Source organism: Bufo gargarizans, chromosome 1, assembly GCF_014858855.1.
Source record: "Bufo gargarizans isolate SCDJY-AF-19 chromosome 1, ASM1485885v1, whole genome shotgun sequence".
In the NCBI taxonomy this organism is placed as follows: Eukaryota; Metazoa; Chordata; class Amphibia; order Anura; family Bufonidae; genus Bufo; species Bufo gargarizans.
This window is the reverse complement of record NC_058080.1, coordinates 655,266,925-655,339,013: the sequence shown is the minus strand read 5'-3', so window position 1 is coordinate 655,339,013 and position 72,089 is coordinate 655,266,925. Positions and strand designations below refer to the sequence as shown.

The window sequence follows — 72,089 nt, the reverse complement described above, 5'->3', positions numbered from 1 at the left end:
CCCCGGCAGGTCATACTTCAGAAGGACCGACCAGAGGTACTCGTGGTTCACCCGATCAAACGCCTTTGCTTGATCTAAGGACAGCATGTACCCCCTCCAGTGGCCTGCCCTACTCTGTTCCACTGCCTCTCGGACACCGAGGACAGCACTAAAAGTACTGCGGCCTGGAACCGAGCAATGCTGAGTCACCGAAAGGAGTCGAGGCGCAAATTTCACCAGCCTGTTAAACAGTATCTTGGCCAGAATCTTTCTGTCCGTATTGAGAAGTGCTATGGGACGCCAGTTCTCAATACGGCTCGGATCTTTACCCTTTGATAGAAGGATCAGGGCTGACCTCCTCACTGACTGAGGCAGAGTGCCCGAGGATAGACACTCATTGAATACCTCAGTCAAGAGGGGACATAAAGAGTCCTTAAAGGTCTTATAAAACTCGGATGTTAAGCCATCCGGGCCTGGCGACTTCTTCAGAGCTAACCCTTCCACTGCCAGGAAAACTTCCTCCTTCCTGATCTCTTCTACCAAACCGTCAAAAGAGAGGTGAGCTTCTGACTCAGGGGTGATCTCAGCCAGGAAAGCCGACATCTTGTCCCGATCCAGATCCCTCTTCCCCAAGAGGCACGAGTAAAAGGATCTGACGACTTCCAGGATCCCTGATCTGGACCTGTTCAGAGACCCCGTACCATCAACCAGTCCTGTTATTAACTTACTCTTCACTGACATCTTACAGTTTCTGTAGGGGTCGGGCGAGCGGTACCTCCCGAAGTCCCTCTCAAAAACCAAAGATGTGTCTCTATCATACTGGCACCTCTTGAGCAAAGATTTCACCCTGGAGATATCCTCACGGCTACCTCCAGTCGAGACCAGATCTTCGAGTTTCCTCCTCAGATTCTGATACAGGCGGTACCTGTCCAGAGACCTGAGGCTCGAGAGCTGGCGGAAGAACTTTGCAGCCCGGTCTTTGAATACCTCCCACCACTCTGACTTAGTGTCACAGAGATCCAGCAAGTTTACCTGACTCTGAAGAAAGTCCTCAAAGGATTGTCTCACCTCTGCTTCCTCCAGGACTCCCGCATTCAGCTTCCAGTAACCTCTTCCCATTTGGGGGGATTCTGAAATATTCAGAGAAAACATAATCAGACAGTGGTCGGAGAATTCTACCTCCACAACCCTCAAGGGCGAGAAAGTAGCCTCCTCCTTCAAAAAAAACCTGTCTATTCTAGACCTAATCCTATCTCCTCTATAGAAAGTGAAACCCCCGTGGTCTGGGGTGTGCCTAATGTGGACATCCACCAGACGAGCCTCATTAGCTATGCTATTCAAAGCTATACTATCATAAGCCAGCCGGTCTCTGGTGCCTCCCCTATCTTGGGACCTCACGATGGTGTTAAAGTCCCCACCAAAGACCACTTGCCGGCTTGTAAAAAGGAAAGGCTTGATCCTCATAAAGAGACATTTCCTGTCCCACTTGGACTGGGGCCCATAGATGTTGATTAGGCGCAGTTCCTGTCCCCTCATGAGGACATCCAAGATCAAACACCTCCCCATTTCCAGCTCAACCACCCGTCGGCATTCTACCGGTACGGTGAAAAGAAACGCCACTCCGCTATATGGCTCAGCCGCAAGAGACCAGAAGGAGGGCCCAGATCTCCACTCCCTCTTCGCCTTATGTACTTCTGCCAAGTTTGACAGTCTGGTCTCCTGCAAAAATAAAACATCAGCTTCAACTCGGCTGAAAAAAATCAAAGGCTGTATAGCGAGCCGCATCAGATTTAACGCTGGCGACATTAATGGTCGCCAGCGTCAGCTGAGTGGGTACCGCAATACTTGGTGTTTAAGCTGAATGTCCTCCTTCCTTCCCACCCTTCCTACCCCTCCCGGGGCTATCCTCTAAGGCGGCACGTCCTCTTTTGAGAGAGACGGTGGTGTCCATACCTTCTGTCACCACTGCTCCCTCTTGCGTACCGCCCCTGTCTTTCTCGGTTCCGGGAATCTGGTTTGCCTCCTCTACTGGGGACCTTACGTCCGCACCAGGGAGGGGCACGGGGCCTCCTGGAAGCCCTCCCACCTTCGCCCCCGGTACCCCACCTCTTACCTCCTCCCCGGATGAAGAGGAGGCGGAGATCTCATCCAAAGTGAGATACCGGTTGGAGAGCCCAAGAGGGGAGCCAGTTACGCCTTCCCTGGCTTCTTTGGTCATTTTTTTTTTCTTTTTTGAGTACCGTTTCCGTCTGTTGGTATAGGACCCAGTCTCACTACCCTCTGCTACGCTTTCGTAGTGCGAAGACCGGGTCCCATCGGCTCGGTCTAGTCTCTCGATTTCCGCACTCAGCTCCCTGTCCCCTAGGGTCTCTGAACTACGGGAGTCAGCCACTTGGGGAGGGGCAGACATCACCCCGTTGTGGTGGGGTTCCTTCTGCTCCCTCTCCGCCTGGCGTCTCTCCCTCCACCTCTGCCGGGACGGACCGCTCTTGGTTTTCACTGACCCCTCAACTCGACTGTCTCCGCCAGCACCCGCCTCAGCCGAAGAGACCTCCCGGCCCAGTCCTGCGTGAGCTCGGGCCGCATTGACCTCAGAGAGGGGACAGCGACTAAATGGGTGTCCGAGCACACCACACAAGTTGCACCTAATCTCCTTACAAGATGCGGCAAGGTGACCTGTCCCTCCACACAACGCGCACTTCTGCACTTGGCAGCTGGCGCTGAAGTGCGAAGGGCTGCCGCACTTGTGACAGAGCTTAGGCTGCCCCCTGTAGAAAACAAGAATCCTATCCCGGCCGATGAAGGCAGAGGATGGAATGTGGGAAACCGTACTTCCCAGACATTTCAACTTCACATTGAAAGTCCAGGCTCCCGACCAAATGCCAAATTCGTCCAGGTTTTCAGATGGTACACCCTGGACGTCACCGTACCTGCTTAGCCAGGTCAGAATATCAACGCAAGAAAACGATTCGTTACGGGTCAAAACGGTCACTTTCTTGACGTTGTTCTGCCGGGTTATCGCCTGGGCGAAAAACCCCTTCCAATCCGGTAAGTACTTCACCAGCTCATACACGGACCAGAAAAGCTCTAGGCCCTCCGGCCAGGCAAAGCTGATGTCGAACTCCTTGGAACCATAGGGATGTATCAAGGCGAAGATGTCAGACACCCTGAAACCCATCCCAAGCAGGAGCTCCACCACCCTTTTCCTTGTAGGGCAGGCATCATCGCTTCTCCACTTGAGACAGACTACATTCCGTCTGGTCCCAGGGCCGGTTGTGGGCAGGGACCAGGTGGTCTCGCCCCCCCTTTCCTCTCGGAAAGCTCGCAGGCCGTGCCTGTCTATCCATAAGGATAGATCCACTTTCTCACCCTCTACTATCATTGAACTCTCCCCCCTTTTGAGGGCCTCCAGGTGTCGCCGTTGCAAGTCACCAACCGCGACTCCCGGGAATGAGGAAGCCAACGAGGATAGCCCCTCCCCCCCACGGCCGCAGCCACACTGGCATAACTTCTGCCAGGTGTTACGGCCGCAGGAGGGGCAACCGAACCGACCCTCCCCACTACACGAATACCAGATGCCACACCGGATCCCTCCGGAGGGCGGACACCAGGAGCCGCCGCCACCGCTTTTTCAGCGACGGCCCGCTGACCCCTAGCATCCACCCCACATTTGGGACCCAATGCGGCACCTCCACCAACATCACTACCCCGCTTACATGCACCCCTTCCACCTGCTGGGACAGCTGGTGCAGCAAATGTTACACTATTTACATTACACACATTATTATTGCCACTTTCATTGCCACTGGCCAAGCCCTCCTCTGCTGCCCTCAAGATCTGGGCATTGGTAATTATATTCCTCCCCTCCCCAGCTCTCAATTCAGCGCCGGAGGAGGAGGCGGAAACAGAGGGGGCGCGCCCAGTGGCAATGTATTCTGCCACATACTGTGGTGCAATTACACCCCTTTTGGAGGACCGGGGTACCGCAGGCTCCTCCTTTCCAGTTGCTCCGATTCCTAGTTCTTTTGGGCACAGGCGCTTGCCTGCCATGCCCGCGACTTCACTTGCGGCACTAGGAGCGCGCCCGGAAGCACAGCCCGGTACCCCCCGGCCGCGCCCACATGCGCACCAACCAGAGGGGCCCCGGACGCGCCCCCGGACACACCCCCAACCACACTTCCAGCCGCATCACCACAGGCAAGAGGAGGACCGCGCCCAGGAGCGCACCCGGACACGCCCCCGGCACCATCCCCACGTACAGGAACAGCGCCAGGAACGCCCCCGGACACGCCCCCAGCCGCGCCCCCCACCGCCGCATCTCCACTCCCCGATCCCCGCCGCAAGCCGACAGCGGGGACCGAGGGAGCACCAACATGGGTGGGAGGAACGGCAATCCCGTTACACCGCCCCAGCGCCGCCCTGCACACCGGGGCGGTGGACAGAACCGCCTCTATCACGGGGGCACGCTCCTGCACCAGGCCACTCCCCCCTCCCACAGGGGAGCGACCCACAGTGCCGGAGGCCCTCGATTGGTCACTATTTACAGTACGATCTGGAACAATACTCGCTAATGCCGCACCTGACATTGACTTTTCAGTCCCTGCCAGGTGCGGTACAAAAACATATTTAATGTCAACTTTTTCTTCTTTTTTCTTTTTCTTTTTCTTTTTTTCTCTGCCACCATCTTCCAATAATTCATCTCCAAACGCGAAGCCTTGCAGTTCCATCGGCGATTCTAACATCCGGATCTCCTCTAGGAGCCCTCAGCCAGCATCACAGCTGCCCTCAAAATCCTCATCGTCAGATGGGGGCAGCCCTGCTTGCTCAGCAGCTATGCTGCTGTACCCCTTTGGTACCGACAGCTGGGAATTCAGAGGGGGAGCTGGTGCAGGTTCAGGCAGGGACGACCGGGGAGTGACAGTTGCGCCGGACGCAGGTGATTCACCCAGCACACTGCCCTCCTCCTCCTCCCCGCTATCCCCCTCACACCGCTCCCCCCTCCTTTCCTCCATGGCCAAAAACCTTGCCTCATTTAGTAGCTTCTCCTTGAAGGGACCGCTTTCAGAGATCAAAGCGTCCCTTTTGTCTCTAAATGCATTTATTTCAGCTTTTAGTTCCTTTATCCTTTGCGATACAGGGGGCCGTTTTTTACTGGACATGCTGTTTGCCCTGGCCCTCTGCAACCCAATCTTCTGGCTCAGGATTTTGAGGTGCCGTCCCAGCTCCTTAACCTCACGGAGGTGAAACGCCACACGGGAGCTGTAGGTGGGGGTAGACTCTCCCTCCCGCCGGGACCCCCAACCTACCTGGGACGGCACCTCCTCAGCCCCAGCAATACTTGCAATCCTCCTTCCGGAAGTTCCAGGGTCCTCGGGGGGGGACTTGGCTGCTGCTACCACGTCCGATCTTCCTCACCCCCTCGCCTCCACCACTCTGGGTCCGTGCGCGGAATCCGCCTGACCCCGACCGGGGAGCAGGGTTCTTCTTCTTAGAAGTCATGGCCCAGGCCCCTGCCAAACTCCCTAGGGAGAGGCAGGGCCTGGGCTGGGGAGAGAGATGGAAAGCCTCCCCACAAGTCTGGTTCCGCCCAGGGGATTAAGATGTTGGAAATCTCCCTGGGCCCTTAACGAGGTGAAGTCCAGGAGCTCCAAACAACCACACCCTTACTCCCTGACTGCTGGAGTTGCAATGCTGCTGACACTGGAACTCTTTTTATTTTATATAAAATTACAAAACATAACAATAAATACATAACACACAAACACACATTCTTACACACATTCATACCTATAAATATAAACCTACTAATATCACAATTATAATAACACTATAATAACACACTATAATAAATGAAACTTACCTAGCCGGTTCGGCTGTAAATCCTAACTCAAAATAAACTAAGAAAAATAAAACTAAGAAAATCAAAAAGTCAAACTATAAACCAAAACAAGGCTACTTCACCATAACATAAAATTGGGCAACCTGCCCCTACAAAAGAAAACAACATTTTTTTATTTATTTTTTGATATATTATAATAACACTACACACAACTTAGCCTAACCTGTCCCTAGCCATTCCCTATTCTGATCTAAGACCCTCAGGGCTGACCTCCGCCTCATGTCCTCAGCATGTCCGCATAGTCCGAGGCCAGCAGCCCTATTAGGCAAGTTGTATTTTTGAGGATTAATTGTATTATTGAACAACAACCATGTTCTCAATGAACCCAAAAACTCATTAATATCAAAGCTGAATATTTTTGGAAGTAGTTTTTAGTTTGTTTAGTTTTAGCTATTTTAGGGGGATATCTGTGTGTGCAGGTGACTATTACTGTACATAATTATTAGGCAACTTAACAAAAAACAAATATATACCCATTTCAATTATTTATTTTTACCAGTGAAACCAATATAACATCTCAACATTCACAAATATACATTTCTGACATTCAAAAACAAAACAAAAACAAATCAGTGACCAATATAGCCACCTTTCTTTGCAAGGACACTCAAAAGCCTGCCATCCATGGATTCTGTCAGTGTTTTGATCTGTTCACCATCAGCATTGCGTGCAGCAGCAACCACAGCCTCCCAGACACTGTTCAGAGAGGTGTACTGTTTTCCCTCCTTGTAAATCTCACATTTGATGATGGACCACAGGTTCTCAATGGGGTTCAGATCAGGTGAACAAGGAGGCCATGTCATTAGATTTTCTTCTTTTATACCCTTTCTTGCCAGCCACGTTGCGGAGTACTTGGACGCGTGTGATGGAGCATTGTCCTGCATGAAAATCATGTTTTTCTTACCTTGCAGACTTCTTCCTGTACCACTGCTTGAAGAAGGTGTCTTCCAGAAACTGGCAGTAGGACTGGGAGTTGAGCTTGACTCCATCCTCAACCCAAAAAGGCCCCACAAGCTTATCTTTGATGATACCAGCCCAGGGGCGTAACTAGAAGTGACTGGGCCCCACAGCAAATATTTGTAAGAGCCCCCCTCAGCGCGCTTCGCACCTCCCTCCTCCTGTGTAAACCCCACTCCTTTGGCACAGTGTAGCGGTATACTGTATATTGTGTGGCACAGTAGCAGTATACTGTATATTGTGAGGCACAGTGTAGAGGTATACTGTATATTGTGGGGCACAGTGTAGCAGTATACTGTATATTGTGAGGCACAGTGTAGAAGTATAATGTATATTGTGGGGCACAGTATAGAGGTATACTGTACATTGTGGGGCACAGTATAGAGGTATACTGTACATTGTGGGGCACAGTATAGAGGTATACTGTACATTGTGGGGCACAGTATAGAGGTATACTGTACATTGTGAGGCACAGTATAGAGGTATACTGTATATTGTGTGGCACAGTGTAGCGGTATACTGTATATTGTGGGGCACAGTGTAGCGGTATACTGTATATTGTGGGGCACAGTGTAGGCTATATGTGCATAACATAAACATACTCCACATGAACACTTACAGTTACTTTGCCCTTGGGGATCTCGGACGCCACTTCCACACTTTGGCCGGGGGCTCGGCGGAGCTGATGTTGTGTTTTATCCTAATGAGAAAGATTTTATAATAAGGATTTGGAGAAGGGGCAGAGGGATAGCAGAGCAGGGAGAGGCTGGTGCTGCTACTAGGGGGTCATACCATGGGGCAGTAATAAAACCCACCATAATGCCCCCCCCCAGTAGTAATAATTCTCCTTATAATGTGACAGCGCAAAAAATACCCCCTTGTAATGCCCCCAGTTGAGCTAATGTCCCCATAGTGCCCCCATAATGTGCCAGTATAAAATACCCCTATATAGTGCCCCCAGTAAATTCCCCCATAGTGCTCCTCTCCCCCCTTCCTGCTAGTGCCCCCCAAAATGTACCAGTATAAAATGCCCCATATATAGTGCCCCAGTAGATGCCCCTTAGTGTCCGGCCTCTGATAGGCTGCCGGCCTAGTGTCCCCCATAATGCCCCCCAATAATGTGCCAGTAAGTGCCCCCCATCATGTGCCAGTATCAAGTGCCTCTCCCCCCCCCCACATGTCCCAGTATCATAGTGCCATCTCCCCCCATGTGCCAGTATCAAGTGCCTCTCTCCTTCCCACCCCCCATGTGCCAGTATCAAGTGCCTCTCTCTTCCCCCCATGTGCCAGTATCATAGTGCCATCTCCCCCGCAAAAAAGTGCCAGTATTAAGTGCCTCTCCCCCCCATGTGCCAATATCATAGTGCCAAACCCCCCCCCCCCACATGCCAGTATCAAGTGCCTCTCTCCTCCCCCCCATGTCCCAGTATCATAGTGCCATCTCCCCCCCCACACTAAAAAGTGCCAATATCAAGTGCCTCTCTCCCTCCCCCCTCCCCATGTGCCAGTATCAGGTGCCCCCCCCGACTCCCATGTGCCAGTATCAAGTGCCAACCCCCCCTCTCCCCTCCAGGTGCCAGTATCAGGTGCCTCCCCCCCTATGTCCCAGTATCATAGTGCCATCTCCCCCCCCCCACCACCACAAAAAAAGTGCCAGTATCAAGTGCCTCTCTCCCTCCCCCCCCCAATGCCAGTATCAGGTGCCTCTCTCCCTCCCCCCCATGCCAGTATCAGGTGCCAACCCCACTCCCCCCCATGTGCCAGTATCAGGTGCCTCTTCCCCCCCCCATGTGCCAGTATCAGGTGCCAACCCCCCCCAGGTGCCAGTATCAGGTGCCTCTTCCCCCCCCCATGTGCCAGTATCAGGTGCCAACCCCCCCCAGGTGCCAGTATCAGGTGCCTTCCGCTCCCCCATGGCAGTAACAGTCGGGTATTAAAAAAAAAAAAAAAAAACACTTCTACTTACCTCCATGTCAGCGATGCAATGCAGCCTCTTCCTGTGTCCCGCCTTGTATGTCCTTATATGGACTCAGTGCTTGTACTTCAGAAAATAGTCTGCTGGGATTCGAACCCGCGACATTCTGCTTCAGAGGCAGAGCAGCTAACCACTAGACCATACGAGCTGCCTTCAGGCTGACTGAAAAAATATGAGACTTCTACTGTTATAGCTGGCTAAGTGTACATCTATACACATGGCAGCTGCTCATATATAGAGATGTAGCAGAGCTGAATGTGCTGAGACAGCTGTCATATACAGATATAGCAGTATCTCAGATATATCTCTATATGACAGCTGTTCCAGCACACTCAGCTCTGCTATATCTCTATATATGATAGCTGCCCCAGCAAACCCAGCTCTGCTACATCTATGCATATGACAGCTGCCCAAACACACCCAGCACTGCTATATCTCTATATGACAGCTGTCCCAGCACACTCAGCCCTGCTACATCTATACACATGACAGCTGCCCCAGCAAACCCAGCTCTGCTACATCTATACACATGACAGCTGCCCAAACACACCCAGCACTGCTATATCTCTATATGACAGCTGCCCCAGCACACTCAGCCCTGCTATATCTCTATATATGATAGCTGCTCCAGCACAACCAGCCCTGCTACATCTATATATCTCTAAGTATTGCTATACAGTAGATAGATATATAGAGATATAGCAGAGCTGAGTGTGCTGGGGCAGCTGTCATGTGTATAGATGTAGCAGAGCTGGCTGTGTTTCGGCAGCTGTCATGTGTATAGATGTAGTAGAGCTGGGTTTGCTGGGGCAGTTGTCATATATAGAGATATAGTAGAGCTGAGTGTGCTGGTGCAGCTGTCATGTGTATAGATGTAGCAGAGCTGGGTGTGTTTGGGCATCTGTCATGTATAGATGTAGTAGAGCTGGGTTTGCTGGGGCAGCTGTCATATATAGAGATCTAGCAGAGCTGAGTGTGCTGGGACAGCTGTCATATAGATATATAGCAGTGCTGGTGTGTTGGGGGCAGCTGTCATGTGTAATGATGTAGCAGAGCTGGCTGTGTTTCGGCAGCTGTCATGTGTATAGATGTAGTAGAGCTGGGTTTGCTGGGGCAGCTGTCATATATAGAGATATAGCAGAGCTGAGTGTGCTGGGACAGCTGTCATATAGAGATATAGCAGTGCCTGGTGTGTTGGGGGCAGCTGTCATGTGTATAGATGTAGCAGAGCTGGCTGTGTTTTGGCAGCTGTCATGTGTATAGATGTAGCAGAGCTGGCTGTGTTTTGGCAGCTGTCATGTGTATAGATGTAGCAGAGCTGGCTGTGTTTTGGCAGCTGTCATGTGTATAGATGAAGTAGAGCTGGGTTTGCTGGGGCAGCTGTCATATATAGAGATATAGCAGAGCTGAGTGTGCAGGGACAGCTGTCATATACAGATATAGCAGTGCTAGGTGTGTTTGGGCAGCTGTCATATGTATAGATGTATTTTTTTTTTTTTTTTTCCCCAGTCAGTTGTAATGCAGCCTTTATGGCTGTGAGGGTAAATGCTTTGCCACTGATAGATTGGAGGTTTTGTGGGTTCGAATCCCAGACCAGGAGACTTTAGCAGTCAGTAATATTAGATCACACTAGCGGCTGTGAAGGGGCCCTGAACACGATATTTAACTAAGTTGAAAATAAACTGTCACACACGCTGCTGGGGCGCCGGGCCCCCTTGGCAGCCCGGGCCCCGAAGCAGCTGCTTCCCCGGTAGTTACGTCACTGTACCAGTACTCCACCTCGCTGGCGTCTGAGTCGGACTGGAGCTCTCTGCCCTTTACCAATCCAGCCATCTGGCCCATCAAGACTCACTCATTTCATCAGTCCATAAAACCTTAGAAAAATCAGTCTTGAGATATTTCTTGGCCCAGTCTTGACGTTTCAGCTTGTGTGTCTTGTTCAGTGGTGGTCGTCCAGTGGTGGTCGTCTTTCAGCCTTTCTTACCTTGGCCATGTCTCTGAGTATTGCACACCTTGTGCTTTTGGGCACTCCAGTGATGTTGCAGCTCTGAAATATGGCCAAACTGGTGGCAAGTGGGATCTTGGCAGCTGCACGCTTGACTTTTCTCAGTTCATGGGCAGTTATTTTGCGCCTTGGTTTTTCCACACGCTTCTTGCGACCCTGTTGACTATTTTGAATGAAACGCTTGATTGTTCGATGATCACGCTTCAGAAGCTTTGCAATTTTAAGAGTGCTGCATCCCTCTGCAAGATATCTCACTATTTTTGACTTTTCTGAGCCTGTCAAGTCCTTCTTTTGACCCATTTTGCCAAAGGAAAGGAAGTTGCCTAATAATTATGCACACCTGATATAGGGTGTTGATGTCATTAGACCACACCCCTTCTCATTACAGAGATGCACATCACCTAATATGCTTAATTGGTAGTAGGCTTTCGAGCCTATACAGCTTGGAGTAAGACAACATGCATAAAGAGGATGATGTGGTCAAAATACTCATTTGCCTAATAATTCTGCACGTAGTGTATACAATATACTACACCTACAATAAATATCACTATAACTCACACATGACCACTCCCGAAGGACCAAGTTCAGCCTTTGCAAGCCTTTCAAAAACCATATACTTTATTCCAAAACAAAAATCTAAGGTGAGAGTATCAGCCCACCACCAGGAGGAGTACTACTAGGCTACGGTACACTAAAAGCAAAGCCTCTCCAGAGGACAGAGGCCCTACTGGTACCCAGTCTTTCGTACTCAAGAGAACGCACCTGTAACGGATCACCTGGCACCCCGACTGAGTACCTCCGTTGCTGGATGCTCCTAGCGTTTCCTGAGGTCTCCAAGCACTCTGGCAGACACCACAATCACCGAACCGAAGCAGCATAGAAATCCTCTTCAAGCATGTGAATGCTGTAGACAGTTGAATAGGAAACCGTACGAATAGGTTTACACTCCTAGCAGTCAAACTGGGACAGCATGCAATAAATCCTCCCCCAAGAATGAGACGACACTTCACCTTGAGGGTAAAAACAGGAACTGACTTTATTTGGACATAGCACACCTACTTTAAACCCCCCCAACAGCCTCATTTGCATACAATAGGGCACATGGAGGGCTATGGTACAAGGAAGGGTGGGGCCCGACAATAGCAAGGGCTGATGGGGGATTGGAGGGGGGGACAGGAAATGGGGGAGGAGAAGAGGCACAGAACAGCAATGCCTTTAACATCACAGCAAGAGCAAGATACACACAGCCCACAATACATCGCAACACAATCCAACCGAACCCATAACAACATACACAATATTCAAGACAGCCCGAATGCAATCTGCTACACAGTCTCAAAGGCCATTGTTCCCAAAAGTCACATGTCCACGGATGGTCCCCAAAGGGCCAGCAGCAGCAACACAAAACACCACATGCCCAAATTGCATTCAAATGTACAAATTTACCAGGGGCCATAGTCAGCAGGTAGGAGGCGGGTAGCCAGTCCTCTCCAATGCCCAGTGGCGAGGCGGGTTCCGCCACATTTCTCCCCTTTCCCATTGAGACTATCCAGACTCCAGACCTCCCATCGGTCTGAGGCTCTGATAGTCAGCCGGCTTTTCTCAAAGGGTGTAGTTGTCTCTATGGCCCCCTGCCACTTGTGCCCAGTTGTAGATCCATGGCTTGGGGGGGAAGGTAACCAGGGTGCCCTCTCCCCTGGTGGAACAAATCTGTTGCTGGGTGGAAGGGGTAACAGGCTCCTCTCTCTGCGACACCCTCCCTTGTTGCAGGGGAAAACAGACTGCCTCTCCTTCCAATACATTGTCCTGTTGTGGACCAGGACAGACTGTCCATATCTCCAGTGGTGCAGATACAGAGACTACGGTCCCATCTGCACTGTTGTGGGGCGTACTGTCTCCCCTTGGTGTGCTAGGCTGCCGCTGGGGAGAGGGGGTAACAAACTCCTCTCCCTTACACACTTTCAGCTGCAGGGGAGAGGGGGTAACAGGCTCCTCTCCCTGAACCGTAGACTGCCAGTGGGGAGAGGGGGTAACAGGCTCCTCTCCCTGCGACACCCTCTCTTGTTGTAGGAGAAAAGTGACTGTCTCCCCTTCCAATCTATTGTCTTGCTGTTGGGGACCAGGACAGACTGTCCCTATCCCCAGTGGTGTAGGTGCAGAGACTATGGTCCCATCTGCACTGTTGTGGGGCTTACTGTCTCCCCTTGGTGGGCTAGGCTGCCGCTGGGGAGGGGGAACGAGACTCTCCCCTCCCGGTGGAATATTCTGCCGCTGGGGATCTGGGCCAACTGCCCAGCATCCCTGTAGGGCCGGTAGAGAGACCGCAGTACCATCTCCACCTGCCATCTGTGGGTCTTCCAGGGACCAGTCTGTGAGGTCCCTCATTTCTGGGGCTGGTTGGGGAGTAGGAGGTACCGGATGCAGGTCTCCTAAAGACGGGCTTAGTTGTTGGGGAGGGGGAACGAAACTCACCGCTCCCAATGGTGTACAGTCCATAAGCCCCATCAGGTTAGAGACAGGCGGTGTCACTGGATCATATAAGTCCGCATAATTCTGTTCGATCTCCCACTGCTCTGGTGATACTTGCAGGGTATAGGGCGACCAACTGGAGCTGACCAGGTGCTGGTGTAAGAGGCAGCCCTGATCATCCAGCAACATTTCCAACACATATATATATAGCAGACTGTCATGTTTCCCTCCAGCCACCAGAGGCCACTGTGGCTGAGTAGGACAGTGTGAGGAGTTGTTTCCAGAGGACAAGGAGTTAAGTGTTTTTCCCGGGCTGAGCAGAGAGCCTGGGGTGCAGGTGTCTGAGGACACAGGAAGAAGGACGCTGTGCACTGAGAGGGAGATCCACAGGGAAGATTAGAGTGATTTCTCCCTGCCTGCTGACACAGTATCTGGGACATTAGAGTGTGTTTGCTCTCTGACTGACCTGATGTGTCCTGGTGTAGAAGAGAGACTGCTGTAGTGTGAGGCACTTACCAGAGGAACTGTGAGTGAATTCCAGGCCCTGCCTGATTACACGTCCAGAGCTGCTGATTATCTCTAACCAGAGTTACAGAGACTACAAAGAGAGGCCAGAGCTGAGCCACGCTGAAGCAAGCAAGCAACCAGATCGGGACCCAGACTGTATCTGCCTGCATGTGCCGGACACCGAACTGTGAGTGCACTGATGCTAACCGGAGCTAGGACATAGTGGAATAGGATTTAGTTTAGTGCACCGTAGAGGTGCACCCCGGGTAGCGGGGACAGATAGGACTACCTAGAAGAGAGTAGCCTGCTATTGCCTGTACTTGTGTTTGTGATTCATTTGTGTTCTTTATGCAAATTTCCATTATCTTTGTTGTGAATTCTCAAGCTGTTCATATTGTAAATCTGCTTCTCCGGCAGTTAGAGTTCTCCTTTAATAAAGCCGGTTTCTACTTCAGCCTCCTTGTCTGCTGCACTGTACTTGAGTCCTGCTCTACGGTCTCTTCCTCTGCTGACCGTTACAAGTGGCGCTGCGAGCAGGGTACAGTCACAGAGATGGAGGCGGCTGAAGGCAATGTGCATGATGTTAATGTGAGTACCTCAGGCAATGGTGGAACCCTTGCAAGGGCCCTTCCTATTGGCACGTTGTTCAACTTGCTACCCAAATTTGATGGCCAGAACATGACACTGTCAGACTGGGTGACAAGGTTACAGAGTGCTGTTAGGATTTACAATGTCAGCCCAGAACTACAAGTAGAAATTGCTTTGGCCGCTCTCGAGGGTGAGGCCCGAAGAAATGTTCTCCTACAACCAGAAGCCACGCGCAATACATTGCAAGAGATGGTGAGATTCCTGGAAGAAATATATGGGGAAACAGCCAGTGCAGGGCACCTCCGGGCGAAGTTTTTTTACCGGATTCAACGGGAAGACGAAGGTGTCTCTCAGTACGCTACAGCCCTACAGGAAGTGTTGGCCGAGGTACAAAAAAAAGAGGAAGATGGGGTTACTGGCATGGGACCCATAGACCGGATACTGCGGGAACAATTTATTCTGGGGCTCTACAGCAATCCCCTGAAACAGGCTCTGCGGGAACGAGTCAGAGTAGACCCTACCCTAACCTTTCGACAAATTTTGGCAGAGGCCGTGACGCGAAACAAAGAAGACGGCTATGCTTCTGGAGCAATACGGACCCAGACCGTTACACCCCCCGGGGTTACAAGAAATGAGGAAGCCCTGGTCAGAGTGGTACAAGACTTGCAGAGCTCCCTGAGTGCCATGCACGAAAAGTTGACACACCTGGAGAAACGGATAGAGTCGCGCCATACTACTGAGGCTGCCTATCCAGCCCGACAACAAACCTATCAGGCGACTCCGTGGGTTCCTACACCCGAATGCCCTTATGCTAGTTTACCATACCATCAAGCCCCTCATTACCCTTCAGTGGGGCCATCCAGCCAAGCTCTGAGGGCACCTCCCACTCGCAGGCAAAAAGTGGGCTGTCAAGGGGCACAGTGTTGGCGATGTGGAGATCTAGGACATTTCGCCAGAGAGTGTCGGAATAATCCAGCTGGACGCCAAGAGCCGCCGTTAAACTACCGACCCCTGCAGAGCCAAGTTACCCAGCAAAGCTCCGAACACCTGGTCGCAGGGTGCCCCACTATACAAGCTGAGTTCGAAGGTGTTCCTGTCGACTGCTTAGTGGATACTGGGTCTCAAGTAACAACTATGCCCGAGTCATTCTTCTACCGTTACTTTCAAGCGCTGGCCAAGCCAGAACGAGAGACACTGGTCCGGGTTACAGCGGCTAACCAACAACAGATTCCTGTCACAGGGGTCGTGTGGATGAATGTACGGCTATGTGGACAGGAAGTGGGGCGGAAAGGTATCTTGTTGGTCCCCGAAACGTTCAAAGAAGATGTGCCGGTGATAATGGGCATGAATATCCTGCGAGAATTGGATCAGATCATGTTCACCAAACGGGGGCCGGGTTACTGGAAACAAGCCACCCCGCACAAACCTACCCAGAAAGCATTTCAACGGCTAATCCGTTTTTGTGGAACACAGAAAAGTGTACCAGCACACCAGGCGGTGGGAACGATCCGAGCGCCAGGAAAGGCTACCTTCACCCTTCCCCCTGGTCGGGAGACCGTGCTGACGTTACCCGTGGGAACTTTCCGTAATCTTGAAGGCATGGAGGTGTTCGTTGAACCAACAGGCCTAGGAGAGCTGGGTCAGGACGTCCTGGTGGCCCGGACACTGGGAGTGGTCCAGAATGGACGAGTACCCATAAGAGCTGTGAATGTGGGATATCTAGAAGTTCCCTTGACGCCAGGGGTGGAACTGGCTCGTGTGTACCTACATCAGGGAGAAATCCTGAGTCAGAGAGAAGTGACTCTAGCTCCGGTAGGGGATGCTGGTTGGACCCTGGCAGTTACTGCCAGTGCAGAAGAGGCGCCGACCCCAGAATGGAATGGGGGAACCATCTTGGATCAAATGGAGATAGATGTTAAGGCTCTCAGTTTAGACCAACAGCGAGCAGTTGAAACCATGCTGTGGGAGAATCAGGCTGCGTTTGCCCGCCACGCCGATGACTTTGGCTGCACGAATGCTATCACACATGATATACCGACGGGGGACACTCCACCAATTCGGGAGAGATATCGACAGATTCCGCCCAAGTTGTACCAGGAAGTGAAGACGCTATTGAAACAGATGATAGATTCCGGAGTGGTGCGGGGAAGCCAGAGCCCTTGGGCAGCCCCAGTGGTGCTTGTCAAGAAGAAGGACGGCACTATTCGATTTTGTGTGGATTACCGGCGGTTGAATGCTTGCACTGCGCGAGACTCATATCCTCTGCCACGCATCGAGGAGTCTCTGACGGCTCTAGGACGAGCCAAATACTTCTCCACCCTGGATCTAGCAAGTGGGTACTGGCAAGTACCAGTGGCTGAGCAGGACAAGGCAAAGACAGCATTCATACTCCCCATGGGGTTATTTGAATTCAACAGGATGCCATTCGGACTGACTAATGCCCCTGGAACCTTCCAGCGGCTGATGGAGAGATGCCTGGGAGACCTGAATTTTGAAGCCACTCTGATATACCTAGACGATATCATCGTATACTCTGCTACTTTTCAAGAACACTTGAATCGGCTAGGGCAGGTACTCGAGCGACTGCGATCCCATGGCCTGAAGGTAAAGCCAAAGAAGTGTCATCTCTTCAAGAGGGAGATCGAGTACCTGGGCCATAGGGTGTCCCAAGACGGAGTGCTACCGTCCCAAGACAAAGTGGCTGCAATACGACAATGGATAGTGCCGAGAACACTGCGTGAGTTGAAGGCCTTCCTGGGACTGACTAGGTACTACCGGCGGTTCATCAAAGACTACGCAAAAATAGCGGGCCCTCTGAATGAGTTGTTGAGAGGAACGGCTGGGCAACCCAAGGGCCAAAGTATCCCCTGGGGACAGAAACAGGAAGAGGCCTTCCAGGCCCTGAAAGAAGCCCTGACATCGGCCCCCATCTTGGCTTATGCCGATTTTGATAAACCATTCATCTTAGCTACTGATGGCAGCCTCTACGGACTTGGGGCAGTCCTGTCGCAGGTACAAGATGGACATGAGAGAGTGATCGCTTATGCCAGTAGATCCTTGCGAGATACGGAGCGAAACCCCCATAACTACAGTTCCTTCCGGCTGGAACTCCTTGCCCTGGTGTGGGCTATGACGGAGAAATTTGCAGGATATCTGACAGGAGCTAAGATCTTCGTACGGACGGATAACAATCCCCTGGCCCATCTGGGTACGGCCAAGTTGGGAGCCCTGGAGCAACGCTGGGCGGCTCGCCTCGCAAAGTATGACTTCTCAATTCGCTACCGCTCCGCTACAGAGAACACTAATGCTGATGGTCTCTCGAGGGTTACTTTTGAAACTCCAGTAGGGGATATGGATGAACAAAAGGAAGAAGACGAAACTCCTGACTTCCGCAAGTTCGCTCCCCCAACAGTCGCGGCCCAGACAAGTGGGGAGGCCCGTAAGCTACCCAAAGCATTGGGGAGAACTAATGAAGAATGGGGCAGATTGCAAGATGAAGACATTGGACTGCAGCAAATGAAAAGCTGGGTAACCCAGTGCAGGAAACCCAACAAAGAAGAAAGGACTGATCTGGATGCCGAGATGAAGTCAGTTCTACATCAATGGGACAGACTGGAAGTGCATGGAGCTGTTTTGTTCCGCAAGTGGCAACAGCCTGCTGACCTAGAGGCGAGGTGGCAGGTAGTGATACCCAGAAGAATGGCACGGGAGATAGCCGAAGAGGCTCATGAGTTTGGAGCTCACTTCGGGCCAGTCAAGACATACCAGTGGCTGCAGCGTTATGTGTATTGTCCGCGACTGGAGGCCACAGTTGAAGAAGTTTGCCGACAGTGTCGAGTGTGTGAACTCACGAAGAGTACAGAACAGAGAGCACCCCTACAGTCCATCCAGACCACAGAACCGCTGGAAGTGTTGATGATAGACTATCTTCTTGTGGGACAATCGTCAAGAGGTCCACAGTATTGCCTGGTCATGATCGACCACTTCTCCAAGTTTGCAGTAGTCACCCCAACTCGGGACCAGACGGCCGAGTCCGCGGCACGAGCCATTTGTCAAGACTTCATTCGGGTCTATGGGTGTCCAAAGCGGATCCATTCAGATCAAGGGGCGTGCTTTCAAGGAAAAGTGATGGAAGAGCTACATCGACTGTACGGCATTGAAAAATCCAGGACAACTCCTTATCATCCCCAAGGAAACGGAGCCTGTGATCGCTTTAACCGCACATTGCTGCAAATGCTGAGGACACTAGAGGAAGACAAGAGGGCACACTGGCCTGACTACCTGCCAGAATTAGTCTGGGCTTACAATAATCGTGTCCACACCACCACCGGTTACACCCCATACATGTTACTGTTCGGTAGGGCTGGTCGAGAGATCGTGGAATTAAACCTAGAACAGCCAGAAGACCTAATAGAGCGATCAACCACCTCATGGGTGAAAGAACACCGTCGGCGTCTCCAGACCATTCGCCGGTTGGCAGGTCAGCGGTTACAGGAGAGAGCTCATACAGACCGTCCTCCAGTTCAGGAGGTTCCATTGCAGCCTGGGGATCGGGTACTGGTACGAGAGAAACGTCCCAGAGGCAAGTTGAGTGAGCGTTGGGAAGTACAGCCGTATAAAGTGATCAAGAGAGTGTACCCTAATGGTCCGGTCTACGAAGTGCAGGTTGAGAATGAGGAATTTGCTTCACGGACTCTACATAGGAATATGTTACGGCCATGCCGGTCCAAAGATCCCGCACCTGTTCAGAGGACACCTCCTCCTGCCCCATACTCAGAACTTGTTATCTCTGATGGAGATTATGGTGAAGACTGGTGGACTGCTCCCAACACTGAAGGAGCCTCCCAGGTTACAGGTGATGAAGGCACTGTCACAGAACCATTGCCGGCCCGTAATGGAGAGGGGCCCTCGGACACACCCGAACCTCCTATTGTGGTGGATGAATCCAGACTGGCAGTTCCTAGTGGAGAGAGTCAGGTCGTAACAGATAGCCAGGACCTCCGGAGATCCAGTAGGCTTACTGCAGGGGTTCCACCAAACAGGTACGCTGCTGATGAGTTCATTTGGTCCACCTGTATGTATTGTGGACAATGTTGTACTGCTGTATAAAAAGTTACATTAACCATTATTTCTATGGACTATATAACAAGGCCGAGGACGGCCACCTTTAAGTGGGGAGGCATGTAAGAGGCAGCCCTGATCATCCAGCAACATTTCCAACACATATATATATAGCAGACTGTCATGTTTCCCTCCAGCCACCAGAGGCCACTGTGGCTGAGTAGGACAGTGTGAGGAGTTGTTTCCAGAGGACAAGGAGTTAAGTGTTTTTCCCGGGCTGAGCAGAGAGCCTGGGGTGCAGGTGTCTGAGGACACAGGAAGAAGGACGCTGTGCACTGAGAGGGAGATCCACAGGGAAGATTAGAGTGATTTCTCCCTGCCTGCTGACACAGTATCTGGGACATTAGAGTGTGTTTGCTCTCTGACTGACCTGATGTGTCCTGGTGTAGAAGAGAGACTGCTGTAGTGTGAGGCACTTACCAGAGGAACTGTGAGTGAATTCCAGGCCCTGCCTGATTACACGTCCAGAGCTGCTGATTATCTCTAACCAGAGTTACAGAGACTACAAAGAGAGGCCAGAGCTGAGCCACGCTGAAGCAAGCAAGCAACCAGATCGGGACCCAGACTGTATCTGCCTGCATGTGCCGGACACCGAACTGTGAGTGCACTGATGCTAACCGGAGCTAGGACATAGTGGAATAGGATTTAGTTTAGTGCACCGTAGAGGTGCACCCCGGGTAGCGGGGACAGATAGGACTACCTAGAAGAGAGTAGCCTGCTATTGCCTGTACTTGTGTTTGTGATTCATTTGTGTTCTTTATGCAAATTTCCATTATCTTTGTTGTGAATTCTCAAGCTGTTCATATTGTAAATCTGCTTCTCCGGCAGTTAGAGTTCTCCTTTAATAAAGCCGGTTTCTACTTCAGCCTCCTTGTCTGCTGCACTGTACTTGAGTCCTGCTCTACGGTCTCTTCCTCTGCTGACCGTTACACTGGTAATCCTGCTCCAGTTCCCATTCCTGGACAGCCAGTTCAATCAGGTCTGGCCTTAGGTCTTCGGCCATAGGGAGATCCAGCACGGCCTCTCTGTAGTCAAATATGTCCCAAAGCCGTGACTCTGCCGCACTCCCAAATTCCGGTTCTGAAAAGGCCCCCCATAATAAGCCAGGGCCATTATAATCCTTGCCCTCGGGTTTGTCAAATTTGGCCATTCCGGGAACCCGCTGAACCGCGTACCAACGTAGCGCTTGGTATGCATCATCGAGACCCAGTTCCCTCCATGCAAGTGAATTAAGTTGCATCACCAATTCCTCCTGGGCCTGTTCTCCCAGCATAGGTATCCGTAGGGCCACTCTGGCCTGTAACCGCTGCTCCTTGCTGGGAAGACGCTCACCTCGCCAACGCTGGACACCTTCTAGGGTTTCTTCCCACATCTCTTGTTGGGCGCTCTCTCTGCAGTCCAACTTGGTTGCCTCTCCTATTGGCTTGACCAGTGGTGCCAAGAGGTTTTGTAACCTCCGGTTCCATTCCTTTTCTACCTCGAGTATTCTCCAGGGACTCGCTGGTTCTATGCCGCTCCATAATAATTCCTGTGTCTCCAGGGTGTTGTTCCTCTCACACCAGGACGCCATCCCACTGCTTGCCACCAATGTAACGGATCACCTGGCACCCCGACTGAGTACCTCCGTTGCTGGATGCTCCTAGCGTTTCCTGAGGTCTCCAAGCACTCTGGCAGACACCACAATCACCGAACCGAAGCAGCATAGAAATCCTCTTCAAGCATGTGAATGCTGTAGACAGTTGAATAGGAAACCGTACGAATAGGTTTACACTCCTAGCAGTCAAACTGGGACAGCATGCAATAAATCCTCCCCCAAGAATGAGACGACACTTCACCTTGAGGGTAAAAACAGGAACTGACTTTATTTGGACATAGCACACCTACTTTAAACCCCCCCAACAGCCTCATTTGCATACAATAGGGCACATGGAGGGCTATGGTACAAGGAAGGGTGGGGCCCGACAATAGCAAGGGCTGATGGGAGATTTGAGGGGGGGGACAGGAAAAGGGGGAGGAGAAGAGGCACAGAACAGCAATGCCTTTAACATCACAGCAAGAGCAAGATACACACAGCCCACAATACATCGCAACACAATCCAACCGAACCCATAACAACATACACAATATTCAAGACAGCCCGAATGCAATCTGCTACACAGTCTCAAAGGCCATTGTTCCCAAAAGTCACATGTCCACGGATGGTCCCCAAAGGGCCAGCAGCAGCAACACAAAACACCACATGCCCAAATTGCATTCAAATGTACAAATTTACCAGGGGCCATAGTCAGCAGGTAGGAGGCGGGTAGCCAGTCCTCTCCAATGCCCAGTGGCGAGGCGGGTTCCGCCACAGCACCTTCACCAGGTCCCCCAGAATGTTCCTACACACCTCATCCACTGGGAGGACTTTCTGCTTCGTTGAAACTAAACACTGTGCGTTCCACGTGTAGTACCTAACCACTATGCTAACTAAAAAACATGTGCACAGGTCCCTTCCACCCAGGTCTCTGAGCACTCCATAGGCCCACTCCGCATAGGAGAAGCTGGCTAGCCTAGGCCAGCCAATGGAAGCTCCCACCCGTTTGTACACCTCTGTATTAAAGGGACACTGAAGCAGGAAGTGCTCCATACTCTCCAGTATGGAGCCGCACTCCTCCCGGGGACAACCCGTTTCATCAGAGTTCCTGTACTTCAGATTGTCCCTTACATACAGCCTCCCATGAAAGCAGCGCCAAGCCAAGTCCCAAAACTTCGAGGGGATCCTTGCAGAATTTAGCAACTGTAACCCCTTGTCTAGATCCCGGCTTGGGCAATCCTTGAGGGCCAGGGGCTTCTGAAAGTGGGACAACAAGACCCTCTCGTCAAGGGACCTCCTTGACAGAGTCCTGATTTCCCCTACCTCAAAACCCCACCGGCGGATTACCTTCAGAATCGGGGTGACATAAGCTGGAAGATATCCGTGAGGCGTACGCAAGTCCTTCACTCGCCCTCCTGTCTCCCATTCCTGGAAGAAAGGCCGAAACCACCCCCGGCAGGAGACTACCCACGGAGAAGCCCTCTCCATCCAGAGGTTCGCCAGATTCGCTTTAACAAATGTGTTTACAAGAAACACCACGGGGTTGACCATAGATAACCCCCCTAGTCTCCTCGTGCGGTAAGTCACCTCTCTCTTGATCAGGTTCAGTCTATTCCCCCATAAGAGCTGGAAGAACAGACTGTAAACCCGAGTCCAGAGAGGCTCTGGTAAGATACACACACTGCCCAAATAGATCAGCAAAGGGAGCAAGAAAGCTTTGATCAGGTGCACCCTTTCCCTGAGGGTCAAAGACCAGCCCTTCCACTGGTCGACCTTCTGAGCGGCGATCTTAAGCCTGTCGTCCCAATTTTGGGTGGGATAATCCCCATGGCCGAAATGGATGCCTAGGACTTTGGCTGACGACTGGGGCCCTGGGAGGGTGTCCGGGAGATCGAAAGCTGGATCACCCCCTCCCAGCCAGAGACTCTCACACTTATCCCGATTGATCATGGACCCGGATACCTCCGACTAGCGATCCACCTCAGACATCACGTATTCCGCCTCCCCTCTCGAGGACACGAAAATGGTGACATCGTCGGCGTACGCTACCATCCTCAGAGTGGCTTCCGGCGCCGCCGGATCCATCCCGACTCCCGCCAACGGTCCACGATTGACCCTCTTAAGAAAGGGATCAATCGCGAACACGTATAAAAGCGGGCTCAAAGGACAACCCTGGCGAACGCCAGACCCAACCTCAAAAGGGCAGCCAGACCAACCGTTCACAAGCGGGAAACTCTCCGCCCCCGCATACAAGATCTTTAACCAATCGACAAACCCCCCCGGCAGGCCGTACTTCAGAAGGACTGACCAGAGGTACTCGTGGTTCACCCGATCAAACGCCTTTGCTTGATCTAAGGACAGCATGTACCCCCTCCAGTGGCCTGCCCTACTCTGTTCCACTGCCTCTCGGACACCGAGGACAGGCGACTTCTTCAGAGCTAACCCTTCCACCGCCAGGATAACTTCCTCCTTCCTGATCTCTTCTACCAAACCGTCAAAAGAGAGGTGAGCTTCTGACTCAGGGGTGATTTCAGCCAGGAAAGCCGACATCCTGTCCCGATCCAGATCCCTCTTCCCCAAGAAACACGAGTAAAAGGATCTGACGACTTCCAGGATCCCTGATCTGGACCTGTTCAGAGACCCCGTACCATCGACCAGTCCTGTTATTAACTTACTCTTCACTGACCTCTTACAGTTTCTGTAGGGGTCGGGCGAGCGGTACCTCCCGAAGTCCCTCTCAAAAACCAAAGATGTGTGTCTATCATACTGGCACCTCTTGAGCAAAGATTTCACCCTGGAGATATCCTCGCGGCTACCTCCAGTCGAGACCAGAACTTCGAGTTTCCTCCTCAGACCCTGATACAGGCGGTACCTGTCCAGGGACCTGAGGCTCGAGAGCTGGCGGAAGAACTTTGCAGCCCGGTCTTTAAATACCTCCCACCACTCTGACTTAGTGTCACAGAGATCCAGCAAGGTTACCTGACTCTGAAGAAAGTCCTCAAAGGATTGTCTCACCTCTGCTTCCTTCAGGACTCCCGTATTCAGCTTCCAGTAACCTCTTCCCATTTGGGGGGACTCTGAAATATTCAGAGAAAACATAATCAGACAGTGGTCAGAGAATTCTACCTCCACAACTCTCAAGGGCGAGAAAGTAGCCTCCTCCTTCAAAAAAAACCTATCTATTCTAGACCTGATCCTATCTCCTCTATAGAAAGTGAAACCCCCGTGGTCTGGGGTGTGCCTAATGTGGACATCCACCAGACGAGCCTCACTAGCTATGCTATTTAAAGCTACACTATCATAAGCCAGCTGGTCTCTGGTGCCTCCCCTATCTTGGGACCTCACGATGGTGTTAAAGTCCCCACCAAAGACCACTTGCCGGCTTGTAAAAAGGAAAGGCTTGATCCTCATAAAGAGACATTTCCTGTCCCACTTGGATTGGGGCCCATAGATATTGATTAGGCGCAGTTCCTGTCCCTTCATGAGGATATCCAAGATCAAACACCTCCCCATTTCCAGCTCAACCACCCGTCGGCATTCTACCGGTACGGTGAAAAGAACCGCCACTCCGCTATACGGCTCAGCCGCAAGAGACCAGAAGGAGGGCCCAGATCTCCACTCCCTCTTCGCCTTATGTACTTCTGCCAAGTTTGACAGTCTGGTCTCCTGCAAAAATAAAACATCAGCTTCAACTCGGCTGAAAAAATCAAAGGCTGTATAGCGAGCCGCATCAGATTTAACGCTGGCGACATTAATGGTCGCCAGCGTCAGCTGAGTGGGTACCGCCATACTTGGTGTTTAAGCTGAATGTCCTCCTTCCTTCCCACCCTTCCTACCCCTCCCGGGGCTATCCTCTAAGGCGGCACGTCCTCTTTTGAGAGAGACGGTGGTGTCCATTCCGTCTGTCACCACCGCTCCCTCTTGCGTACCGCCTCTGTCTTTCTCGGTTCCGGGAATATGGTTTGCCTCCTCTACTGGGGACCTTACGTCCGCACCAGAGAGGGGCACGGGGCCTCCTGGAAGCCCTCCCACCTTCGCCCCCGGTACCCCACCTCTTACCTCCTCCCCGGATGAAGAGGAGGCGGAGATCTCATCCAAAGTGAGATACCGGTTGGAGAGCCCAAGAGGGGAGCCAGTTACGCCTTCCTTGGCTACTTTGGTCGGGCTGTTTTTCTTTTTTGAGTACCGTTTCCGTCTGTTGGTATAGGACCCAGTCTCACTACCCTCTGCTACGCTTTCGTAGTGCGAAGACTGGGTCCCATCGGCTCGGTCTAGTCTCTCGATTTCCGCACTCAGCTCCCTGTCCCCTAGGGTCTCCGAACTACGGGAGTCAGCCACTTGGGGAGGGGCAGACATCACCCCGTTGTGGTGGGGTTCCTTCTGCTCCCTCTCCGCCTGGCGTCTCTCCCTCCGCCTCTGCCGGGACGGACCGCTCTTGGTCTTCACTGACCCCTCAACTCGACTGTCTCCGCCAGCACCCGCCTCAGCCAAAGGGACCTCCCGGCCCACTCCTGCGTGAGCTCAGGCCGCATTGACCTCTGAGAGGGGACAACGACTAAATGGGTGTCCGAGCACACCACACAAGTTGCACCTAATCTCCTTACAAGATGCGGCAAGGTGACCTGTCCCTCCACACAACGTGCACTTCTGCACTTGGCAGCTGGCGCTGAAGTGCGAAGGGCTGCCGCACTTGTGACAGAGCTTAGGCTGTCCCCTGTAGAAAACGAGAATCCTATCCCGGCCGATGAAGGCAGAGGATGGAATGTGGGAAACCGTACTTCCCAGACATTTCAACTTCACATTGAAAGTCCAGGCTCCCGACCAAATGCCAAATTCGTCCAGGTTTTTAGATGGTACACCCTGGACGTCACCATACCTGCTTAGCCAGGTCAGAATATCAACGCAAGAAAGCGATTCTTTACGGGTCAAAACGGTCACTTTCTTGACGTTGTTCTGCCGGGTTATCGCCTGGGCGAAAAACCCCTTCCAATCCGGTAAGTACTTCACCAGCTCATACCCGGACCAGAAAAGCTCTAGGCCCTCCGGCCGGGCAAAGCTGATGTCGAACTCCTTGGAACCATAGGGATGTATCAGGGCGAAGATGTCAGCCACCCTGAAACCCATCCCAAGCAGGAGCTCCACCACCCTTTTCCTTGTAGGGCAGGCATCATCGCTTCTCCACTTGAGACAGACTACATTCCGTCTGGTCCCAGGGCCGGTTGTGGGCAGGGACCAGGTGGTCTCGCCCCCCCTTTCCTCTCGGAAAGCTCGCAGGCCGTGCCTGTCTATCCATAAGTATAGATCCACTTTCTCACCCTCTACTATCATTGAACTCTCCCCCCTTTTGAGGGCCTCCAGGTGTCGCCGTTGCAAGTCACCAACCGCGACTCCCGGGAATGAGGAAGCCAACGAGGATAGCCCCTCCCCCCCTACGGCCGCAGCCACACTGGCATAACTTCTGCCAGGTGTTACGGCCGCAGGAGGGGCAACCGAACCGGCCCTCCCCACTACACGAATACCAGATGCCACACCGGATCCCTCCGGAGGGCGGACACCAGGAGCCGCCGCCGCCGCTTTTTCAGCGACGGTCCGCTGACCCCCAGCGTCCACCCCACCTTTGGGACCCGATGTGGCACCTCCACCAACAAAACTACCCCGCTTACATGCACCCCTTCCACCTGCTGGGACAGCTGGTGCAACAAATGTCACACTATTTACATTACGCACATTGTTATCTCCACTTTCATTGCCACTGGCCAAGCCCTCCTCTGCTGCCCTCAAGATCTGGGCATTGGTGATAATATTCCTCTCCTCCCCAGCACTTAATTCAGTGCCGGAGGAGGAGGCGGAAACAGAGGGGGCGCGCCCAGTGGCAATGTACTCCGCCACGTATTGCGGTGCAATTATACCCCTTTTCGAGGACCGGGGTACCGCAGACTCCTCCTTTTTGGCTACTCCGAATCTTAGTTCTTTCGCGCACAGGCGCTTGCTTGCCGTGTCCGTGAATTCACTTGCGGCACTAGGAGTGCGCCCGGAAGCACAGCCCGGAACCCCCCTGGCCACGCCCACATGCGCACCAATCGGAGGGGCCCCGGACGCGCCCCCGGACACACCCCCAACCGCACTTCCAGCCGCATCACCACAGGTAAGGGGAGGACCGCGCCCAGGAGCGCACCCGGACACGCCCCCGGCACCATCCCCACGTACAGGAACAGCGCCGGACACGCCCCCCAGCCGCGCCCCCCGCCGCCGCATCTCCGCTCCCCGATCCCCGCCGCATGCCGACAGCGGGGACCGAGGGAGCACCAACATGGGTGGGAGGAACGGCGATCCCGCCACACCGCCCCAGCGCCGCCCTGCACACCGGGGCGGCGGACAGAACCGTCCTCTATCACGGGGGCACGCTCCTGCACCAAGCCACCCCCCCCCTCCCACAGGGGAGCGACCCACAGTGCCGGAGGCCCCCGATTGGTCACTATTTACAGTACGGTCTGTAACAATACTTGCTAACGCCGCACCTGACATTGACTTTTCAGTCCCTGCCAGGTGCGTTACAAAAACATATTTAACGTCAACTTTTTCTTCTTTTTTCTTTTTCTTTTTTTCTCCACCACCATCTTCCAGGAGCTCGTCCCCAAAAGCGAAGCCCTGTAGCTCCATCGGCGATTCCAGCATCCGAATCTCCTCTAGGAGCCCTCCGCCAGCATCACAGCTGCCTTCAAAGTCCTCATCGTCGGATGGGGGCAGCCCTGCTTGCTCAGCAGCTATGCTGTTGTACCCTTCCGGCACAGATAACTGGGAGTTCAGAGGGGGAGCTGGTGCAGGTTCAGGCAGGGACGACCGGGGAGTGACAGTTATGCCGGATGCAGGTGATTCACCCAGCACACTGCCCTCCTCCTCCTCCCCACTATCCCCCTCACACCGCTCCCCTCTCCTTTCCTCCATGGCCAAAAACCTGTCTTCATTATAGAGCTTCTCTTTGAAGGGGCCGCTCTCCGAAATTAGAGTGTCCCTCTTCTCCCGGAAAGCAGCAATCTCCATTTTCAGCTCTTTTATCCTGAGCGACACAGGGCCCCGCTTCTTACTGGACATGCTGTTCGCTTTAGTCCTCTGCAGCGGCGCTGAATTACGTGCTGGGGAGGAGAGGAGTATAATCACCAATGCCCAGATTTTGAGGGCAGCAGAGGAGGGCTTGGCCAGTGGCAGTGGAAGTGGCAGTGTGCGTAATGTAAATAATGACAACAAAGTTAAAAGTAACATGGTGACATTTGCTGCACCAGCTGTCCCAGCAGGGAGAAAGGGTGCATGTAAGCAGGGTAGTGGTAGTGGTGTTGGTAGGGGTACTGCATCTGGCCCCAAAGGTGCGATGGATGCTGGGGGTCAGCGGACCGTCGCTGAAAAAGCGGTGGCTGCGGCTCCTGGTGTCCACCCTCCGGAGGGGTCCGGTGTGGCATCTGGTATTAGTGTAGTGGGGAGGGCCGGTTCGGCTGCCCCTCCTGCGGCCGTAACACCTGGCAGAAGTTATGCCAGTGTGGCTGCGGCCGTGGGGGGGGGGGGGGGGAGGGGCGATTCTCGTTGGCTTCCTCATTCTCAGGAGTCGCGGTTGGTGACTTGCAACGGCGACACCTGGAGGCCCTCAAAAAGGGGGAGAGTTCAATGATAGTAGAGGGTGAGAAAGTGGACCTATCCTTATGGATAGACAGGCACGGCCTGCAAGCTTTCCGAGAGGAAAGGGGGGGGCGAGACCACCTGGTCCCTGCCCACAACCGGCCCTGGGACCAGATGGAATGTAGTCTGTCTCAAGTGGAGAAGCGATGATGCCTGCCCTACAAGGAAAAGGGTGGTGGAGCTCCTGCTTGGGATGGGTTTCAGGGTGGCTGACATCTTCGCCCTGATACATCCCTATGGTTCCAGGGAGTTCGACATCAGCTTTGCCCGGCCAGAGGGCCTAGAGCTTTTCTGGTCCGGGTATGAGCTGGTGAAGTACTTACCAGATTGGAAGGGGTTTTTCGCCCAGGCGATAACCCGGCAGAACAACGTCAAGAAAGTGACCGTTTTGACCCGTAACGAATCACTTTCTTGCGTTGATATTCTGACCTGGCTAAGCAGGTATGGTGACGTCCAGGGTGTACCATCCAAAAACCTGGACGAATTTGGCATTTGGTCGGGAGCCTGGACTTTCAATGTGAAGTTGAAATGTCTGGGAAGTACGGTTTCCCACATTCCATCCTCTGCCTTCATCGGCCGGGATAGGATTCTCGTTTTCTACAGGGGGCAGCCTAAGCTCTGTCACAAGTGTGGCAGCCCTTCACACTTCAGCGCCAGCTGCCAAGTGCAGAAGTGCGCGCTGTGTGGAGGGACAGGTCACCTTGCCGCATCTTGTGGGGAGATTAGGTGCAACTTGTGTGGTGTGCTCGGACACCCATTTAGTCGCTGTCCCCTCTCAGAGGTCAATGCGGCCCGAGCTCATGCAGGAGTGGGCCGGGAGGTCCCTTCGGCTGAGGCGGGTGCTAGCGGAGACAGTCGAGTTGAGAGGTCAGTGAAGACCAAGAGCGGTCCGTCCCGGCAGAGACGCCAGGCGGAGAGGGAGCAGAAGGAACCCCGCCACAATGGGGTGATGTCTGCCCCTCCCCAAGTGGCTGACTCCCTTAGTTCGGAGACCCTAGGGGACAGGGAGCTAAGTGCGGAAATCGAGAGGCTAGACTGAGCCGATGGGACCCGGTCTTCGCACTACGAAAGCGCAGCAGAGGGTAGTGAGACTGGGTCCTATACCAACAGACGGAAACTGTACTCAAAAAAGAGAACGAGCCCGACCAAAGTAGCCAGGGAAGGCGTAACTGGCTCCCCTCTTGGGCTCTCCAACCGGTATCTCACTTTGGATGAGATCTCTGCCTCCTCTTCATCCGGGGAGGAGGTAAGAAGTGGGGTACTGGGGGCGAGGGTGGGAGGGCTTCCAGGAGGCCCCGTGCCCCTCTCTGGTGCGGACGTGAGGTCCCCAGAAGAGGAGGCAAACCGGATTCCCGGAACTGAGAAAGACAGGGGCGGTACGCAAGAGGGAGCGGTGGTGACAGACGGAATGGACACCACCGTCTCTCTCAAAAGAGGACGTGCCGCCTTAGAGGATAGCCCCGGGAGCGGTAAGAAGGGTGGGAAGGAAGGAGGACATTCAGCTTAAACACCAAGTATGGCGGTACCCACTCAGCTGACACTGGCGACCATTAATGTCGCCAGCGTTAAATCTGATGCGGCTCGCTATGCAGCCTTTGATTTTTTCAGCCATGTTGAAGCTGATGTTTTATTTGCAGGAGACCAGACTGTCAAACTTGGCAGAAGTACACAAGGCGAAGAGGGAGTGGAGATCTGGGCCCTCCTTCTGGTCTCTTGCGGCTGAGCCGTATAGCGGAGTGGCGGTTCTTTTCACCGTACCGGTAGAATGCCGACGGGTGGTTGAGCTGGAAATGGGGAGGTGTTTGATTTTGGATATCCTCATGAAGGGACAGGAACTGCGCCTAATCAATATCTATGGGCCCCAGTCCAAGGGGGACAGGAAATGTCTCTTTATGAGGATCAAGCCTTTCCTTTTTACAAGCCGGCAAGTGGTCTTTGGTGGGGACTTTAACACCATCGTAAGGTCCCAAGATAGGGGAGGCACCAGAGACCGGCTGGCTTATGATAGTGTAGCTTTAACCACTTCAACCCCGCTAGCTAAAACCCCCTTCATGACCAGGCCACTTTTTACACTTCTGCACTGCACTACTTTCACCGTTTATCGCTCGGTCATGCAACTTACCACCCAAATGAATTTTACCTCCTTTTCTTCTCACTAATAGAGATTTCATTTGGTGGTATTTTATTGCTGCTCACATTTTTACTTTTTTTGTTATTAATCAAAATGTAACGATTTTTTTGCCAAAAAATGACATTTTTCACTTTCAGCTGTAAAATTTTGCAAAAAAAACGACATCCATATATAAATCTTTTGCCAAATTTATTGTTCTACATGTCTTTGATTTAAAAAAAATGTTTGGGCAAAAAAAAATAAAAATGGTTTGGGTAAAGGTTATAGCATTTACACACTATGGTACAAAAATGTGAATTTCCGCTTTTTGAAACAGCTCTGACTTTCTGAGCACCTGTCATGATTCCTGAGGTTCTACAATGCCCAAACAGTAGAAAAACCCCACAAATGACCCCATTTCGGAAAGTAGACACCCTAAGGTATTCGCTGATGGGCATAGTGAGTTCATAGAACTTTTTATTTTTTGTCACAAGTTAGCGGAAAATGATGATTTTTTTTTTCCTTACAAAGTCTCATATTCCACTAACTTGCGACAAAAAATTAAAAATTCTAGGAACTCGCCATGCCCCTCACGGAATACCTTGGGGTTTCTTCTTTCCAAAATGGGGTCACTTGTGGCGTAGTTATACTGCCCTGGCAATTTAGGGGCCCAAATGTGTGAGAAGTACTTTGCAATCAAAATGTGTAAAAAATGACCAGCGAAATACGAAAGGTGCACTTTGGAATATGTGCCCCTTTGCCCACCTTGGCTGCAAAAAAGTGTCACACATCTGGTATCGCCGTACTCAGGAGAAGTTGGGCAATGTGTTTTGGGGTATCATTTTACATATAACCATGCTGGGTGAGAGAAATATCTTGGCAAAAGACAACTTTTCCATTTTTTTTATACAAAGTTGGCATTTGACCAAGATATTTATCTCACCCAGCATGGGTATATGTAAAATGACACCCCAAAACACATTCCCCAGCTTCTCCTGCGTACGGCGATACCAGATGTGTGACACTTTTGCGCATCTAGGCTGCAAAAGTGCCCAAATTCCTTTTAGGGGGGCATTTTTAGACATTTGGATCCCAGACTTCTTCTCACGCTTTAGGGCCCCTAAAAAGCCAGGGCAGTATAAATACCCCACATGTAACCCCACTTTGGAAAGAAGACACCCCAAGGTATTCAATGAGGGGCATGGCGAGTTCATAGAAATGTATTTTTTTGGCATAAGTTAGTGGAAATTGATTTTTTTGTTGTTTTTTCTCACAAAGTCTCACTTTCTGCTAACTTAGGACAAAAATTTAAATCTTTCATGGACTCAATATGCCCCTCAGCGAATACCTTGGGGTGTCTTCTTTCCAAAATGGGGTCAGTTGTGGGGTGTTTGTACTGCCCTGGCATTTGAGGGTCTCCGCAATCATTACATGTATGGCCAGCATTAGGAGTTTCTGCTATTCTCCTTATATTGAGCATACAGGTAATGAGATTTATTTTTCCGTTCAGCCTCTGGGCTGAAAGAAAAAAATGAACGGCACAGATTTCTTCATTCGCATCGATCAATGTGGATGAAAAAATCTCTGCCACAAAAAAAAAAGGAGGGGAAAGGCGTCTGCCAGGACATAGGAGCTCCTCCCAACATCCATACCCACTTAGCTTGTATGCCCTGGCAAACCAGATTTCTCCATTCACATCAATCGATGTGGATGAATAAATCATTGCCGCGATTTTTATTTATTTATGTTTTTATATATACAAAGTGTTTGCCAAAGCATAGGAACGCTGCCTCCTCATCAGCTCGTATGCCTCGGCAAACGTATCTGTTACTGCAGAGGAGAAATATCGTCTTGCAGCGCCGCATACACCGACTTGCGTGTAATCTGACAGCAGCGCAATGCTTCTGTCAGAATGCACATCAGTGCTGCAGCTAGTAGATCGGTTGGTCCACCTGGAAGGTAAAAAAATAAAAATAAATGAAAAAACCAGGCCACAACGCAATAATTTTATTAACTTTGGAACAGAATACATAAACTTTAACTTTTTGAACTAAACATTAACCTTTTTGCTTACTGGTGTTTTATTTTATTTTTATTTTTTTACCTTTATAGAACAAACCTCTCCTTCCCCATGGGTCAATGTGCAAAGCGCAAATCGCCCAAAGATGTGGCGAAGTGCATTATGCACTTTGTCCCAGGTGAAAGGAGACGTTTGCAGCAGCTGTGTGAGTGAATGGGCCCTAATAGCCCTGTGTGCCTGTCCTGGTGAGATGTGATCCCTATGCTAATAGTGTACCTGTGAGTGGTACTTCCGGAAACACTCTCCAAAGCATAGGGCAGGGTGGTCAGGACAGTCAGGACAGAAATAGCAGGTGTCACGCCTTATTCCACTCCTGCTACAGACACTACATTTTTTTCGGGGTGGCGGTCGGTTTGAGGTACCAGGAACGACACTGGGGAAATGTCGCTCGTGTAGACGGCTAACTACACTGGTGGATGGGGCCACGGAACCTCCTGGGTACAGGAGGTTCGCGATGATCTCTTCCTGAAATTTGAGGAAGGATCCAGTTCTCCCAGCCTTACTGTAGAGAACAAAACTATTATACAGAGCCAATTGAATTAAATATACAGACACCTTCTTATACCAGCGTCTGGTTCTGCGGGACACTAAATACGGAGCCAACATCTGGTCATTGAAGTCCACCCCTCCCATGAGCAAATTATAGTCGTGGACTGAGAGGGGCTTTTCAATGACACGGGTTGCTCGCTCAATTTGGATTGTCGTGTCTGCGTGAATGGAGGAAAGCATGTAAACGTCACGCTTGTCTCTCCATTTCACCGCGAGCAGTTTTTCTTTACACAGTGCGGCTCTCTGCCCCCTTGCAAGACGGGTGGTAACGAGCCGTTGGGGGAAGCCCGCACGACTAGTTCGCGCGGTGCCACAGGCGCCAATCCGTTCTAGAAACAAATGCCTAAAGAGGACCACACTTGTGTAAAAATTGTTTACATAAAGATGGTACCCCTTGCCGAATAAGGGTGACACCAAGTCCCAGACTGTCTTCCCACTGCTCCCCAGGTAGTCAGGGCAATCGACCGGCTCCAGGGTCTGATCTTTTCCCTCATAGATCCGAAATTTGACCCCATACCGGGCGCGCTTGCTTGGGATGTATTGTTTGAAGCCAAGGCGCCCGGTAAAATGTATCAGGGACTCGTCTACGCAGATGTTTTGCTCAGGGGTATACAAATCTGCAAATTTCAGGTTGAAATTGTCTATGAGGGGCCGAAATTTGTGGAGCTGGTCAAAAGCAGGGTGGCCTCTGGGACGGGAGGTGCTGTTATCACTAAAGTGCAGGAAACGCAGGATGGTCTCAAATCGTGTCCTGGACATAGCAGCAGAGAACATGGGCATGTGATGAATTGGGTTCGTGGACCAATATGACCGCAATTCATGCTTTTTAGTTAGACCCATGTTGAGGAGGAGGCCCAGAAAAGTTTTAATTTCGGAAACTTGGACTGGTTTCCACCGGAAAGACTGGGCATAAGAGCTTCCCGGGTTGGCGGATATAAATTGTGTGGCATACCGATTTGTTTCGGCCACGACTAAGTCCAAGAGCTCCGCAGTCAACAACAGCTCAAAAAATCCCAGGGCCGAACCAATCTGAGCTGTCTCAACCCGAACTCCAGACTGGGCAGTGAAAGGGAAAACTACAGGTGCGGCTGAAGTTGGGGACTGCCAATCAGGGTTTGCCAGCACCTCAGGGATTCTAGAGGCTCTATGGGCACATCTTTGCGGTGGCTGCGACGGGGTCACTACTGCTTGTGCCACCGTACCAGCTTCAACTGCCCTTCTGGTGCTCGCCACTTCACCAGGTTGTACGGCAGTGCTGGTACTAGGTCCAGGAAGGGCTGGGCTGCTGGTGTATGCCTCACCACGTAATCCGACAGCACCAGCCCCACTCTGCTGCTCTTGAAGCGGAACCTGCGCAACCTGCGGTCTAGCGACACGGGGCCGGGTACGCCTGGTGCTATCAGGGACCTCAGCCTCCTCGTCCGAACTTTGGGTCAGAGAGCCACTGCTTTCTACAGGTTCGTATTCTGACCCGCTAGATTCGTCAGATGAGGGTTCCCATTCCTCATCCGACTGGGTCAGAAGCCTGTAGGCCTCTTCAGAAGAATACCCCCTGTTTGACATTTGGGCAACTAAATTTAGGGGTATTCCCTGAGACTACCCAAGAAAAAAAAGCAAGCCTGTCTTACAAAGGGGAGGCTAGCGAAGTACCGGAGGCCGCTGCGGTTGATAAAAAATATCAAAACTGTTTTTTTTATCGCCGCAGTGCGTGTAAAGTGATTGTGCAGTGATCAAAAAAAATATAATTTTTTTGTCACTGCGGTGGGGCGGGCGTGGGTGAACGCACGTGTGGGCGACCGATCAGGCCTGATCGGGCAAACACTGCGTTTTGGGTGGAGGGCGAACTAAAGTGACACTAATACTCCAGACTGGGCAGTGAAAGGGAAAACTACAGGTGCGGCTGAAGTTGGGGACTGCCAATCAGGGTTTGCCAGCACCTCAGGGATTCTAGGGGCTCTACGGGCACGTCTTTGCGGTGGCTGCGACGGGGTCACTACTGCTCGTGCCACCGTACCAGCTTCAACTGCCCTTCTGGTGCTCGCCACTTCACCAGGTTGTACGGCAGTGTTGCTACTAGGTCCAGGATGGGCTACACTGCTGGTGTATGCCTCACCACGTAATCCGACAGCACCAGCCCCACTCTGCTGCTCTTGAAGCGGATCCTGCGCAACCTGCGGTCTAGCGACACGGGGCCGGGTACGCCTGGTGCTATCAGGGACCTCAGCCTCCTCGTCTGAACTTTAGGTCAGAGAGCCACTGCTTTCTACAGGTTCGTATTCTGACCCGCTAGATTCGTCAGATGAGGGTTCCCATTCCTCATCCGACTGGGTCAGAAGCCTGTAGGCCTCTTCAGAAGAATACCCCCTGTTTGACATTTGGGCAACTAAATTTAGGGGTATTCCCTGAGACTACCCAAGAAAAAAAAGCAAGCCTGTCTTACAAAGGGGAGGCTAGCGAAGTACCGGAGGCCGCTGCGGTTGATAAAAAATATCAAAACTGATTTTTTTTATCGCCGCAGTGCGTGTAAAGTGAATGTGCAGTGATCAAAAAAAAAAATATTTTTTTGTCACTGCGGTGGGGCGGGCGTGGGTGAACGCACGTGTGGGCGACCGATCAGGCCTGATCGGGCAAACACTGCGTTTTGGGTGGAGGGCGAACTAAAGTGACACTAATACTATTATAGATCTGACCGTGATCAGTTTTGATCACTTCCAGATACTATAAAAGTACAAATGCTGATTAGTGATACGCTAATCAGCAAATAACGGACTGCGGTGCGGTGGGCTGGGCGCTAACTGATCGCTAAACTACCTAACGAAGGGGCCTAAACTATACCTAAAAGGGGTGATCAAGAAGGGGTGATCAAAGGGTTAATTGGGTGCTGGGAGGTGATCTGGGGCTAGTGTGTGGTGTTGGTGGGTACTCACAGTGATGTGTGCTCCTCTGCTCCTCTGCTGGAACCAACCGACCAAAAGAAGGAGCAGAGGAGCACAGCAGCCATATAACCACATCATATTTACTAATATGATGTGGTATCTGGCTGCTGATTCGTTTTTTTGAAAATCATCAACCTGCCAGCCAATGATCGTGGCTGGCAGGTTGATGACAAACTTGTCCTTTGAATTTTGCCGGCCCGCGATGCGCATGCGCAGGCCGGCTTTCCCCGAAATCTCGCGTCTCGTGAGACGACGCACCGGCGCGTCCACCCAGAGCAGCACGACCGCCGCGAAGACGCAATCCTGCGTACGGCGGTTGTGAGCAGGTTAAAGGGTGTATCTCACAATGACATATGCAGCAAAGGCTGCAAAATAACCTTTTTTTTGTTTTTACCTAAATGGGTGTTTTATTAATAGCAGAATAGAACCACAGTATCTAAAGGGTGTATCTCACAATGACATATGCAAAAAAGGCTGCAAAATTATTTTTTTGCGCTAAATGGGTGTTTTTTTTTATAGCAAAAAAGAACCACAGTATCTAAAGGGTGTATCTCACACGTACAGATGCAGACTAGGCCGCAATTAAAGATTTTTGCCCAAAATGGGTGTTTTATTAATAGCAGAATAGAACCACAGTATCTAAAGGGTGTATCTCACAATGACATATGCAGCAAAGGCTGCAAAATTAAGATTTTTACCCAAAATGAGTGTTTTATTAATAGCAGAATAGAACCACAGTATGTAAAAGGTGTATCTCACACAAACAGATGCAGACTAGGCTTCAATTAAAGATTTTTGCCCAAAATGAGTGTTTTATTAATAGCAGAATAGAACCACAGTATCTAAAGGGTGTATCTCACAATGACATATGCAGCAAAGGCTGCAAAATTATTATTTTTTACCTAAATGGGTGTTTTATTAATAGCAGAATAGAACCACAGTATCTAAAGGGTGTATCTCACAATGACATATGCAGCAAGGGCTGCAAAATAGAAGAAAAAAAATTCACCTAAATGGGTGTTTTATTAATAGCAGAATAGAACAACAGTATGTAAAGGGTGTATCTCCCAATGACATATGAAGGCTGAAAAATTTAGTTTTTTGCCCTAAATGGGTGTTTTTTTAAAATAGCAGAATAGAACAACAGTATGTAAAGGGTGTATCTCACACATACACATGCAGACTAGGCCGCAATTAAAGATTTTTGCCCAAAATGGGTGTTTTATTAATAGAAGAATAGAACAACAGTATGTAAAGGGTGTATATCACATGTACAGATGCAGACTAGGCCGCAATTAAAGATTTTTGCCCAAAATGGGTGTTTTATTAATAGCAGAATAGAAGCACAGTATGTAAAGGGTGTATCTCACAGGTACAGATGCAGACTAGGCCTCAATTAAAGACTTTTGCCCAAAATAGGTGTTCTTCTAATAGCAGAATAGAACCACAGTATGTAAAGGGTGTATCTCACAAGGACATATGCAGCAAAGGCTGCAAAATAATTTTTTTTGCCCAAAATGAGTGTTTTATTAATAGCAGAATAGAACCGCAGTATGTAAAGGGTGTATCTCACATGTACAGATGTAGACTAGACCGCAATAAAATATTTTTGCCCAAAATTGGTGTTTTATTAATAGCAGAATAGAACCACAGTATCTAAAGGGTATATCTCACAATGACATATGCAGCAAAGGCTGCAAAATTATAATTTTTTTACCTAAATGGGTGTTTTTTTTATAGCAGAATAGAACAACAGTATGTAAAGGGTGTATCTCACAATGACATATGCAGCAAAGGCTAAAGATTTTAGATTTTAGCCCTAAATGGGTGTTATTTTTAAAATAGCAGAAAATAACAACAGTATGTAAAGGGTGTATCTCACACGTACAGATGGAGACTAGGCCGCAATTAATTTTTTTTGCCCTAAATGGGTGTTTTATTAATAGCAGAATAGAACCACAGTATGTAAAGGGTGTATCTCACATGTACAGATGCAGACTTGGCCGCAATTAAAGATTTATGCCCAAAATTGGTGTTTTATTAATAGTAGAATAGAACTACAGTATGTAAAGGGTTTATCTCACACGTACAGATGCAGACTAGACCTCAATTAAAGATTTTTGCCCAAAATAGGTATGCTTCTAAACATTATCTAAAGGGTGTATCTCACAATGATATATGCAGCAAAGGCTGCAAAATTTAGATTTTTGCCCTAAATGTTTTTTTTTTTTTAAATAGCAGAAAATAACAACAGTATGTAAAGGGTGTATCTCACACGTACAGATGGAGACTAGGCCGCAATTAAAGATTTTCGCCCAAAATTGGTGTTTTATTAATAGCAGAATAGAACCACAGTATCTAAGCTGCAAAATACATTTTTTTGCCCAAAATGGGATTTTTTTTAATAGCAGAATAGAAAAACAGTATGTAAAGGGTGTATCTCACAATGGTTACAATATTAAGTTTTTATGCCCAAAAACTGTGTTATTGAATTATTTAAAACTTGTTTTTAACAATCACAGATGCAGTATTTTGCCCAAAAAGGGTGTTTTTTTACTAACAGAATATGACAGCAGTATATAATGCTTGAATTTCACACATTCAGGTACAGCAAGAGCTGTACAATTTTGTATTTTGCCCAAAAAGGGTGTTTTTTTAAAGCCCAGAAAATTATAGCTGTATTTCTAGATTATATTGCATACTGGCTAACGCGGCAGAGGCCCAAGATGAAGGTTATTGCCAAAAATTTGTGTTTTTTCAAAGCCAGAAAATTATTGAAGTATTTAAAACTTGTTTTGAACATTCACAGATGCAGCAAGGGCTGCAATATTAAGTATTTTGCCCAAAAAGGGTGTTTTTTTTTACTAACAGAATATGACAGCTGTATATAATGCTTGAATTTCACATGTGCAGATGTATCAAGGGCTGTAAAATTTTGTATTTTGCCCAAAAAGGGTGTTTTTAAAAACCCAGAACATTATAGCTGTATTTCTAGCTTAAATTGCACACCGACTAATGCTGCAAAGGCACCAGATGTAGGATATTGCCAAAAAAGGGTGTTTTTTCTAAATCAGATTATTATTGCAGCATTTCAAGCTTGGATTTGAATGTCACAAAAGCACATTTGCAGTGCTGGTGCACTGAGCTTTCATAAAATGGACGCCACCGCCCACCTAACTAACAGACGGATAAAAGTTTTTTTTCTCTGTCACTGGGCTCAGGGCAGGGTAAAAAGATTCTCTCCCTCACAGAAGCAGCATCCTCTCCCTACACTAAGCACAGCAGAGTGACGTGCAGCGCTAAGTGACTCCAGCTTATATAGAGGCTGGGTCACATGCTGCACTGGCCAATCACAGCATGCTATTAGTAGGCATGGCTGTTATGGCTTCTAAGGGCACACAGTCACACACTTTCAAAAAGTGCTAAGAAATCGCTGAACACCGAACCCGAACTTTACAGTTCAGGTTCGCTCAACCCTACTCATGATCTAACCTGTCAGATGAACATTGTAAATAACAAAAAAAAAAAAAAAACAGTGCCAAAACAGCATTTTTTTTGTTACCTTGCCTCACAAAAAATGTAATATAGAGCAACCAAAAATCATCTGTACCCTAAAATAGTACCAACAGAACTGCTACCTTATCCCATAGTTTCCAAAATGGGGTAACTTTTTTGAAGTTTCTACTCTAGGGGTGCATCAGGGGGTCTTCAAATGTGACGTGGCAAGTTAAAATTATCCCAGTGAAATCTGCCCTCCAAAAACCATATGGTGTTCCTTTCCTTTTGCGCCCTGCCGTGTGCCCGTACAGCAGTTTACGACCACATATGGGGTGTTTATATAAACTACAGAATCAGGGCAATAAATATTGAGTTTAGTTTGGCTGTTAATCCTTGATTTGTTAGCTGAAAAAAATTATTAAAATTGAAAAAAAGTGAAATTCAGAAATTTCATCTCCATTTTCCATTAATTCTTGTGGAATACCTAAAGGGTTAACAACATTTGTAAAATCCGTTTCTAATACCTTGAGGGGTGTAGTTTCTAAAATGGGGTCATTTTTGGGTGGTTTCTATTATGTAAGCCTCACAAAGTAACTTCAGACCTGAACTGATCTTTAAAAAGTGGGTTTTGGAAATTTTCAGAAAAATTTCAAGATTTGCTTCTAAACTTCTAAGCCTGTAACGTGCCCAAAAAATAAAATGGCGTTCCCAAAATGATCCAAACAGGAAGTAGACATATGGAGAATGCAAATTAATAACTATTTTTTGGAGGTATTACTATGTATGATAGTAGAGAAATTGAAACTTGGAAATTTGCTAATTTTTCCAAATTTTGGGTAAATTTGGTATTTTTTTATAAATAAAAATGATTTTTTTTACTCCATTTTACCAGTGTCATGAAGTACAATATGTGATGAAAAAACAATCTCAGAATGGCCTGGATAAGTAAAAGCGTTTTCACGTTATTCACACATAAAATGACACTGGTCAGATTTGCAAAAAATTGCTTGGTCCTTAAGGTGAAAATGAGCCAGGTCTTTAAGGGGTTAAATAAATACCTTCTCTGAGCAATTTCATGATGTAACATTCACCAGCAGGACAATTTTATAGCCAAGATCTCTTATATACTTATATCACGTTACTGCCAACCCATCGCAAGTTCTCAGGTTGGCCATCACTCTCCTGGGTATCTCATCTTTAATTCACTGGCCTTTGGTTTCATTGCCTGGTATTTATACTAAGTGGCGGCACTAACTCAGCCATTTGCTTTCAGTTAGACTCCAGAAACTGGTTGCTTAAGCTCTCACAGGAGCAGATTCAGAAATCAAAGTGGATGTGAGTTCTAAGGTGCCATCATCAAGTGCCAGTGGAGTAACTAGAAATAACTGCCCCCCCCCCCAGCATCTTCTGTGCAAGCCCCCTCCTCCCGTGCAACCGTTGCTCCTGTCGCTAGTCAAGATCGCTATCAGATCAGGCCAGGCAGCCGCTCTGAACCAGGGTCCTTCAGGTCGGCTGACCAGCTGTTTATATAGAGTAGTATAAAAGCCAGAAAGCTACACTGCTTGGATTAAGAATACTGTTAAAGTCTGCTTAGAAATTCAGAGTACTCCAGTTACCAGGTGGAGTTACAGCACACTCAACTCAGTCCACTTAGTAGCTTGAGCAGAGGAAAGAGAAAAATCACCTCCTGAAGCTGCGACAAGTCTTGGGACATCTACGAGGCCATGGGCTCAAGATCTAGCTAAAAAAATGCCAGCTGTTCCGACAGTACTTAGGATATGTGGTCACCCAGGAGGGGGTAAAACTGACCCCCAGCAAGGTGGAGGCCGTTCACAAGTGGCCCTGGCCAAGTATGCTACGGGGGGTATGGGTGTTCATGGGACTGGCCAGCTACTACAGGAGGTTTATACCCAAATTCGCTCATTTGGTGGGCCCGTTAAACGAGTTGCTAAGAGGTACGGCTGGGGGCCCCTGCAGCAAGAGGCCTTTGAAACGGTGAAATGCCCTGATCCTGGCTTACGCGCGGTTTGATACCCCATTCCTGCTGTATACTGATTGAAGCCTACATGGTCTGGGGGCCGTATTGTCCCAAGTCCAGGATGCCCAGGAGAGAGTCATCGCCTATGGGAGCCTGTCCCTAAGAGAGTCAGAACACAACCCTGATAACTATAGCTCCTTTAAACTGGAACTAGTGGCACTGGTGTGGGCCATGACCGAAAGGTTTGCAGAATACCTGACTGGTGCAGAAGTGACCATGATGACGGACAGCAACCCGTTGGCACACCTGGAGAATGCCCACGCAAGCAAAGATGGCTGGCCCGCCTTTCTAAGTATCAATGCCACATCAAGTTCCGGTCCGGTAGGGAGAATGGCAATGCCGATGCACGCTCTCGAGTTCCAGTAGGACAGTCGACTCAGAGAGCCGATGAGGAGTTAGAGAATACTGAAACTCCTGACCTTGGTCGCTTACCTCTGTTCCCGGATGTGGCACATTCAAGTGGGGTGGCATCTGGAATGACGCTGGTGCTGGGGAAAACGTTGACTGATTGGGAGAGAGTCCAGAATAGCTGCCGGGATTTGTGGAAAGTGAAAGAATGGGTTCGGAGCAAGATCTGGCCTTGGCCAGAAGAACGAGCCTGTCTGACCTCAGAGGGTCAGAAGTTGTTGAGGCAGTGGGACAAGCTGACAATTACCCAGGGCCTCCTGTGCCGGATCATATACTTACAGTCAGAGCTGCAGTACCGGCAACAGATTGTCATTCCCATGTCGTTGGGACCGGAGGCCGCCAGGGAAGTTCATGAAAAGGGAGCTCATTTTGGGCTCTATGTCAACAGCTCATTTGAGCTCTATGTCAACAGACATAGATACAAAAATGTCTGCCATAGTAATCTTGTGAGTGCTCAAGGAATACTCCACCCCATGATTTTAATGCATCTGAATTAATCCACACCTGGATAACTGGATATAAAAGTCGACCAGTCTCATGGGAAAACTAGCCACTGAGGAAGGAGTCGTAGCCAACTCCGAAACGCGTTTGGTGAAAGAGGATCCCATGAAACTGAATATCTAACCGGAATACTGAAGCGCTTCATACCAATAATAAGGAAAGGGGTCGGTATCAAACAAAAATTGGCAGGAGAAAATCTAAGACTGATTGCCGTAGTAAATCAATCTGCTGCTTGATCAGAGCACTTTGCAAGAATCTTTATCTACAAATTCACAACTACGACACTCCTGCAATTGATGACCGAAGATCCCTGGATCCATATCCCGGAAACCGCATCACCGTCTGCAAGCGCAACACACGTGGGACGCCACATTAATCGCAACACAGCCGACATAATCTTACAAAATCGTGAGTAAAAAACTAATGCTGAACTAGTGTATATGCAGACAGTGAGCCTTGGGACATTATCACCGAACAAAAGGTACATGAGTGATAGATCACTCACCTCTATTCGAGTACACTGAAGCCACCTTGTAAGCTCTATCCTGCAGCTCTTGAACAATACGAACTATGCAAATAGAGCTGAATGTTTAGACTTGTTTCTGTGAGCGCTGCATAACAGATAAATAGAACCTTAGGAAGATTTATCCTTTTTTATCCCTCCTACTCCAGGACTATATGTATTAGTTGTATTATAGTGTGCAACTCACTATTTTATTTATTTATCAACATTATTAAATGTATAGCATGCAGATATTTGTTTAATCCAGTTTTATGCATATTTTATGTTTGCCTGAATAAATTGAATTTTAATAAATCTCCTATCTGTATCAAAGTGTAGGTGTGCCCTACTACTTTTCTATTCATAATACAAATTCTAACAGTCTATTCAGTAGTACTATCAGCTGTGTATCCACCTGACAGGGCACACCTGTGAAGTGAAAACCATTTCAGGTGACTACCTCTTGAAGCTCATCAAGAGAATGCCAAGAGTATGCAAAGCAGTAATCAAAGCAAAAGGTGGCTACTTTGAAGAACCTAGAATATGACATATTTTCAGTGGTTTCACAATTTTTTGTTATGTATATAATTCCACATGTGTTAATTCATAGTTTTGATGCCTTCAGTGTGAATCTACAATTTTCATAGTCATGAAAATAAAGACAACTCTTTGAATGAGAAGGTGTGTCCAAACTTTTGGTCTGTACTGTACATGTACGTCATTTCTTTGTGGGACTTAAAGACCCATGACATATATGTACTTCATGGGGATCAGGCAGGTGCAGGAGCATTAATTCTTGTGGAACACCTAAAGGGTTAACACAGTTTTTAAATAAAATCAGTTTTGAATACCTTGAGAGGTGTAGTTTGTAAAATGGGGTCATTATTGGGTGGTTTCTATTATGTAAGCCTCACAAAGTGACTTCAGACCTGAAATGTAACATTTATTTGCTCAAGTATAATCATGATAAGTTTAAGGTGATCAAGTATTTGTAATAACGAAGAACGGCTTTCTTTTGGGCTGTGGACCATTGTGGGAAGGGTACAGCAAGTATAAGAGTATAGCCACGTGGATTTTCTGCAGCGTGGATTCACGGTCTTTCTTTGTCCTTAGCGATTGGATGAGATTCCTGGAACTTCATCCACTTTGCTACTACTGCAGATTTTCTGCACACAGTTCTACTGTGGAAAATTCTGTAGCATTTAAACCACGTAACCGAACTCTACCAATGGAAATTCCTATTTGTGTGGGTTTATGGATATCTCCTGCACACAAATCACGCACAAGTTTGATGCACAAATGGTTTATTGGTATTTTAAAGTAGTACAACGTTATTTATCCTATTCATCTCCTGAATTGTAGTAAATTCCAAAGTTTTCAATTCAAGTTTTCCAGATATCAAGGACGGTGTGCTGTCAGTTAAGTTTAGATGGCAATTTATAAAAAATATTATAACCAACCCTGAAAGAAAAAGTAGAGAACATTTAGTTAGTAACGAAAATTAACTTACATTGCCAAAATACAAGGGGGCATTCTGTATTATAGCTGGTGAAGACAAAAAGAGTAGAACAGTTGTCCAGAACTAATAGATATTTGCTTTTCTAGAAACATTCTGCCACTGTCAAAGGGATTCTCTATAAACCCAATAATAATCTTTGAACAAGTGCTAAAGGTCTTTTCCAAGTTTTTTTTATTTTTTATTACTGATGACCTATCCTCAGTGTCGGATCTGTATGGGGGTCCAATACACGGGACCCCCACCAATCAGTTGTTTGAGGCGGCAGCAGTGCTTACAGTTGCACTGTGGCCTTCTTGCTTAACAAGTAGGGTGCTGTACGTTGTATAGTGTCTGTTCTTGGTATTGCAACCCAGTCCCATTCGCTTTAATGGCTTGCCATCAGTATCAGATTAATAGGTGTCCTGTCTTTTATGACTTTATAGGGAACATATTCATATTATGTATTAAAAAAATTAAATTATGGAATATAGGGGAAAAAAACATTGCTTATGCAAACCCAAACCATTCTGCTATAACCATTAAACCACTATGGAGACATTTATTAAGACTAGCGTTTTCCACGTCAATCTTAAGTTCTGTGCTGCTGGTGGAAGCACCAAAGTTATGTAGAGGTGCAGGCGCTTCCTCCAGCAGGCCATGCAACAGACTTAAATCTACAACAGCTCCCCTGCTAGCGTAGATTTAAGATTTTTTCCACACCATGCTCCCTTTTCTTGGCACCCTGGAATAGTGGCATAAGTAGGGAGAACTTGCATATTTTGCCGCAAAAATAGCCTGCGACCCAATCTGTGACTTTAATATGTCAAAAAGCGGTGTATAAGAGCTAATAAATGTCCCCCATGTGTATAAAAGTTCCAGAGAGTGTCTGATCATTAAGGGGTTAATTTAAGACACATGTGCATGTACATGGCTTCTTTATGGCTTCCACAGAGGTTCACGGGGCCTACAATGTAATTCCTCATGTACCTCCAGAAAACATAAGATGTGCTCAATCATCATTTCATGTTATGGAGATGTTGTTTCTAGGAAAGACTATCTCTGTGCTCATGTCAAATAGTGGAACTTCTACAAAAGCACGTGGAGGTCATACAGCTCTGTACTAGGGAGTCACTCAGCCTGTCTATACACAGCAGTAGTATTTCTCAAGAGTACTATAATTATTGGGAGGACTGTAATAGGAAAGTGGATGTATAGAGAGTATAGCAGTGTTTTATGTGGACAAGTATAAGTTTTAGAAGGTACTGTCACCTTAGATCATAACGTGAAACCTATCAATAGTTTATATTAGTTTACCTTGTTTGCGACCAGGTATCTTTAATATTCCCACTCTCCGATCTCAGCAGCCATGTGGTTTGCAGAGTGGGCTGGCCGGTTTCATTGATGAAACACTGACCTGTGAACACAGTGATAGAGCCTGGAGCAAGAAAGAAAATCCATTAGTCACATGTTTGCAAATATTTTTCCCCAACACTCAAATTCCCCTGGTTCCCTTAACACAAGTGATGCTCAGCAACCACAATATAGATCTTACAGCACCCCCTAGTGGTGGCTTCAGAAAGCCAGGATTTGTTATCTTGCAATATCACTATGCGGAGCTCTATAAAAGAAAACAATGCTTCATCCAGGGTAAAGATGGAAATAAATCCGCTCAAGGCAGGTCACTTGCAAGCATTCACTGCTCTTTATCAATCTTTAATTTCTGGAAACGCCATTAATGAAAAAGGTTCTGTGTAGATGGATGGTCAGACATAGATGAAATACATGGGCTGCATACATTGCAAAACCTAATTTAGGGATCATTAAATTAAAAAAATACTTTACTTGTAAATAACCACTTGACGGTGAAGCCGAATGTTGGTGAACCATTTAATTGCTGATATCCGATTAGAGGTGATGTCAAAATGGTTTTATTAGTAGATGATACGGATGTTAGATAAGCCCCTGAAAATTCTCCTTTCTCTGAGATTGCAGATATGGTCATATTAGAGCCCAGATCATTCTTCCACTGACCGGTCAGGCTGCACTATAAAATAAAGGAAGAAATGGAAATATAACAGTGAAGTTTGGACAGAAGACAAACGTCAGGTTACTGCTCTGACAGCTGTACAATGTTTGTAAAAATCAGTTTTGAATACCTTAAGGGGTGTCGTTTCTAAAATGGGGTCACTTTTTGGGAGTTTCTACTCTAGAGGTGCATCAGGGGGGCGTCAAATGGGACATGGTGTCAAAAAACCAGTCCAGCTAAATCTGCCTTCCAAAAACCATATAACATTTATTTCCTTCTGCGCCCCTGCCGTATGCCCCTACAGTGGTTTATGACCACATATTGGGTATTTCTGTAAACTACAGTATCAGAGCCATAAATATTGAGTTTGGTTTGGCTGTTAACCGTTGCTTTGTAAGTGGAAAAAAATTATTAAAATGGAAAATCTGCCCAAAAAGTGACATTTTTAAATTGTATCTCTATTTTCCATTATCTCTGAATCCCTGACAGCTCATAAACACTCATTTAAGACATATGCTTATCTGTTTGATAGGAATTTAGCTATAATGACTTTTTATGAGCTGTCAGGACTTCAGAGATAAGGGTTATACATCTTAACACTGGAGAACAAAGGCTGTTGAAAATAATTATTGAAGACCAAATGAAAAAAAAAAGGTCTTTAGTTCAAAATGGGTAAAATGCAATCAAAAGAAAAATTGCCCCCAAAGGTTTTCATAGCCTTTAACCAGTTCCTGACCTGGACATTTACCCCTTTTTCTGACTAGGCACTTTTTCTTATTTTTTTATTTTTTATTCAGTAAATCATTTTTGCACCTTTTTTTCTGTAAAACATGGTGCTTTATTTTTTGGTCATTTGTATTATAGTATTTTTGGATTTAATTCTTATGAAAAGGGAAAAAATGTAAAAAATGATGTTTTTTAAATTAAAATCTTTTTTTTATTATTATTATATTCTCCCTTTCGGTCATTTTAATATATGGGATGTACGGGTTATGGTGGCTGGGGGCGGGACTAGAGCCACTGAGTTATTCAATCAAATGTATCTGTGTAGTGCCACCTGCTGTTTTTTTTTTCTTTGTCCTGCTCACTCAGAAGGCCACACATGCTCAGTTTCATCCTTCAGCTGCCTCCTGAGCTGTAATAATGTAGAAACGTCCCCTTAGCTGCAGCAGAACAGAAACTCCCCTTGAGCTGCCAGCTTCATATAAATCTAGCAGAGCAATAAGTGGGAAGATCTCTGGATCCTTGCGAGGTGCAGGGCTGGTTCTAGCTTTGTTAGAAAAAGATTGTCATGGATTATGTGATGTCTGATTATCATTTTTTACATTAGACATGGGATAACCCCTTTAAGTCATATAGATCTCAGCAATGCAAAGTGCAATAAGCCAACACAACTATCTGGCTCCAACATTCAACACAGTTTCTAAAGATTTTTACTACTGCTTCTTACTACAGTCTTGATCTATTACATATATACAGGTCCTTCTCAAAAAATTAGCATATTGGGATAAAGTTCATTATTTTCTGTAATGTACTGATAAACATTAGACTTTCATATATTTTAGATTCATTACACACCAACTGAAGTAGTTCAAGCCTTTTATTGTTTTAATATTGATGATTTTGGCATACAGCTCATGAAAACCCAAAATTCCTATCTCAAAAAATTAGCATATCATGAAAAGGTTCTCTAAACGAGCTATTAACCTAATCATCTGAATCAACTAATTAACTCTAAACACCTGCAAAAGATTCCTGAGGCTTTTAAAAACTCCCAGCCTGGTTCATTACTCAAAACCGCAATCATGGGTAAGACTGCTGACCTGACTGCTGTCCAGAAGGCCATCATTGACACCCTCAAGCAAGAGGGTAAGACACAGAAAGAAATTTCTGAACGTATAGGCTGTTCCCAGAGTGCTGTATCAAGGCACCTCAAAGGGAAGTCTGTGGGAAGGAAAAAGTGTGGCAGAAAACGCTGCACAACGAGAAGAGGTGACCGGACCCTGAGGAAGATTGTGGAGAAGGACCGATTCCAGACCTTGGGGGACTTGCGGAAGCAGTGGACTGAGTCTGGAGTAGAAACATCCAGAGCCACCATGTACATGCTACAGGTGCCGCATTCCCCAGGTCAAGCCACTTTTGAACCAGAAACAGCGGCAGAAGCGCCTGACCTGGGCTACAGAGAAGCAGCACTGGACTGTTGATCAGTGGTCCAAAGTACTTTATTCGGATGAAAGCAAATTTTGCATGTCATTCGGAAATCTAGGTGCCAGAGTCTGGAGGAAGACTGGGGAGAGGGAAATGCCAAAATGCCTGAAGTCCAGTGTCAAGTACCCACAGTCAGTGATGGTCTGGGGTGCCATGTCAGCTGCTGGTGTTGGTCCACTGTGTTTTATCAAGGGCAGGGTCAATGCAGCTAGCTATCAGGAGATTTTGGAGCACTTCATGCTTCCATCTGCTGAAAAGCTTTATGGAGATGAAGATTTCATTTTTCAGCACGACCTGGCACCTGCTCACAGTGCCAAAACCACTGGTAAATGGTTTACTGACCATGGTATTACTGTGCTCAATTGGCCTGCCAACTCTCCTGACCTGAACCCCATAGAGAATCTGTGGGATATTGGGAAGAGAAAGTTGAGAGACGCAAGACCCAACACTCTGGATGAGCTTAAGGCCGCTATCGAAGCATCCTGGGCCTCCATAACACCTCAGCAGTGCCACAGGCTGATTGCCTCCATGCCACGCCGCATTGAAGCAGTCATTTCTGCAAAAGGATTCCCGACCAAGTATTGAGTGCATAACTGAACATAATTATTTGAAGGTTGACTTTTTTTGTATTAAAAACACTTTTCTTTTATTGGTCGGATGAAATATGCTAATTTTTTGAGATAGGAAATTTGGGTTTTCATGAGCTGTATGCCAAAATCATCAATATTAAAACAATAAAAGGCTTGAACTACTTCAATTGGTGTGTAATGAATCTAAAATATATGAAAGTCTAATGTTTATCAGTACATTACAGAAAATAATGAACTTTATCACAATATGCTAATTTTTTGAGAAGGACCTGTATTTGTAATACATGGCAATCAGTAATATATGTTTTTTTAAATTAAAGGAGCTTTTTTTTTATTAGAAAATCACATGGATCCAGTGTTCCCCGATTCATTTCTCCAAATGCTCTGCTTTATTTCGGGCTGGCACTCTGGAACGTGTCTTTATGCTGCTCCTCCTGTCACTGTTACAGATTCTACCAGTAGATAGGGCTGGTGGCAGCTGAAGGATGGAACTAAGCATGTGCGACCACCTCAGTAGGTGGAAGTGTGCATTACTATACAGATTAACCTCTTAGGGATCGGGCTCATTTCCACCTTAAGGACCAGGAAATTTTTTGCAAATCAGTGTCACTTTATGTGGTGATAACTTTAAAATGCTTTGATTTATCCAGGCCATTCTGAGATTTTTTCATCACATATTGTACTTCATGACACTGGTAAAATGGAGTAAAAAAAAAATTCATTCAGAAATTGCCCAAAATTTGGAAAAATTTGCAAATTTCCAAGTTTCAATTTCTCTACTTCTATAATACATAGAAATACCTACAAAAATTGTTATTACTTTACATTCCCCATATGTCTACTTCATGTTTGGATCATTTTGGGAATAAAATTTTATTTTTTGGGGATGTTACAAGGCTTAGAAGTTTAGAAGCAAATCTTGAAATTTCTCAGAAATTTTCAAAAAAAACACTTTTTAAGGACCAGTTCAGGTCTGAAGTCACTTTGTGAGGCTTACATAATAGACCACTCAAGGTATTCAAAACTGATTTTACAAACTTTGTCAACCCTTTAGGTGTTCCAGAAGAATTAATGGAAAATAGAGATACAATTTAAAAATGTCACTTTTTTGGCAAATTTTCCATTTTAATACGTTTTTTTTCCAGTTACAAAGCAAGGGTTAACAGCCAAACCAAACTCAATATTTATGGCTCTGATACTGTAGTTTACAGAAACACCCCAAATGTGGTCATAAACCACTGTAGGGGCACACGGCAGGGTGTAGAAGGAAATGAATGTTATATGGTTTTTGGAAGGCAGGTTTTGCTGGACTGTTTTTTTGACACCATGTCCCATTTGAAGCCCCCCTGATGCACCCCTAGAGTAGAAACTCCCAAAAAGTGACCCCATTTTAGAAACTACACCCCTTAAGGTATTCAAAACTGATTTTACAAACACTGTTAACCCTTTAGATGTTCCAGAAGAATTAATGGAAAATAGAGATACAATTTAAAAATTTCACTTTTTTGGCAGATTTTCCATTTTAATAATTTTTCTTCAGTTACAAAGCAAGCGTTAACAGCCAAACAAAACTCAATATTTATGGCTCTGATTCTGTAGATTTTGCTGGACTGTTTTTTTGACACCATGTCCACTCTGAAGCCCCCCTGATGCACCCCTAGAGTAGAAACTCCAAAAAAGTGACCCTATTTTAGAAACTACAGGATAGGGTGGCAGTTTTGTTGGTACTATTTTAGGGTACATATGATTTTTGGTTGTTCTATATTACACTTTTTGTGAGGCAAGGTGACAAGAAATATCTGTTTTGGCACAGTTTTAATTTTTTGTTATTTGCAAAATTCATCTGACAGGTTAGAGCATGTGGTATTTGTATAGACCAGGTTGTCACAGACACGGCGATACCTAATATGTATACTTTTTTTTTAGTTATGTAAGTTTTACACAATGATTTCATTTTTGAAACAAAAAAAAAATCATGTTTTAGTGTTTCCATAGTCTGAGAGCGATAGTTTTTTCAGATTTTGAGCGATTATCTTGGGTAGGGTATGATTTTTGTGGGATGAGATCAAGGTTTGATTGGCACTATTTTGGGGTGCGTATAAAGTTTGATCGCTTGCTATTATACTTTTTGTGATGTAAGGTGATAAAAAATGGCTTTTTGTACACCGTTTTTATTTTATTTTTTTACGTTATTTACCTGAAGGATTAGGTCATGTGATATTTTTATAGATCCGGTCGATACGGACGCAGCGATACCTAATATGTATACCTTTTTTTATTTATGTAAGTTTTACACAATAATATCATTTTTGAAACAAAAAAAATCATGTTTTAGTGTCTGCACATTCTGAGAGCCATCGTTTTTTTAGTTTTTGGGCGATTATCTTAGGTAGGGTCTAATTTTTTGCAGGATGAGATGACGGTTTGATTGGCACTATTTTGGGGTGTATATGACTTTTTGATCGCTTGCTATTACACTTTTTGTGATGTAAGGTGACAGAAAAATTGCTTATTTAGCACAGTTTTTATTTTTTATTTTTTACGGTGTTCATCTGAGGGGTTAGGTCATGTGATATTTTTATAGAGCTGGTCGATACAGACATGGGGATACCTAATATGTATGCTTATTGTATTTATTTATGTAAGTTTTACACAATAGCAGCTTTTTTAAAACAAAAAAAATGATGTTTTAGTGTCTCTATATTCTGAGCCATAGTTTTTTATTTTTTGGGCGATTATCTCAGGTAGGGGCTCATTTTTTGCGGGATGAGGTGACGGTTAGATTGGTGCTATTTTGATGGGCATACGCCTTTTTGATCGCTTGCTGTTGTACTTTTTGTGATGTAATGTGACAAAAAAATAGTTTATTTAGCATTTTTTTTTTTTACGGTATTCATCTGAGTGGTTAGGTCATGTGATATGTTTATAGAGCCGGTCAATACGGATGCGGCGATGTCTACTTTTCCCCCGCCTATTTTTTTCAACTTTATTTGCAGAAAATTATGTTTTTGTTTATTTTTACTTGAAACTTTAAATTTTGGGGGGGGGAATTTATTTTTTCAACTTTTTTTTCACTTGATTTTTTGTCCCATTTTGGGACTCCAACTTTTGGGGGTCTAATCCTTTACATTGCATTCTAATACTTCTGTATTGGAATGCATTGGCTGTATGAGTAATACAGTGAGTATTACTCATACAGCTTCCGGCCTGTGAGATCCAGGGGGCTGGATCTCACAGGCTCATCACCGGAAGGCAGCGCCAATGACTCAGTAAGGCATCGCGCTGCCTTCTATGCCATCGGGTCCCCCCTACAGCCCCACGGGGACCCGATGGCCCCGCTGCCAGCCACCACCGCAACATTGGAAAGCCGCAAACCGCAGGTCTGTATTGACCTGCGGTGTGCGGCGATCGCCGACATGGGGGGGTCATGAGACCCCCCCGCGCATTTAGCCAAGGTGCCTGCTCAATGATTTGAGCAGGCACCTTGCTCCGATCACCGCTCGCCGGGGGGCGGTGATCGGAAATGCACACGACGTACCGGTACGTCATGTGTCACAAACAGGTTAAAAACAAGGTAGAGCCATTACAATGAAGTAAAGAGAATATCTCACAACTGTAGAATTGTAGCAAAAAGTAAATTGCTAAATTAACTACTTTTACATGCTGGCTTATTTTAAAATAACATTTAATCGTGGCTCAACCCCTTTAAATTTATGTATCAGTTCCTCACATTTTGCAAGATCAGCTAATGCGGTCATTGAATGGTTCTTTATTGTTAATTCCTAGTGAATAAAATATTACCGCTAACAGAGCTGAAAATTGTGATGAACAAGGCAGCTGTGTGACCCCATCAGAAGAGCAGCTTTTTTCTCCTTGGAAGTAAATATTAGTTGACCCATTAGATGTCTGCAAGTCTTTAAAATCATAAGAAGTTGATACAGAGTGTATAGGGGAGATTGCTGAAACAGCACTGCCCATTTAATAATTTACGGTTACATCTTTAGGGCCCATTCACACGACCGTATATTTCTGTCCGCATCTGTTTTGCCAATTTTGACCCATCTGTACATTTGCACTTTCGTTCCGTGACACCGCTAAAAAGATATAACATGTCCTATTCTTGTCCGTAATTGCAGACAAGAATAGGCATCATGGTGAAGGACGTTCTGATCTACAAAATGTGGAATGCACACGTCCGTTATCTGTGTTTTGCATATCTGCAATTCGTGGTCCACAAAAACAGATGCCGTCATGTGAATGAGTCCTAACTGGGACTCCACCACTACTTGTACTCTACTTGTAGGTCTTCCATCCAGTCAGTGTGCAGTTCTCGTACAGGCAATGGGTCTGATTTTCCAAGCAGAGCTGCTGGTACCTGCTTACTCTTACAGAACATTAAAAAAGACACTTTTTTTTGTCACCTCCTGTACATGTAAAAATGTATTAAAAAAATACTTTTAAGTAGCCATAAATTCGTAGGATGTGCAACTAGACAGAAAACTAATGTTTGAAGGCACCAAAGTTTAAATCCTGGCATAAACCTCCTTACCTTTTTGGCAGCAGCACAAATGGTCACGCAGGACAGCAGCACGGCTAGCACTGAAGTCGCTTTCATTCTTCTAGTTTAGTTTCAGCACCCAGGAAGCTACTTGCCTGCAGTGATACAGTCTGGAACTGTCCTGCTGTATTTATAGAGCCCAGTGACTCAGCCAGGTTGTCTTCCCTAACTTCCTCATCTGTTGTATAAAAGTAAACATACGTCATAAAAACTAACATTTCCTAAAACTAGTGTAGAAATTATGTTCCAATGATTCATCCTTAAACCAAAATGGAAAGCCGTACGTGATGCCCGGAAATAGGGATTGCAGAAAGATTGTGGTTAATTGTGTTACGTGGGATCATCAGGTGTAAGGATTTAAGCAACTTTCACAAGGACCAAACAGTGATTTCTAAACAACCGGGTCATAGAATCTCCAAAACGGCAGATTTTGAGGGGCATTTCCAGTATACAAATTTCTGAAAAAGTTAGCATCTTAGTGTCCTCTGATAATAGTACATCAAGAGCAGGGGAGCACCCAGGAATTTTGTCTAGGGGGGTCCTGGTGGGAAAAATGCTGCCGCAAAAAAAAATAGACACGCCCATTATTATAAGCCACTCCCATATTTACTAGGCCACTCCCACATGGCCATACAGCTGAAATTAGAAATTGTTCTTACAGCAGGATTAACAGAACAACATGTTACGTATTTTATGGCTAGACACTGTCATGTTCTTGACTGGGCATCTCCTCTTTGTGTATTATTCTTGCTGTAATATTTTTTTCTTGGGGGGGACCCCTTTAGAGCTTTAACAATACAAAGTGAGGTAACCTGGAAGGTCATGTAGTCAGTCACTCAGTACTCTGCTTCTTTTACTTACCAGGGCATCTCCTTTATGTAATACATCAGAGGACAGAGAGTAGATTAGTCGCTGCCAGAAGATGGTGCCGCATCCAGGCTACTATATGGGTGCAGAGCAGATACAGGGGTCTGGAGGTGTCACATCATATACTATAGGGGTGCAGAGCAGATACCGGAGTCAGGAGGAATCACATCATATCCTATAGGGGTGCAGAGCAGATACTGGGGTCTGGAGGTATCACATCATATCCTATAGGGGTGCAGAGCAGATACTGCAGTCGTCACATCATATACTATAGGGGTGCAGAGAAGATACTGCAGTCGTCACATCATATACTATAGGGGTGCAGAGAAGATACTGCAGTCGTCACATCATATACTATAGGGGTGCAGAGAAGATACTGCAGTCGTCACATCATATACTATAGGGGTGCAGAGAAGATACTGCAGTCGTCACATCATATACTATAGGGGTGCAGAGAAGATACTGCAGTCGTCACATCATATACTATAGGGGTGCAGAGAAGATACTGCAGTCGTCACATCATATACTATAGGGGTGCAGAGCAGATACTGCAGTCGTCACATCATAACCTATAGGGGTGCAGAGCAGATACTGCAGTCGTCACATCATATACTATAGGGGTGCAGAGAAGATACTGCAGTCGTCACATCATATACTATAGGGGTGCAGAGAAGATACTGCAGTCGTCACATCATATACTATAGGGGTGCAGAGAAGATACTGCAGTCGTCACATCATATACTATAGGGGTGCAGAGAAGATACTGCAGTCGTCACATCATATACTATAGGGGTGCAGAGAAGATACTGCAGTCGTCACATCATATACTATAGGGGTGCAGAGAAGATACTGCAGTCGTCACATCATATACTATAGGGGTGCAGAGCAGATACTGCAGTCGTCACATCATAACCTATAGGGGTGCAGAGCAGATACTGCAGTCGTCACATCATATACTATAGGGGTGCAGAGAAGATACTGCAGTCGTCACATCATATACTATAGGGGTGCAGAGCAGATGGAGGTGTCACATCATATCCTATAGGGATGCAGAGCAGATACTGGGGTCTGGAGGTATCAAATCATATCCTATAGGGGTGCAGAGCAGATACTGCAGTCGTCACATCATATACTATAGGGGTGCAGAGCAGATACTGCAGTCGTCACATCATATACTATAGGGGTGCAGAGCAGATACTGCAGTCGTCACATCATATACTATAGGGGTGCAGAGAAGATACTGCAGTCGTCACATCATATACTATAGGGGTGCAGAGCAGATGGAGGTGTCACATCATATCCTATAGGGATGCAGAGCAGATACTGGGGTCTGGAGGTGTCACAGTCACATCATATACTGTAAGGGTGCAGAGGCTCTGCACCCCTACAGTATATGATACCTCCAGACGCCATTATCTGCTCTGCACCCCTAAGGACACCTCCAAACCCCAGTATCTGCTCCTGCACCCCTATAGACACCAGTATCTGCTCCTGCACCCTTACATTATATAATGATGTGACACCTCCAGTATCTTCTCTGCACCCCTATAGACACCTCCAGACTCCAGTATGATATCTGCTCTGCACCTCTTCACCGTCCCCTATCCTATAGACACCCCTAGACAGTATCTGCTCCTCCTGCATCCTTACATTATATGATGTGAATCATGTTAACATGTGACACATGATAGTATCTGCCCTGCACCCCTATAGACACCTCCAAACTCCAGTATCTGCTCTGCAGGAGCAGGTGTCACGTGTCAGACAGCAGTAGCACTATACTCCTCATAAACTAAGGTGCAGAGAGCAGATACTGGAGTGGGGTCTGAAGTCTAGACTCTAGCCATGGCCCCCATGAATGATCCACCACCTCCCTGAGTCGCTCTTAATGAATATTAATTGAATCTTACGGCGGAACGGTTACGGCGACGGCGAGAAATCGTGAGGGCGGCCGCGGTGCCTCAGCCTGCCTGCACTGACTGGTAGATGGCGCCGGTAACAGAGCTTCCGGCGGTGGGTAGGACTCGGAGACAGCGGGAAGGAGAAGGTGGGAAGGAGGAGGCGGGAAGATGGAGGCGGGAAGGAGGAGGCGGGGAGGTGGAGGCGGGGAGGTGGAGGCGGGGAGGAGCCAGCAAGCAGCAGGAGAAAGCCGGTAGGCGGTGCCAGGCTGAGCTGAGACGAGCCTGGGGGAGGAGGGGAAATGAGTATAATGCTGCCGCCTGCCAGGATGGAAATCAGGCTAAGCAGCAAAACGGGAACTTATATAACGTATATTTATATAATAGTCAAAAAATAATAAAAAATTAAAATGGACATATAGCCTAGGGGGGGTCCAGACCCGCTGGACCCCCCCTGTAGGTGCGCCACTGATCAAGAGGGAAAGATTGGTGTATGCAGGGTTGCACCTAGCCCGATTGCTTCCATGAGGCGAAAATTGAAACAGCGCTCCCCCTCATGCCAATTTCTTAACCTAACCCCTTACCTTCAGCTCTACTGTTAACCCCTTCAAGATCAGACCTATTTTCATTTTAACATTTTTGATTTTTCCTCCTCATGTTCCAAAAGCCATAACTTTTTTAATTTTCCGTTCACATAGCTATATGAGGGCTTATTTTTTGCTGGAGAGGGTGAATTTTTTTTAATGCCACCATTTAATTTAACATGTCTTGTATTAGAAAAAAGGACAAAAAAATATTTGTGTGGCAAAATTTAAAAGAAAAACTGAATTCCACCAAGGTTTTGGGGGTTTTAACATCACAGCGTTCAGTATGCACTAAAAATGACCTGACGTTGTTATTCTGTGGCTCAATACAAATGCGGTGATACCAAACTTGAACAGTTTTTTTTTTGTTTTATTACTTTAGAAAACCTTTAGAAAAATCAAAATTTTCTTTGCATCGCTATATTCTGACAGCAATAACTTTTTCATATTGCGGTCTACAGAGCTTTATAAGGGCTTATTTTTTGCGTAATGAGCTGTAGTTTTTATTAACCCTTTCATGACCAAGTGTCCAGGTCAAATTTTATAAATCTGACATGCGTCACTTTATATGGTAATAGCTTTGGAACACTTTTATTTATCCAAGCCATTCTGAGATTGTTTTCTCGGGACACATTCTACTTCATGATAGTCATAAATTTGAGTCAATATATTTCACCTTTATTTCTGAAAAAATCCCAAATTTACCCAAAAGTTTGAAAAATTCACAATTTTCAAAATTTCAATTTCTCTGCTTTTAAAACAGAAAGTGATTCCTCATAAAACATTTATTACTTAACATTCCCCATATGTCTACTTTATGTTGGCATCATTTTGGAAATGTCATTTTATTTTTTTAGGACGTTAGAAGGCTTAGAAATTTAGAAGCAATTCTTAAAATTTTTAAGAAAATTTCTAAAACCCACTTTTTAAGGACCAGTTCAGATCTGGAGTCACTTTGTGGGGCTTACATAGTGGATACACCCATAAATGGCCATATTGTAGAAACTACACCCCTCAAGTTACTCAAAACTGTTTTACAGAATCGTAAACTGATGTATGTGCGCACGGCAGGGCGCAGAAGAAAGGGAGCGCCGTATGGTTTTTGGAAGGCAGATTTTGCTGGACTGGTTTTTAGATGCCATGTCCCATTTAAAGCCCCCCTGATGCACCCCTACAGTAGAAACTCCCAAAAAGTGATCCTATTTTGAAAACTGGGGGATAAGGTGCCAGATTTATTGGTACTATTTTTGGGAGCATATGCCTTTTTGATCGCTTGGTGTTGCACTTTTTGTGATGCAAGGTAAAAAAATAGCTTTTTGGCACTGTTTTTATTTTTTACGGTGTTCATCTGAGGGGTTAGGTCATGTGATATTTTTATCGAGCATGTTGTTACGGACGCGCCAATACCTAATATGTACACTTTTTTTAATTTCACTTTAACACAATAATGGCATATTTGAAATAAAATAATGATGTTTTAGTGTCTCCGTGTTCTGAGAGCTATATTTTTTTTTATTTTTTGAGCGATTTTGTTATGTAGGGTCTAATTTTTTGCGGGATGAGGTGAAAGTTTTATTGGTACCATTTGTGGGACATACGCCTTTTTGATCGCTCGGTGTTGCACTTTTTGTGGTGTAAGGTGACAAAAATGGATTTTTTGACAGTTTTTATTTTTTATTTTTATGGTGTTTATCGTACGGGGTGGATCATGTGATTTATAAAGACTGACGTTACGGACGTGGTGATACCTAATATGTGTATTTTATTTTATTTTTTTCATTTTCTATAGGAAAAGGCAATTTTTTTTTTAAATGACATTTTTATTTATTTATTTATTTTTACTTTTATTATTTTCATTTTTTTTTTTATCAAGTCCCAATTTGGATCTTGAAGATCCAGTGGGGCTGATGGCTGTACTATACTTTGCAATGCTTTTGCATTGCAAAGTACAATACTATCAAATGTCCTGTAGATGGCAACACCGGGCGCTTTTGCAAAGCGCCCGGTTGCCATCGCAACCATCGGGCGCTGCCATCATAGCGCGGCAGCCCCGATGGTTGAGAGAGGGAGCCCCCTCCCTCTATTAACCCCATGGATGCCGCTACCACGGCATCTAAGGGGTTACAGCGGAGTGTCAGCTTACAGCTGACGCTCGCTGCTAATGTCGGCGGCTCAGGAATGGAGCCGCCGGCATCAAATAAAGCAGAGGGACCGCATCGGGGCACAGATGGGGCAGCGCTGTAAAGGGGGGCATGGCAAGCAGGAGGGGGCACATTTGGAGGCAGGATGCATGCCTGGGGGGGACCGCATCAGGGGTACGATATATGGATGGGGGCGCGGGGATCGCATCGGAGGCAGGACTCACAGGAGGGGTGGGAGGGTTGGAGGCGCACAGGAAGGGGGCAAAGATCGGGGGCACCATCGCACATTACCTGATTTCAGGCTCTGATCTGCAGAGGGCGGGATTACTAGACTGTATGCTGTCCCTGACAGCACCAGGGCAGGGGAAGAAGCTTTAATCCAAGCACTTTTCAGCGCTTGGATTAAAGAATTGCCTGACGTCTATACACGTGGTATGTACAGCTATCACGTATATAGACGAATTGCGGTCGGGAAGGGAATGACATTTTTGTAGTATATACAAACCGGATTCCAAAAAAGTTGGGACACTAAACAAATTGTGAATAAAAACTGAATGCAATGATGTGGAGATGGCAAATGTCAATATTTTATTTGTAATAGAACGTAGATGACAGATCAAACGTTTAATCCAAGTAAATGTATAATTTTAAAGGAAAAATACGTTGATTCAAATTTTCACGGTGTCAACAAATCCAAAAAAAGTTGGGACAAGTAGCAATAAGAGGCTGGAAAAAGTAAATTTGAGCATAACGAAGAGCTGGAAGACCAATTAACACTAATTAGGTCAATTGGCAACATGATTGGGTATAAAAAGAGCTTCTCAGAGTGGCAGTGTCTCTCAGAAGCCAAGATGGGTAGAGGATCACCAATTCCCACAATGTTGCGCAGAAAGATAGTGGAGCAATATCAGAAAGGTGTTACCCAGCGAAAAATTGCAAAGGCTTTGCATCTATTATCATCTATCATCATCAACTGTGCATAACATCATCCGAAGAATTCAGAGAATCTAGAACAATCTCTGTCCGTAAGGGTCAAGGCCGTAAAACCATACTGGATGCCCGTAATCTCCGGGCCCTTAAACGACACTGCACCACAAACAGGAATGCTACTGTAAAGGAAATCACAGAATGGGCTCAGGAATACTTCCAGAAACCATTGTCAGTGAACACAATCCACCTTGCCATGCGCCGTTGCCAGCTGAAACTCTACAGTGCAAAGAAGAAGCCATTTCTAAGCAAGATCCACAAAATGGAAGACTGTTCTGTGGTCAGACGAGTCACGATTCGAAGTTCTTTTTGGAAATCTGGGACGCCATGTCATCCGGACCAAAGAGGACAAGGACAACCCAAGTTGTCATCAACGCTCAGTTCAGAAGCCTGCATCTCTGATGGTATGGGGTTGCATGAGTACGTGTGGCATGGGCAGCTTGCATGTCTGGAAAGGCACCATTAATGCAGAAAAATATATTCAGGTTCTAGAACAACATCTGCTCCCATCCAGACGTCATCTCTTTCAGGGAAGACCCTGCATTTTTCAACAAGATAATGCTAGACCACATTCTGCATCAATCACAACATCATGGCTGCGTAGGAGAAGGATCCGGGTACTGAAATGGCCAGTCTGCAGTCCAGATCTTTCACCTATAGACAACATTTGGCGCATCATAAAGAGGAAGGTGCAACAAAGAAGGCCCAAGACGATTGAACAGTTAGAGGCCTGTATTAGACAAGAATGGGAGAGCATTCCTATTTCTAAACTTGGGAAACTGGTCTCCTCCGACCCCAGACGTCTTTTGAGTGTTGTAAGAAGAAGGGGAGATGTCACACAGTGGTGAAAATGGCCTTGTCCCAACTTTTTGGGGATTTGTTGACACCATGAAATTCTGATTCAACATATTTTTCCCTTAAAATAGTACATTTTCTCAGTTTAAACTTTTGTTCCGTAAATTAATGTTCTATTCTGAATAAAATATTAGAAGTTGGCACCTCCACATCATTGCATTCAGTTTTTATTCACGATTTGTATAGGGTCCCAACTTTTTTGGAATCCGGTTTGTACAACGTTTTAATCACCGTTATTCAATTTTTTTGGGTGACAAAATGACCCCAAAGAAATTCTGTTACTGCGTTCACTGCACAAGAATTTTTAAAAAATGTTGTAATAGTTCAGACATTTTCGGACGCGGCGATACCTAATATGTTTATTTTTTATTGTTAGTGTATTTTTATATGTAAAATTTGGAAAGGAGGGTGATTCAAACTTTTAATATATTGGTGTTTTTTTTTTACTTTTTTAAAGTTTATTTAACTTTTCTTTTTAAAACAATTAGCCCCCATAGGGCCTCGTACATGGAATCTTTTGATCCCCTCTTCTATTCACCATAATAGAGTTCTATTACGGTGAATAGGATTTTTACACACTCCATTCTGCGCTATTCCTCATGCATAGCTCAATATGGAGAAAGCATGGCAGGCCTGAATTGCTTCAGCAGCATCCAGGCTGCCATGGACACCGATCAGAGCCCTGCGATTTTACTGCGGGGGCTCCGATCAGAAGGAAGATGGAGCCGCTTCACTTCACAGGTGCCTCGATCAGCCTTGAAACCTGTCAGAATCTTGTAGACTGCAGTGGTATCCTATTGCAGTCTATCTCACGAGTGATCAGAAAAACACATATATACAAATCCCCTAAGGGGACTAAAAATTACAGTGAAAATTGTAAAAAAAAAACACTAAAATTGTAAAAATTCAAATCACCCCTTACCCCGTTTTAAATATAAAAATAAACAGCAAAAAATAAACATAACAGGTATTTGACAGGCCGTCAAAAAGTGTCTGAACTATTAAAATATAAATATATTTTGCATGCCGTAACCAGAAAAAAAAATAACAATGCCCATTTTTGGTATTTTGCCCCTCCCCAAAAATTTATGTACCCCAAGATGGTAACAATAAAAATTTTAAGTTATCCAACAAAACAGCCCTTACACAGCTCTGTAGACAAAAAATATAAAAAAAAGTTCTGGGTGTCCAAATATAGCTATGCAAAGAAAACATTTTTTATCAAACATTTTCTTTTAAGTAGTAAAACATAATATAAACTATATAAATTTGGTATTGCTGTGATCGCACTGATCCAGGGAATTAGCTTGTAACGTCAAGTCCAGCATATTTTAAATTGCATAAAAACCATGGTAGATTTTTTTTGTTTTATTTTGCCCAATTTTCTTCCCCCATTTTTCTATACAAGATATAGTGAATTAAATTGCGCCATTAAAAAAAATACAACTTGTCCTGCAAAAACATTAGCCCTCGGAAGGCTATGTGAATGGAAAAGTAAAAAAGTTATTGGTCTTGGGAGGTGGAGAGTAGTGTTGATCGAGCACCCTAATGCTAGGGTGCTCGGAGGCTCGGGCCGAACACATCGGGATGCTCGGGTGCTCTACCGAGCACCCAAGCACAATGGAAGTCAATGGGAGAACCCGAACATTAAACCAGGCACCCCCTGCTCTGAAGAAGGGAGGGTGCCTGCTTCATAGGAAAAGGTCAGAAATTGATGGAAACACCACCGAAATGGTTCAGGAACAGCATGGGGAGAATGTCTGGATCCATCTAGGACTCCCAGGTCGCTGCTGGGAACGATGTTGTCCGAGTAGTACGCCACTTTTACAGAATGACAATAATACGCACAAAACCGAATATAAAATCCATTTTAGAGGAAACATTGTTAGGAAACATTCTTTCCTGTATATTTACTTGTATAAAAAGTGCAAGTGCTGCCAAAAATTACAAGGGAGAGGTACTCCAATTCAACTTGTATATCACATAAAGAAGGGCCTCATTCACATCATCGTGGTACAATTGTTCAGGTAGTGGGAATCCTACACTCATAAAGCCTATGCAATAAGTGAAAGGGCTGCCAAAAATTACAAGGAACCTACAATACACCCTTTGTTACACATAAAGGAGGGCATCATACACAGCCTTGAAAAATTATGATTGATGGCCTGCTGGTGACCCTCAAAAACATTTGGAGCAAGGGCCTGCTGATCTGACCATCTAAATCATTATGAGCGGGGCCTGCTGCCGCTATGGTGACTCTAGATAACCTGGGCCCGATCGCACGTCCTTGTGACGGCGACGATCCATTCGGTTGTCTGCCCTATCAACTTTCAATGTTATTTTCAGCGCGAACCACGGTGACCATGGGTAACAGGGAATCAGGGTTTGATTCCGGAGAGGGAGCCTGAGAAATGGCTACTGCTACCACTTCCAAGCAAGGCAGCATGCGCGCAAATTATCTATTAGGTAAGATTAGGTGAGGGCCTGCAGGTGAGCTGACCCTCTAAAACATTATGGTTGAGGGCCGGCTGCTGAGCTGACCATTAAAAAAATATGGGAGAGTGCCTGCTGCTTAGCTGACCATTGAAAAAATGTACAGTGTTCAAAGCAGGCCGGGTCACCTGAATACTTCAGCTAGGAATAATGGAATAGTACTCCGGTTCTATTTTGTTGGTTTTCGGAACTAGGGCCATGATTAAGAGGGACGGCCGGGGGCATCCGTATTGTGCCGCTAGAGGTGAAATTCTTGGACTGGCGCAAGACAAACCAAAGCAAAAGCATTTGCCAAGAATGTGTTCATTAATCAAAAACGAAAGTCGAAGACGATCAGACACGGTCATAGTTCCGGTGGCGTTATTCCCATGACCCACTGAGCAGCTTTCTGGAAACCAAAGTCTTTGTGTTCCAGGGGGAGTATGGTTGCAAAGCTTAAACTTAAAGGAATTGACAGAAAGGCACCACCAGGAGCGGAGCCTGCAGCTTAATTTGACTCAACACAGGAAACCTCACCTGGCCCGGACACGGAAAGGATTGACAGATTGATAGCTCTTTCACGATTCTGTGGGTGGTGGTGCATGGACGTTCTTAGTTGGTGGCAGGGGCGTAACTAGAAGTGACTGGGCCCCACAGCAAATATTTGTAAGGGCCCCCCTCAGCGCGCTTCGCACCTCCCTCCTCCTGTGTAAACCCCACTCCTTTGGCACAGTGTAGCGGTATACTGTATATTGTGTGGCACAGTAGCAGTATACTGTATATTGTGTGGCACAGTATAGAGGTATACTGTATATTGTGTGGCACAGTGTAGCGGTATACTGTATATTGTGTGGCACAGTGTAGAGGTATATTGTGAGGCACAGTGTAGCGGTATACTGTATATTGTGTGGCACAGTGTTGAGGTATATTGTGAGGCACAGTGTAGCGGTATACTGTATATTGTGTGGCACAGTGTAGCGGTATATTGTGAGGCACAGTGTAGAGGTATACTGTATATTGTGTGGCACAGTGTAGCGGTATACTGTATATTGTGGGGCACAGTGTAGAGGTATACTGTATATTGTGTGGCACAGTAGCAGTATACTGTATATTGTGAGGCACAGTGTAGAGGTATACTGTATATTGTGGGGCACAGTGTAGAGGTGTACTGTATATTGTGGGGCACAGTGTAGCGGTATACTGTATATTGTGTGGCACAGTAGCAGTATACTGTATATTGTGAGGCACAGTGTAGAGGTATACTGTATATTGTGGGGCACAGTGTAGCAGTATACTGTATATTGTGAGGCACAGTGTAGAGGTATAATGTATATTGTGGGGCACAGTATAGAGGTATACTGTACATTGTGGGGCACAGTATAGAGGTATACTGTACATTGTGGGGCACAGTATAGAGGTATACTGTACATTGTGAGGCACAGTATAGAGGTATACTGTATATTGTGTGGCACAGTGTAGCGGTATACTGTATATTGTGGGGCACAGTGTAGCGGTATACTGTATAGTGTGGGGCACAGTGCAGGCTATATGTGCATAACATAAACATACTCCACATGAACACTTACAGTTACTTTGCCCTTGGGGATCTCGGACGCCACTTCCACACTTTGGCCGGGGGCTCGGCGGAGCTGATGTTGTGTTTTATCCTAATGAGAAAGATTTTATAATAAGGATTTGGAGAAGGGGCAGAGGGATAGCAGAGCAGGGAGAGGCTGGTGCTGCTACTAGGGGGTCATACCATGGGGCAGTAATAAAACCCACCATAATGCCCCCCCCCCCAGTAGTAATAATTCTCCTTATAATGTGACAGTGCAAAAATACCCCCTTGTAATGCCCCCAGTTGAGCTAATGTCCCCATAGTGCCCCCATAATGTGCCAGTATAAAATACCCCTATATAGTGCCCCCAGTAAATTCCCCCATAGTGCTCCTCTCCCCCCTTCCTGCTAGTGCCCCCCAAAATGTACCAGTATAAAATGCCCCATATATAGTGCCCCAGTAGATGCCCCTCAGTGTCCGGCCTCTGATAGGCTGCCGGCCTAGTGTCCCCCATAATGCCCCCCAATAATGTGCCAGTAAGTGCCCCCCATCATGTGCCAGTATCAAGTGCCTCTCCCCCCCCACATGTCCCAGTATCATAGTGCCATCTCCCCCCATGTGCCAGTATCAAGTGCCTCTCTCCTTCCCACCCCCCATGTGCCAGTATCAAGTGCCTCTCTCTTCCCCCCATGTGCCAGTATCATAGTGCCATCTCCCCCGCAAAAAAGTGCCAGTATTAAGTGCCTCTCCCCCCATGTGCCAGTATCATAGTGCCAACCCACCCCCCCCCCACATGCCAGTATCAAGTGCCTCTCTCCTCCCCCCTATGTCCCAGTATCATAGTGCCATCTCCCCCCACACTAAAAAGTGCCAATATCAAGTGCCTCTCTCCCTCCCCCCTCCCCATGTGCCAGTATCAGGTGCCCCCCCCCCCCGCCTCCCATGTGCCAGTATCAAGTGCCAACCCCCCTCTCCCCTCCAGGTGCCAGTATCAGGTGCCTCCCCCCCATGTCCCAGTATCATAGTGCCATCTCCCCCCCACCACCACCACCACAAAAAAAGTGCCAGTATCAAGTGCCTCTCTCCCTCCCCCCCCCCCCCCCCAATGCCAGTATCAGGTGCCTCTCTCCCTCCCCCCCATGCCAGTATCAGGTGCCAACCCCACTCCCCCCCATGTGCCAGTATCAGGTGCCTCTTCCCCCCCCCCCCATGTGCCAGTATCAGGTGCCAACCCCCCCCCCCAGGTGCCTTCCGCTCCCCCAGGTGCCTTCCGCTCCCCCATGGCAGTAACAGTCGGGTATTAAAAAAATAATAATAAACACTTCTACTTACCTCCATGTCAGCGATGCGATGCAGCCTCTTCCTGTGTCCCGCCCTGTATGTCCTTATATGGACTCAGTGCTTGTACTTCAGAAAAGAGTCTGCTGGGATTCGAACCCTCGACCTTCTGCTTCAGAGGCAGAGCAGCTAACCACTAGACCATACGAGCTGCCTTCTGGCTGACTGAAAAAATATGAGACTTCGACTGTTATAGCTGGCTAAGTGTACATCTATACACATGGCAGCTGCTCATATATAGAGATGTAGCAGAGCTGAATGTGCTGAGACAGCTGTCATATACAGATATAGCAGTATCTCAGATATATCTCTATATGACAGCTGTTCCAGCACACTCAGCTCTGCTATATCTCTATATATGATAGCTGCCCCAGCAAACCCAGCTCTGCTACATCTATGCATATGACAGCTGCCCAAACACACCCAGCACTGCTATATCTCTATATGACAGCTGTCCCAGCACACTCAGCCCTGCTACATCTATACACATGACAGCTGCCCCAGCAAACCCAGCTCTGCTACATCTATACACATGACAGCTGCCCAAACACACCCAGCACTGCTATATCTCTATATGACAGCTGCCCCAGCACACTCAGCCCTGCTATATCTCTATATATGATAGCTGCTCCAGCACAACCAGCCCTGCTACATCTATATATCTCTAAGTATTGCTATACAGTAGATAGATATATAGAGATATAGCAGAGCTGAGTGTGCTGGGGCAGCTGTCATGTGTATAGATGTAGCAGCGCTGGCTGTGTTTCGGCAGCTGTCATGTGTATAGATGTAGTAGAGCTGGGTTTGCTGGGGCAGTTGTCATATATAGAGATATAGTAGAGCTGAGTGTGCTGGTGCAGCTGTCATGTGTATAGATGTAGCAGAGCTGGGTGTGTTTGGGCATCTGTCATGTATAGATGTAGTAGAGCTGGGTTTGCTGGGGCAGCTGTCATATATAGAGATATAGCAGAGCTGAGTGTGCTGGGACAGCTGTCATATAGATATATAGCAGTGCTGGTGTGTTGGGGCAGCTGTCATGTGTAATGATGTAGCAGAGCTGGCTGTGTTTCGGCAGCTGTCATGTGTATAGATGTAGTAGAGCTGGGTTTGCTGGGGCAGCTGTCATGTGTATAGATGTAGCAGAGCTGGCTGTGTTTTGGCAGCTGTCATGTGTATAGATGAAGTAGAGCTGGGTTTGCTGGGGCAGCTGTCATATATAGAGATATAGCAGAGCTGATTGTGCAGGGACAGCTGTCATATACAGATATAGCAGTGCTAGGTGTGTTTGGGCAGCTGTCATGTGTATAGATGTAGCAGAGCTGGCTGTGTTTTGGCAGCTGTCATGTGTATAGATGTAGCAGGGCTGGCTGTGTTTTGGCAGCTGTCATGTGTATAGATGTAGCAGAGCTGGCTGTGTTTTGGCAGCTGTCATGTGTATAGATGAAGTAGAGCTGGGTTTGCTGGGGCAGCTGTCATATATAGAGATATAGCAGAGCTGAGTGTGCTGGTGCAGCTGTCATGTGTATAGATGTAGCAGAGCTGGGTGTGTTTGGGCATCTGTCATGTATAGATGTAGTAGAGCTGAGTGTGCTGGGACAGCTGTCATATAGATATATAGCAGTGCTGGTGTGTTGGGGGCAGCTGTCATGTGTAATGATGTAGCAGAGCTGGCTGTGTTTCGGCAGCTGTCATGTGTATAGATGTAGTAGAGCTGGGTTTGCTGGGGCAGCTGTCATATATAGAGATATAGCAGAGCTGAGTGTGCTGGGACAGCTGTCATATAGAGATATAGCAGTGCCTGGTGTGTTGGGGGCAGCTGTCATGTGTATAGATGTAGCAGAGCTGGCTGTGTTTTGGCAGCTGTCATGTGTATAGATGTAGCAGAGCTGGCTGTGTTTTGGCAGCTGTCATGTGTATAGATGTAGCAGAGCTGGCTGTGTTTTGGCAGCTGTCATGTGTATAGATGAAGTAGAGCTGGGTTTGCTGGGGCAGCTGTCATATATAGAGATATAGCAGAGCTGAGTGTGCAGGGACAGCTGTCATATACAGATATAGCAGTGCTAGGTGTGTTTGGGCAGCTGTCATATGTATAGATGTATATTTTATTTTTATTTTTTTCCCCCCAGTCAGTTGTAATGCAGCCTTTATGGCTGTGAGGGTAAATGCTTTGCCACTGATTCACTGATAGATTGGAGGTTGTGGGTTCAAATCCCAGACCAGGAGACTTTAGCAGACAGTAAAATTAGATCACACTAGCGGCTGTGAAGGGGCCCTGAACACCATATTTAACTAACTTGAAAATAAACTGTCACACACGCTGCTGGGGCGCCGGGCCCCCTTGGCAGCCCGGGCCCCGAAGCAGCTGCTTCCCCTGCTTCCCCGGTAGTTACGCCACTGGTTGGTGGAACAATTTGTCTGGTTAATTCCAATAACGAACAAGACTCCTCCATGATAACTAGTTACTCGACCCCTGGTGGTGAGGATTGTGTTGACCAAACTCTTGGATAGTGAGACTGGACTTGTAGGTGAGGGCCTGCTGGTGAGCTGACCCTCTAAAAAAATTATATGTGAGGGCCTGCTGGTGAGCTGACCATGTAAAACATTATATGTGAGGGCCTTCAGGTGATCTGACCCTATAAAAGATTGTAGGTGAAGGCCTGCTGGTGAGCTGACCCTGTAACAAATTACATGCGAGGGCCTGCTGGTGAGCTAAGCCTGTAAAACATTATATGTGAAGGCCTGTTGGTGAGCTGACCCTCTAATAAATGATATGCGAGGGCCTTCAGGTGAGTTGACCATGTAAAACATTGTAGGTGAAGGCCTGCTGGTGAACTGACCCTGTAAAACATTATATGCGAGGGCCTGCTGGTGAGCTGACCCTCTAAAAAATTATATGCGAGGGCCTGCTCGTGAGCTGACCCTGTAAAACATTGTAGGTGAGGGCCTGCTCGTGAGCTGACCCTCTAAAAAATTATATACAAGGCCCTACAGCTGAGCTGACCCTGTACAACATTATATACAAAGGGCATATATGTGAAGGCATTATATATGACAAATAAGCATGTTGATATGATGGAAGAGGAGAAGGGGGATGAGAAAAGGAAGATTCAACCATATACCCTTGTTTGTGGTGGAAGGAGTGCATGGGAATACAGTGTATTCAGTATATTATAAACAATACATTTAAAGTCCCTTTATGTTCATCAGCTTTCCTCTGGTGGAGTCGAGAAGTCGTGGTCAATTGAAGCCTTGTTCATTTTTATAACAGTCAACCTGTCAGCATTTTCAGTTGACAGGCGGATACGCTTATCTGTTATAATGCCACCAGCAGCACTAAATACCCGCTCAGACAAAACGCTGGTGGCAGAGCAGTCAAGCACCTCTAAGGCGTAGAGTTCGTGCCACATGTCCAGCTTGGACACCCAGTAGTTGTAAGGCACTGAGGGATCATTGAGGACGCTGACACGGTCTGCTATGTACTCCTTCACCATCTTCCAAATTATTTTCCTCCTTGTGACACTAGGCCATGCATCAGGGTGAGGGTGCCAATGGGGTGTCACGAAACTGTCCCAGGCTTTGAAGAGTGTCGCACTGCCTCTGTTGGAACTGCTGTGTGTTCCCCTTGTCTCCCCTCCTTGGTTGGCCAAGGAACTACAGACTCTGCCGCCAGTATTGTCAGATGGAAATTTTTGGAGCAATTTTTCAACAAGGATCTGTCACGGTAGGTAGGTAAGTGGGTAAATAACCAAACACGGGAAAACAAACAACTAGGCCCAAAAGCTAGGGAGAAAAGGGTCACCTCCTAGCGATCCCTAAAAGCTTTCCCTAAACTGCTGTGCCCATGTGCATACCCTTAGGGTGGATATGCACATGCCATCATGTCTAAACCTGAACTCCCTGGGCAAACCCTGAGCAGCAGGGAAAAAGGAAGAGGCAACCTGCTTCTTCAAACCAGGAAGAAGCAAGCGTCTCCCTAGAGGCCTAGTTAAAACACACAAAGGGAATTGAAGGAGAGGACTTATCTTGAGCAGTGCTGGAGCAGACGATCCACCACAAAACAAGAGCTCCCAGGAAAAGAACTATAACCCGCACAGGCCACTGGGGGAAGGAGGGATAAATAGCCTCACTAACAATGAAACCCAGTACACCTGAGGGAAGGTGGATCCAGCTCAAATCCAAATCAAAACAAACCAAGAAGTCAGACATGTGCAGCCAGTCTGACAGATCTCCGCACATTCACAGGGCAAGGCGTGACACTGTGGCATGGAGTAAAGAGGAACGTTATGCATCCGGAGTGATACGGACCCAGACCGTCACACCCCTCGGGGTTACAAAGCGGGAAGAGGTCCTAGTCAGAGTGGTACAAGACTTACAGAGCCCCCTGAGTGCTATGCACAAAAAGTTGATGCACCTGCAAAACCGGATGGAGTCGTGCTATCTCCCTGAGGCGGCCTGTCCGGCTTGACAACAAGCCTATTAGGCAACCCTGCGGGTTCCTACACCAGAACGTCCTCACCTGAAGTTGCCTTCCCACCAAGTTCTTGGGACACCTCTCTCACGCAGGCGAAGAGGGGGCCATCGAAGGGCACAGTGTTGGTGGTGTGGAAATATAGGACATTTCGCAAGAGAGTGTTGGAGTGATTAGTCTGGAAACCCAGAACCGCTGGATTATTGGAAGCAAGCCACTCTGCACAAAACTACCCAGATAGCATTTCAACGATGGATACGATTTTGTGGGACCCAGAAGATAGTCCCAGCACATGTCATGGAACCATGAACCAGACGTACAACAAGAGATAAGTGGAAATAAGAAGGCTTTATTGAAAATCAAGCAGTAAGGCAAAAGTCCAAACGGATGGCTAAACCGAAGCAGGGTCTTGCGAAGCCAGAGGTCAGGAACCCGAAGGGTAGTCAGACGAAGCCTGGATCAGGAGCCAGCAGTGTAGTCAGACGAAGCCTGGATCTGGAACCAGCAGGGTAGTCAGACGAAGCCAGGATCAGGAACCAGAAGCAGCAGCAGTCTTAGAAGCATGTGAACACAGGAGGACCAAGCAAGGAACTGAAGCCACAGACCTCCTATATATATGAGCTAGGCATCCAGCTCCTCCCAGTGGGAAGGAGAAGCCGCAGGGTGGGAGGCTAC

General features: G+C 47.2%; 1 protein-coding gene across 1 annotated transcript; it reads right to left on the bottom strand.

Moving 5' to 3' along the window:
• Nucleotides 1-44,653: 44,653 nt before the first annotated feature.
• Nucleotides 44,654-54,351, bottom strand: LOC122935761 (avidin-like). The gene is made up of 4 exons (XM_044291639.1): nucleotides 54,238-54,351; nucleotides 46,707-46,908; nucleotides 46,179-46,299; nucleotides 44,654-44,827 (listed from the first exon to the last, which is right to left on the bottom strand). The coding sequence occupies exons 1-4, from the start codon at nucleotides 54,301-54,303 to the stop codon at nucleotides 44,782-44,784; spliced, it is 435 nt and encodes a 144-aa protein (XP_044147574.1). The 5' UTR covers nucleotides 54,304-54,351; the 3' UTR covers nucleotides 44,654-44,781.
• Between the last annotated feature and the right edge of the window lie 17,738 nt (nucleotides 54,352-72,089).

Excerpts from the sequence above, each read along its gene's own strand:
- LOC122935761 (XM_044291639.1), bottom strand. The coding sequence starts at position 54,303 with ATGAAAGCGACTTCAGTGCTAGCCGTGCTGCTGTCCTGCGTGACCATT. Across the intron at positions 46,909-54,237 it reads TTTGTGCTGCTGCCAAAAAG|TGCAGCCTGACCGGTCAGTG; the intron begins GTAAGGAGGTTT and ends TTTATTTTATAG. Across the intron at positions 44,828-46,178 it reads GATACCTGGTCGCAAACAAG|GGTTGGTTATAATATTTTTT; the intron begins GTAAACTAATAT and ends TTTTTCTTTCAG.